Here is a 72,089-nt window from a genome sequence, read left to right as displayed (position 1 = left end):
TGGTACACCTAGCACTACACCAACCACGTGTGCAGGAAACACATCAGGCCGGGTGGTAACCAGGTAGCGTTGACCGGAAGACCGCCACGAAAGCGCCCTGTCGGCCACGTGTGTAGGACACGTCAGGCCGAACGGTCCTCCGATTAGCGTTTCTGGCCACCTCTCGACTGGCCACGTGTGTGTAGGACACATCAGGCCAGATGGGTACATCAGTAGCGTTGACCGGGAAGCCGAGGAGGATAAGGAACACCCTGTTAACTCCACAGGGGTCCTGGGGAACGCTGTCCGTGCGTGTAGGGGGCACAACCGGACAGGTGGCGCAGCAGGTGCGTTGTCCGTGTGCGTAGGGGGCACAATCGGATAGGTGGCGCAGCAGGTGCGTTGTCCGTGTGCGTATGGGGCACAATCGGACAGGTGGCGCAGCAGGTGCGTTGTCCGTGTGCGTAGGGGGCACAATCGGACAGGAAGCACAGCAGCCGCAGCCCAGTTAACGCCACTGGGCTGCTATAGCAAGACTGGAACGGCAGGAGGGAAGCACGGCGCCTGACCCTGATGTGCCGAGCCACGAATCTTGGCGTGACAGGCACCGTTCGCCTAACCCTACCTACCGCTTCCCAACATAGGCTTATGCCGCAATGAGGCTCTAACATGGAGGTGTGCTCTGACTGAGCAAAAGTGAAGACTGCGCACCTCCATGTTGTCTCCAGCCCCTTTTATAACCTGGGTCCGCCCCAAACCCAGGGTGGAACCACCAAGGTCCAATAGCAGAGTGCCATGTCATCAGTGACGTCACATGCGACCTATCCGGAACTGCCACGTCATTGATGACCTCATGGCAGCCACGCCCCAAACACTTCACCAGTCATCGTCTGACGACCAATACTGAGGTGCCAGATCATAGGGGCGGGCCTCTGCGAGCCAGTCCGGAGTTGCCACGTCATCAGGACACCTGACACCCTCTGCCCTATCAGGGCCTGCCACCTCACGGACATGCTCAGTGAGGTCCTTACCGGACCTAGCCTCTGGTGCACTAAGTGCCTGAGCATGCCCAGTAGCCTGAGCAACAGGCTCAGAAAGCAGACTATCAGTTTGAGCATGCTCAGTAGGCACATCCCAGAACTTAGACACAGCACGAAGTCCAAGTACCTGTGCAAAGAGGCTGTTAGGGTTAATTGTGGGAGCATGCTCAGTAGCCTGAACTGAGGACTTAGTCTCAGACATAACACAATCAGGCTGAGCATGCTCACTAGGCAAAACACCGGGCTTAAACTCTGGCTGGGGTAAATCAGCGCACGCATGCGCACTAGCCGCCTCTCCACACTTAGACGTGGTGGAAGGAACAGCCAACTGGACGACCCGAGGCACGGCCAAGAATGGCAGCCGGCACCTGGGCGCAACAGGAACCGCAGCAGGCTGCTTGCGGTTATGGCGGCGCCGGTTCGTAACAGTACCCCCCCTCTAGCGGCCCTCCCACTCGAATGGTCTATAGTCGCCACAGATACCACTGAGCGACAGGCGGAAGATGGAGACATGCAGTGGGAGCTACAAGACTTGCTCCACCGCGTAATCACCCCAGACGACCAGTCGATATGTGGGGAATGTTGCTTCAACCAAGGAATACCCAGCAGAATATCATCTGCACCCTTAGGGAGAACCAGAAATGAAATGGTCTCCTTATGCCCAGATGACATGGCAAGGGTAATGGGCACTGTCCGCTGGTGAATTACCTTGGGCAACAAAGACCCATCCAATACACGGACTCTCACTGGCCTTGGCATTTGCACCAGTGGGATGGCATGCCGCCGGGCAAAAGAGGAGGAGATGAAACTATCCCCAGCACCTGTGTCCACACTTGCACTTGTGGACCATGTTGACCCCTTAAAGGAAATGGACGCGGGAAACGTCACCCTAATGGATGACGCAGAGTCCAGTCTAGCTTCAGCTATGGTCACCAATCGCGGTCGCTTACCCTGACGCTTTGGGCAACGGTTGGCATAATGACCATACTGCCCACAAGCGAAACAGGAAATGCCCTTGCGACTCGAAGACCTAGCAACACCAACCCTAGCGATGTCCATAGGGACAGAGATGTCCTCTAAGGGAGGTGCAGTAGGAGAGACCACTACAGTGGCTGAACGACCCTCTGACCTGCACTCCAGCTGACGTTCGGAGGTCCGCAGGTCAATGCTGGTAGCCAGAGTCATGAGGCCCTCAAGGGTAGTTGGTACCTCACGCGACGCTAATGCGTCCTTCACGTGCGAGGCTAATCCCCTCCAGAACAGTGGAATGAGAGTCCTCTCTGACCACCCCAGTTCTGCAGCAAGTGTCCTGAAACTCACAGCATATTGACTTGAGGAGGTACGCCCCTGCTCCAAAGTCAGTAGCTGTAGGGCCGAGTCGTGAGTGACCTGAGGCCCCAGGAACACTTGTTGCAAGGACTCCAAAAAACTCCTTAGAGTCCTGTACTACGGGGTCATTCCTCTCCCACAATGGTGTAGCCCACTCCAGTGCTCTATCAGAGAGCAAGGAGATGATAAACCCCACCTTCGACCTCTCTGTAGGACACCGTGCAGCCAACAGCTCTAGATGGACTGAGCACTGGTTCACGAATCCCCTACATGCCGTGCTGTTCCCCGTAAACTTGTTGGGCAGCAAGAGGTGAGGGAGGGTTGGAGTAGGCTTGGTGACTGACACCATTGCAGCCGCTTGAGCCACCACATCATCCATATCAGCAGCAAGAGCAGACTTCTCAAGAGACCTCACTCTGGCATCAAGCTGCAGCATGAACTGACGTAGCTGCTCCATCTCCGCCATGCCAGCTAGACCCTGGCGCAGTCTTACTGTTACGGGGGGGCCGGCAGATTAGGACCAGGGGGTATATATCCTAATCGCCAGTCGGGGCCCACCATGCTCCAGATGACAAAGGAGCTGCTGGCACCTGAGGGTTAGGCAGAGACTATAGAGCTGGATGGCTCTGAGATAACCCAGGAACTCTGGGAACTGGTCACGTGTGTTGGGACACGTCAGACCGGACGACAACCCGATTAGCGTTTTGGTACACCTAGCACTACACCAACCACGTGTGCAGGAAACACGTCAGGCCGGGTGGTAACCAGGTAGCGTTGACCGGAAGACCGCCACGAAAGCGCCCTGTCGGCCACGTGTGTAGGACACGTCAGGCCGAACGGTCCTCCGATTAGCGTTTCTGGCCACCTCTCGACTGGCCACGTGTGTGTAGGAAACATCAGGCCAGATGGGTACATCAGTAGCGTTGACCGGGAAGCCAAGGAGGATAAGGAACACCCTGTTAACTCCACAGGGGTCCTGGGGAACGCTGTCCGTGCGTGTAGGGGGCACAACCGGACAGGTGGCGCAGCAGGTGCGTTGTCCGTGTGCGTAGGGGGCACAATCGGATAGGTGGCGCAGCAGGTGCGTTGTCCGTGTGCGTAGGGGGCACAATCGGACAGGTGGCGCAGCAGGTGCGTTGTCCGTGTGCGTAGGGGGCACAATCGGACAGGAAGCACAGCAGCCGCAGCCCAGTTAACGCCACTGGGCTGCTATAGCAAGACTGGAACGGCAGGAGGGAAGCACGGCGCCTGACCCTGATGTGCCGAGCCACGAATCTTGGCGTGACAGGCACCGTTCGCCTAACCCTACCTACCGCTTCCCAACATAGGCTTATGCCGCAATGAGGCTCTAACATGGAGGTGTGCTCTGACTGAGCAAAAGTGAAGACTGCGCACCTCCATGTTGTCTCCAGCCCCTTTTATAACCTGGGTCCGCCCCAAACCCAGGGTGGAACCACCAAGGTCCAATAGCAGAGTGCCATGTCATCAGTGACGTCACATGCGACCTATCCGGAACTGCCACGTCATTGATGACCTCATGGCAGCCACGCCCCAAACACTTCACCAGTCATCGTCTGACGACCAATACTGAGGTGCCAGATCATAGGGGCGGGCCTCTGCGAGCCAGTCCGGAGTTGCCACGTCATCAGGACACCTGACACCCTCTGCCCTATCAGGGCCTGCCACCTCACGGACATGCTCAGTGAGGTCCTTACCGGACCTAGCCTCTGGTGCACTAAGTGCCTGAGCATGCCCAGTAGCCTGAGCAACAGGCTCAGAAAGCAGACTATCAGTTTGAGCATGCTCAGTAGGCACATCCCAGAACTTAGACACAGCACGAAGTCCAAGTACCTGTGCAAAGAGGCTGTTAGGGTTAATTGTGGGAGCATGCTCAGTAGCCTGAACTGAGGACTTAGTCTCAGACATAACACAATCAGGCTGAGCATGCTCACTAGGCAAAACACCGGGCTTAAACTCTGGCTGGGGTAAATCAGCGCACGCATGCGCACTAGCCGCCTCTCCACACTTAGACGTGGTGGAAGGAACAGCCAACTGGACGACCCGAGGCACGGCCAAGAATGGCAGCCGGCACCTGGGCGCAACAGGAACCGCAGCAGGCTGCTTGCGGTTATGGCGGCGCCGGTTCGTAACAGTACCCCCCCTCTAGCGGCCCTCCCACTCGAATGGTCTATAGTCGCCACAGATACCACTGAGCGACAGGCGGAAGATGGAGACATGCAGTGGGAGCTACAAGACTTGCTCCACCGCGTAATCACCCCAGACGACCAGTCGATATGTGGGGAATGTTGCTTCAACCAAGGAATACCCAGCAGAATATCATCTGCACCCTTAGGGAGAACCAGAAATGAAATGGTCTCCCTATGCCCAGATGACATGGCAAGGGTAATGGGCACTGTCCGCTGGTGAATTACCTTGGGCAACAAAGACCCATCCAATACACGGACTCTCACTGGCCTTGGCATTTGCACCAGTGGGATGGCATGCCGCCGGGCAAAAGAGGAGGAGATGAAACTATCCCCAGCACCTGTGTCCACACTTGCACTTGTGGACCATGTTGACCCCTTAAAGGAAATGGACGCGGGAAACGTCACCCTAATGGATGACGCAGAGTCCAGTCTAGCTTCAGCTATGGTCACCAATCGCGGTCGCTTACCCTGACGCTTTGGGCAACGGTTGGCATAATGACCATACTGCCCACAAGCGAAACAGGAAATGCCCTTGCGACTCGAAGACCTAGCAACACCAACCCTAGCGATGTCCATAGGGACAGAGATGTCCTCTAAGGGAGGTGCAGTAGGAGAGACCACTACAGTGGCTGAACGACCCTCTGACCTGCACTCCAGCTGACGTTCGGAGGTCCGCAGGTCAATGCTGGTAGCCAGAGTCATGAGGCCCTCAAGGGTAGTTGGTACCTCACGCGACGCTAATGCGTCCTTCACGTGCGAGGCTAATCCCCTCCAGAACAGTGGAATGAGAGTCCTCTCTGACCACCCCAGTTCTGCAGCAAGTGTCCTGAAACTCACAGCATATTGACTTGAGGAGGTACGCCCCTGCTCCAAAGTCAGTAGCTGTAGGGCCGAGTCGTGAGTGACCTGAGGCCCCAGGAACACTTGTTGCAAGGACTCCAAAAAACTCCTTAGAGTCCTGTACTACGGGGTCATTCCTCTCCCACAATGGTGTAGCCCACTCCAGTGCTCTATCAGAGAGCAAGGAGATGATAAACCCCACCTTCGACCTCTCTGTAGGACACCGTGCAGCCAACAGCTCTAGATGGACTGAGCACTGGTTCACGAATCCCCTACATGCCGTGCTGTTCCCCGTAAACTTGTTGGGCAGCAAGAGGTGAGGGAGGGTTGGAGTAGGCTTGGTGACTGACACCATTGCAGCCACTTGAGCCACCACATCATCCATATCAGCAGCAAGAGCAGACTTCTCAAGAGACCTCACTCTGGCATCAAGCTGCAGCATGAACTGACGTAGCTGCTCCATCTCCGCCATGCCAGCTAGACCCTGGCGCAGTCTTACTGTTACGGGGGGGCCGGCAGATTAGGACCAGGGGGTATATATCCTAATCGCCAGTCGGGGCCCACCATGCTCCAGATGACAAAGGAGCTGCTGGCACCTGAGGGTTAGGCAGAGACTATAGAGCTGGATGGCTCTGAGATAACCCAGGAACTCTGGGAACTGGTCACGTGTGTTGGGACACGTCAGACCGGACGACAACCCGATTAGCGTTTTGGTACACCTAGCACTACACCAACCACGTGTGCAGGAAACACGTCAGGCCGGGTGGTAACCAGGTAGCGTTGACCGGAAGACCGCCACGAAAGCGCCCTGTCGGCCACGTGTGTAGGACACGTCAGGCCGAACGGTCCTCCGATTAGCGTTTCTGGCCACCTCTCGACTGGCCACGTGTGTGTAGGACACATCAGGCCAGATGGGTACATCAGTAGCGTTGACCGGGAAGCCAAGGAGGATAAGGAACACCCTGTTAACTCCACAGGGGTCCTGGGGAACGCTGTCCGTGCGTGTAGGGGGCACAACCGGACAGGTGGCGCAGCAGGTGCGTTGTCCGTGTGCGTAGGGGGCACAATCGGATAGGTGGCGCAGCAGGTGCGTTGTCCGTGTGCGTAGGGGGCACAATCGGACAGGTGGCGCAGCAGGTGCGTTGTCCGTGTGCGTAGGGGGCACAATCGGACAGGAAGCACAGCAGCCGCAGCCCAGTTAACGCCACTGGGCTGCTATAGCAAGACTGGAACGGCAGGAGGGAAGCACGGCGCCTGACCCTGATGTGCCGAGCCACGAATCTTGGCGTGACAGGCACCGTTCGCCTAACCCTACCTACCGCTTCCCAACATAGGCTTATGCCGCAATGAGGCTCTAACATGGAGGTGTGCTCTGACTGAGCAAAAGTGAAGACTGCGCACCTCCATGTTGTCTCCAGCCCCTTTTATAACCTGGGTCCGCCCCAAGCCCAGGGTGGAACCACCAAGGTCCAATAGCAGAGTGCCATGTCATCAGTGACGTCACATGCGACCTATCCGGAACCGCCACGTCATTGATGACCTCATGGCAGCCATGCCCCAAACACTTCACCAGTCATCGTCTGACGACCAATACTGAGGTGCCAGATCATAGGGGCGGGCCTCTGCGAGCCAGTCCGGAGTTGCCACGTCATCAGGACACCTGACACCCTCTGCCCTATCAGGGCCTGCCACCTCACAGACATGCTCAGTGAGGTCCTTACCGGACCTAGCCTCTGGTGCACTAAGTGCCTGAGCATGCCCAGTAGCCTGAGCAACAGGCTCAGAAAGCAGACTATCAGTTTGAGCATGCTCAGTAGGCACATCCCAGAACTTAGACACAGCACGAAGTCCAAGTACCTGTGCAAAGAGGCTGTTAGGGTTAATTGTGGGAGCATGCTCAGTAGCCTGAACTGAGGACTTAGTCTCAGACATAACACAATCAGGCTGAGCATGCTCACTTGGCAAAACACCGGGCTTAAACTCTGGCTGGGGTAAATCGGCGCACGCATGCGCACTAGCCGCCTCTCCACACTTAGACGTGGTGGAAGGAACAGCCAACTGGACGACCCGAGGCACGGCCAAGAATGGCAGCCGGCACCTGGGCGCAACAGGAACCGCAGCAGGCTGCTTGCGGTTATGGCGGCGCCGGTTCATAACAGTGTTGGGCATGCTTACACCACTGTTCACTGTTCACTGTGTACTGAGCAGTGACTGAAGCCACTCCAGAAAGCCTCTATGAGTGAAAATTCATGGCTACTGGGAGGATTAGAGTTCATTTTCTCCGGTAGATGTACTTTCAGTAAGGCTTCTGAACAGTATTGTAATGCTATTAATTTCCATATTTATCACATTTTTTGAGGTTAATAGCATTTGGGGACATGACAGGTTTCCATTAGGCCATTTTGCCATATGTTTAAAAGTATGGTTTGGGTCATTGTCCATTTGGAAGACCTTTTTGCACCCAAGTGATCACTTCCAGCCTGATGTGAATGTTCTACATATTTTTAAAAGTTGTCAGATTCAATTTTGAAATGAGCCATTTCTTAATGATTTTGACCTCCTGAATTAAAATCTGAAATGAAAATATTTAGTTGGCTCTATGATATCAAAGAGTTTTATTTTACTGTTACACATAATTAATGCATAAAAGTTTTAGTACTTTAAAAAAATATATTTTTGCAAACAAAGATGCAGGATATTTAGTTTTTTCCAATTGTCTGATATGTATTTAAAGAAAACCTAGCATCAATTCAAATAACTAAAGCATGTGAAAACACTATTGGGAATTATAAACAGTTACACAAATTGCTCTACACAATTTGCTCCTCATTCAGTGACAACTCCTTTTTGCTTCTCTTGTACTCTCCTGCATCGGATCATCTCTTACAATTGTCCAACAGCAATCTGCAAGCATTGATGGATTCCATTTTCCTTCATATTTTTTCTCCATAGCAACAATATCTTGGTGAAATCTAGCACCATACGCGTCACTCACTGTTTCGCAGTTTGGTGGAAGTAAGTCTAGGTACGAATGCAAGAAATTAATATTAAGGACATGTTACAGCCAAAATCCTTATATCCTTATAAATGTTTTGAGGAGATTTTCCACAAACTCTTCATAGTTATCTGCTTTTGAGTTTCCCAAAAAATTAGTTACCAATAATGTGAAAACTACCCATGGAGACTTTTCCTTGCCCTGTAACAAATGAAGAAACTCCTCATCTTCAAGAAGCTTACAAATATGAGGTCCAATAAAGACTCCTTCACTTATTTTTGCTTACTTAATCTTGGAGAGATATGTGAATGTGTATGCATTTTTATCCATTGCCTTTACAAAGTTATTCATTAAGCCCAATTGATTTAATGGTGGCAACAAAATCTTATGTGGGTCAACAATTGCTAGATGTAAAGGGTTATCCTCAGGAAGTGAGTACGCAGGACTGGGGTGAGTTAGCAGCAATTGAGTTGATGGACAGGTTAGGTGGGGTGTTAGAGTGAGACGGGGGAAAGATGATGAATTCTGTTTTGTCCTTGTTTAGTTTTAGAAATCGAGCAGAAAAGAAGGATGAAATAGCAGACAGACATTGTTGGATTTTGGTTAGTAAAGAGGTGATATCAGGTCCAGAGAGGTATATCTGCATATCATCAGCATAAAGATGGAAGCTGTGGGACTCTATGAGCTGTCCCAGGCCAAAAGGTGTAGATTGAGAACATCAGTGGTCCAAGAAATGAACCTTGGGGGACACCGACAGATAGGGAGCAAGATGATGAGGTAGTGTGACAGTGGGAGAAGCTGAAAGTTCATTCCATGAGATATGAAGTGATCCAAGATAGGGCCAAGTCTGTAGATAGAGATAAGAGAATCTGTAGCAAGAGGGAATGGTTCATAGTGTCAAAGGCAGAAGACAGGTCTAGGAGGAGGAGGACAGAGTAGTGTTGCTTGGCTTTGGCGGTCAATAGGTCATTGGTGACTTTAGTAAGGGTAGTTCAGTGGAATTATGCGGTCGTAAGCCAGATTGTAACCAGTCAAAGAGGGAGCAGGAGAAGAGGTGGGAAGACAGTTGAAGATGCACATGCTGTTCCAGTAGTTTTGAGGCATAAGGGAAACGTGATATGGGCTAATGGTTAGACAGAGAGGTTGGGTCAAGGGAGGGCTTTTTGAGGATGGGTGTAATGGAGGCATGTTTACAGCATGAAGGGAAGACACCAGTTGTTAGTGATAGGTTGAATACATGGGATAGGGGTGGGATGAAGACTAGAATGAAGTCTGTTCAGGATGAAGTCTGTTGATTGTGCATGAGGGGTGCAGCCAAATGGAGAGCTGTAATTATTGTGGTGTTTTATAAAGTGGCAGCAGCATCTACATCATATAATAAAGCAATGTCAGCAAAAGGGAGGAGGGACTCAGAGAGTGAATGAAAATCAAGGTGTTTGAGATTTCTGCTTGAATATGAAAGTTTGTGGAGTGGAGGTTGAGTGCTAGGTGAGGAAATGGAGGAGACTGTAAGTAGGTTGTGATCAGATGGGGAAGAGGTGAGTTTGAGAGGTTAGATAGGGAACAGAGGCGGGTGAAGATGAGGTTCAGCATGCGGCCATCTTTGTGAGTGGCAACAGACGACCATTGAGTGAGGCTGAGGCAGGAAATTAGCATTAAATGTTTAAAGACAGCTGAGTAGGAAGTGTCAATGGGAATGTTAAAGTCACCCATAATGATGGGGATGTCAATGGAAAGGAAATTTAGTAGTCAGGTGGTGAACTGGTCAAGAAAGGTGGTGGCTGACCTTGGGGGGAAGTAAATGACAGCCAGTAGGAGATTGGAGGGGGGTAGATGTTGGCTGAGTGCACCTCAAAAGAAGGGAGAGTAACAGAGGGTGGCAGTGGGATTGAGGTAAAGCAGCAGTTATCGGACAGAAGCATGCCAAATCCTCCACCATGTTTGTTACTGGGGCGGGGCGTGTGCGAGAGATGGAAACCACCATAAGAAAGTGCAGCTGGAGAGTCTGTGTATAACGTGTATAAGGACAGGCTCAGGGTTTGCTTCTCATTTACCATCTGAGACTATGCACATTTAAACGTTGCTTTTTTTCCTTTGCGCACTTTAGGGTTAATTCCTTCCCTGGTGCAGCAGCAGACTTTCTAGGCTGTCTTCAGTTGAGCACTTCTGGCCTGTATTTAATCCCTCTGCTTACTGGAGAGGTTGCTGGTTATTCTATTGTTAGGTGCTAGCCAGGGAGCAGAGACGACTTGTTGTCACTACTGCTGCTATCTACTGTGATTGTTGTAAGTTGTTTCTACCACCTCCTTTACCCCTGTAAATCATTCCTTGTTGGTGGGTTCTTGGCATCTCCATCCCAGTCTGTTCCCTGGGTCATGGGAACATAGTCATCAAGGCCACGACAGGAGACAGAGTCATGTTGGAGGCTCGAACCTGACTACCATTAAGTCTATCGTCGGGATAAGGGACAACACAAGGACTTCAGTTGTAGGGTCATCTGAGGAGACCATAAACCATCCTTATCTCCCCGTCACACTGGTTCAGAGGGGGTGAGCCAGGATTCCGTAATGCTGAGGAAGGAGAGTTTATTAGTAATGAATAGATCATGGATGTAGGAAAGTTTGTTGCAGACAGAGCAGGCATTGCATAGAGCTCCTGTTAGTAGGGCTGCAAGAGCGGGAGCTGGGTGAATTGGTATTAGGTTTGAAAGGTTGTGAAAACTTGTCATTGATTGTGGATGGGGGTTAGAAGAGACATCACCAGAGATGAGAAGGAGCAGGGAGAGTGTCAGTAGGTGGGAGCAGGAGAGGACATTTGATGGCCATGTGTGTCTGGAGACACAGGGTTTTTTGTGGAGGAACAGATCTGTGAAGAAAGTGAGATGGGTGGGAGGGATGGAGGGGAGATAAGTAGTTCATTACTGGGTTTTGTGATCAGCGGGGTAAGTTAGAAATTAAGTATTATATGTGTGAAATTGAAAAGAAACACAAACATTGTTTTCAGTGACTATGTATCCAGTTACCTTCAGGTCCCTTCCAGTCCGATTCTGGTCTAATTTATTGCAAAATACTTATATTATGCATACTTGAATGATGCAGGCTAAAGTCTTAAGCAGATTATAAGGCCCCATTATATACACATACAAGTGCAATTAGCTGTGAAAGGGAGGGGTTGTAAGTTATTTAGATCAATCAAATAAAAGTTGATCCCAGTTGTGGAATAACATAGACAGAGTGAACAAGGGGGTCATAAAGAAAGTGGCGGCGGGGGGTGGATGGAGTGGTCAGTTAGAAGCATACCAGAACAAACTGTTTTCATCTCTGAACCAATTTGGCTGTAGAACAATGTGTCTTGAGATTGTTCTTAAAAGATGTTCATATAACGATGGTCCTTAAAGCTTAAAGGGAACCTGTCACCTAGAATATGCGTTCTGACCTATCAGCAGACGCATGTGTGCCCTAATTACACCTCCCTATCCATCCCTGTGCTGTAAAATTGTATAATATGAAAGTAATAAAAAACGTTTTATTACCTTCATATTTCGTATGTAAATAGCAGGGAATGTGGCCACAGGGGCGGCGCCTTGCCCAATGGACGTTTGCATGATTCCGTGGTATCACGCCCCTGTGGGTGTGATACCATGGTGCGACGTCCCCGTCGCTCATTCTATCCTGCACGCATTGCAGCAGGCTTCTTTTCCGGGTGTTCAATCGCCGGCTTCAGACGCACACTGCGCATGCGCAGTGCACGTCTGAAACTGACAAGGAGAACCCGGAAGAGAAGCCTGCTGCAATTCTCGCAGGATAGAATGAGCGACGTGGACGTCGCTCCATGGTATCACATCAACAGGGGCGTGATACCACGGAAATTTGCAGATGTCCATAGGGCAAGGTGCCGCCCCTGTGACCACATTAACTGCTATTTACATGCGAAATATGAAGGTAATAAAATGTTTTTTATTACTTTCATATTATACAATTTTACAGCACAGGGATGGGTAGGGAGGTGTAATTAGGGACCACATGCCTCTGCTGATAGGTCAGAACGCATATTCTAGGTGACAGGTTCCCTTTAACAGTTCCAGGTTTGTTTCATCAGACCAGAGAAAATTTCTCCAAAAAGTAAGATCATTCTCTAAATGTACAATTGTTAACTGTAACGTGTCTTTTGATAGTAGTTTTGGAACAGTAGCTTCTTTTTAGCTGAGTGGATTGCTGACCATGTCAATTTAGGACATGTTTTACTGTTACCAGTCAAAAGTTTGGGCACATCTATTTATGTAATACTTTTCCTTGTTCATACTGGAATGTGAGCTGTGTAGATTCACAATGAAGGCAGCAACACTATGAAGGAACAGAAATGAAAACAAAAAGTAAGGAAACGTATGAAACGAGCCAAAATATTTGTTAAGCCTTAGATTCCTCAAAATACTCAACATATGTCAATTAGCCTATTAAGAGCCTCCAAAGACAAGAAATTGTTTTATTGAATTTTAAAGCTATTTAAAGGCACAGTCAACTTGGTGCATGTAAAACGTCTGATGTTTAGATTCTTGTAGATCCAATAGCTAAGCCACTAATTTTGAGAATGTGTCCTAATTTCCAATGTTCAGGGAACTAGCTATGCATGTATTTGTCTATTTGCAGGGTCATCACTGTTGTTATATGTTACACACACTCTAGGTAAGATGAATGAGGTATGATTTTTTTTATCTGAATAATTGAGATATGACTTTTTGGAACTAGTTTAGAATAATTTTTATTTTGCAAATATCATGCCTTTGGTTCAGAGGTAGCAGCCACTATGGTGCCTCAATTGGGTGAAAGGCTTAGGCGTATATGATCACACCCATATTAGCACATGGTAATTAGGTGACTTGTTACAAAATTTGCTTTTCAAGTTATTCCTCTTCTTTTTGTATACATTCTTAAATTACATGCTGTGATATAGGACTGATTGTTATGGTAATCAGCAAGTTTACAGGTCTTCTGAAGTTTGAAAGCTTAATCATTTAATGCTCATATTGGGTTTTTCTTTTTTAGCTGGTAGAATGTCAAGAAAAACCTCTTTCCCTGTAGAAAGTAACACATTCACTCTCAGCCAACACAAATAATTGGGATTGTGGCACAGTTTTCTCGTGAGCTTAAATAACTTGAGCCTTGGAGAATGTAACCCTGAGGATTATAAACATTCAAAGTGTCATATTTTAGAAGAATAAAAACAGCATGTCAAAAAATATATTGAAAAGGGGGTTATTCAGTTATGAAGGTCATGCATGGGAATTTCCACAATCTACATTACAATTACACACCTTAGAATAATCTCTAGGCAGAATGAGTGATCCCCAATGCCTAGATAAGGTGGGGGTCTTGTTTTCCCAAGAATTAGCCTGATTTTCCTGACTGGCTATTTTGCAGCAGAAGACCCTCGGAGTTCTCCTGGCATATGTAGTATGCATAATGTAAATATATATTGTCAGATAATTTAAACTACTGCATATAGGACAGTTCACATTATCAGTGTCACGAGTATCTCCCGTCATTAGGATACTTGTGACAGCTCTGGGATCTGAGCTTCACATGAACTTGTGAGACTCTGGATTTTAAATGTAATTGCTTTCTTAATTACATTTTCCTTGCTGGGAGCTCCTGGTTGGTTGATCTCAGCTACAGCCAGTTTGTTACCACTCACCTTCCCTTTAAATAGTCATATGATCCATCACCTGATCCTAATATAGAATTAGATTCATTCTGAACTGACCACCGTGGTTAGAAGAAGCATTTGGAAGCTGTTAGAGCCATGTCGCCTACAGCATTGGTGTTTGGCTGCAACAGTGAATATCCTTTTTGTCTATGTTGCCCTTTCTGTCCTCCTTCCCCTGTGTTTTATTACAGTAGAATCTGGAACTCCCAAAACTGATTGCATAACACAAGCCATCTGCTCTCTAGAGGCTTCAGGCCCCACTGCTACCAGCAAATCCTTGATTCGATTTACTTGGGGCCGATTTGTTTTCAGGCTGTCACTGGTTCCATTATGTGGCATACAGTCTTCATCCACTGGGTCAATATCGCCAGAGTCCTCATCACGCTTTGCATCATTCTGTGCATGCCCATGGACCAATTTCTGGATCAGATCCAACCGGGTGTCAGTGTCCTTGAATTCGATCTGTTGTAACTGACTCGCTTCCTGTAGTTGCAGTTTTGTGTGGTGTCTGTATATCTATTCTGGTCCTCTTCCAAACGCTGAGCTGGTGGGGTTGTACATGGCGGTGTCCGAAACCTGTATGCCTCACCTATGACCTGCTGGGTATGTCTATATGCCTCCCTGGTTGTTGAACCCCCTGGACGGTGTCCAACGAGCACCAGTCCCTGCAGCTCCCCTGGATAACACAGGCTGAGTAGTATCCCACCGCTGCCACCAATTGTGGATACATGGGGGTCAGTGGGTGCTTTCATCCGCTGGCCCGGCCATCTTTAGAAAGACTGCAATGACCAGGGCTCATCTCTACTGAACACCCGAACTCTGTACCCATGGGAAAAACACTACTCGAACAACACAGGGTGCAGGAACCACAATATTAGACTTTATTGGATCGACAACAGTCAAAGGCATATAACACAAAACCATGCAAACTACATGATGTAACAGGCAACAGAGTCTCACATTTCCGCTGGCTCACCAGGGAGTAGACTAGTCATGCCTTTGGAGCTTCCAGGACCACATACCCCAAACCAGCAGCACCTTGCTTTTGGTAGGCACCCATCGAGAATAGGATAGTGACAAGCGTAGGAAGCTTCACGAGCACAGCACAGTCCGTAGCCAGGTAACCGAATCGTCCCCAACATGGGTTTTTTCCAGTCGAATCCTAGGATCCTTGGCGGTGCTCCTGCACAGTGTAATCCAGTTTCAGATTCCCTAGACGGCGCTGAAGTGCTTAGGCTGGGTAATGGGCTTCCAACCAATATTGAAACCCCTAGATTGCAGCCATGTAGCAAAAGAACAACCTGGTGACTCCAACAGTCCCTTTTTATATATCCCAGGCACTTATTCCAGAGAATGTGGTCTCACCGGATTGGTTGAATAAGGCTGTGCTCTGATTGGGTGGCATTTAAATCCACATAGGTCATTCTCATCTGAGTTAGGTAGACAGAGAGGCTGAGGGAAATTACATTAATTTGATGATCCACATTCTCAGACAATGGGAGGCTCCAATATTCCTGGGGAAAATAATGACTCAACAAACACTAGTTAACACACAAAAGGGACTCTTGTCTGGCCAAATTAAGTATATTAACTCCAGACAGACATTTTACAGGGCTGTGTCTTCACAATGAATTCTAGTGAACTCACCAGCCTCTGCACTGGCCAGGGTGAGTAGATGGACAGCTAAGAAATAGGCACGTGATAGCTGCAGGGGAAGGACCTACTTAGAGATATTAAGGAACTCAGGGTACAGACACAGGTTAGTGTCAGGTGGTGACTCATCTCCCCTCTCCTTACCATAAGCCTTCCTACCCTTTTCCATCCCCCGTTGTAACCTCTGTGTTGTGAATGTGTGGCGCCCCTGACCTGGTCAGGCACCACTGAGTACTGGACCCAGGCTGGGGCCAGTACAATACAGGTGATCCAGAAGGCTGACCGAGGTGTGACTACACAGGCGCAATAGTAATCAGGTCTCACACATCTACCTTTGGGAGGACCCCTGGGGAATCCAGGAGGGGGCATGGCCTCCATCTACAGTCAAGGGGTGTGGTAGAGAGCCTGGTTGCTAGGTTGCGTAGGTAAGAACAGGAGAGGAGGAAGTAATGAGCCAGTTAGTAAGTGCAGCTCAGGGAGAGCAGACGTGAGGAGCAGACTCTGCAGGCTGTTACAAGCTGACAGCGTACGCGCAGTGACTACCGACGGGGGAGATTGGTCACCTGGTAGTGCCACACGAAATCCACCCAAGGCTAGAGAGAGCAACGGAGTGGCAGAGTAAGGGGACTGCCAGGGAGGTACCAGGCCCGCAAGGGTAACAGGTCCCAGTGCAGAGATAGATTCACCTTTCTTCTGCCAAACCTGCCGGTGGGGGTTCTTCAGACCCAAACCATACCACCACAGAGTCCACAGCCACATAGCAAATAGAGAGCCCATAGTTCACAGGAGGCAAGCAGCCGGAGTGACCTGGTCCAGGCTACAAGCAAACGGGCCTAAACGAGGGGAGAACAGGCAGCAGCAACTTCCCTGGGTGACCCCCATAGGGACTTCAAGTCGGGGTCACCACAAAAAAATCACACAGGGCTAAGGAAGGCGAGTTGGTAGTCACCCTCATCAGCCAGCCGGAAAGATACCCTGTTCCAGCCTGGTTCATCCCAGCTACGCCCGGGTTACTCACCCTGCCATCTACTGTGAGTAAAAACCCTAAAAGACTGTCTGGACTGTGCCTGAGTCATTCTGTGACCTGTGGTTCCACACACCTACAAAGGGCCCTGGGGCTTGCCTCACTCTCGGGAGGCCACCACAACTGACTGCACCCACCGTCAGCCCCAGGCACCCCTTAATCTGCAGTGGCAGTCACCCTGACCGCAATACCGAGAGTGGTGTCACGAAAATCCTAAAAGAAGGTTCCCTACCTGTGACCAGACTGTTCCCTCCACGTGGAGTCCTTGAAGGTAATGCACCGACACAACACCTCCGGGGCTTCACAAATGTGCCAGACAATCCCATGCCCGAGCATGACAATCTTGTCCTTTGTATCATATCATTATATAAAAAAAACTTGTTGCAGAATTGTTGCTGTAGCAGGGAAGTTAATTGTGCTGGATGGGGGAGGGTAACACACACAGAAGATCATGTCTTTTACCCCCAGCCAGGTTGGGAGGCGTTCTCCTACACCTGGCTATACACACGCCCCCATGACATCACAGGTTACAGCCAATCATAGGGCTAAATGAATGTTGGTCATAAACCCTATATTAAGCTGACCTCTCTTCTTCTCTCTTGCTTCCTGGATGGTCACACAAAAGGATGGCTGAGTACTCCTCATATAGGGATAGATAGTATATTGTTGGGTGGGCTGTAACTGTGTGAGTGCCATAGTGGGTGGTATGTAACTGTGGGTTTTATAATAAAGTATTTACTGGTGTTTTATTGTATTGTATGTGTATATATTAGTATATGCTTTTCATAGTGATTACATGTGCTTGAATTACCGTATTTTTCGGACTATAAGACGCACCGGACTATAAGACGCACCCTGGTTTTAGAGGAGGAAAATAGTAAAATAAAACTTTAAGCAAAAAAATGTGGTCATGACACACTGTTATGGGGCGAGGATCTGCTGCTGACACTGTTATGGGGGTAATGTCCCCAAATTCTCTACTAAGGTACCCCATCCTGGTAATGATCCTCCTGCCTTGTATATGATCCTGCTATAAACCCCCATCCTGCTCATATACCCCCATCCTGCTTATATACCAGCATCCTGCTCATATTCCCCCATCCTATTCATATACCCCATCCTGTTCATATACCCCCATCCTGTTCATATACCCCATCCTGTTCATATACCCCATCCTGTTCATATTTCCCCATCCTGCTCATATACTCCCATCCTGTTCATATACCCCCATCCTGTTCATATACCCCCCATCCATCCTGCTCATATACCCCCATCCTGTTCATATACACCCATCCTGTTCATGTACCCCCATCCTGTTCATATACCCCCATCCTGTTCATATACTTCCATCCTGTTCATATACCCCCCATCCATCCTGCTCATATACTCCCATTCTGCTATATGCACCCATCGTGCTCATATACCATCCTGGTATATGGCCTGTATCATATAGCACAGAGAAAAAAAAATAAACGTTTATACTCACCTTTTCCTCACTCCCTGCAGCCGATCATCTTCCTCTCTGCACCACTGACCTGTGTGCACCACTGACCTGTGTGTGTGTGTGTGTGTGTGTGTGTGGAGCCGTTCCCCTGCAGCACGCGATGTCTTCCTGTCTGTGCCGATCAGCTGACCAGCACAGATCAGCTGACCGGCACAAACAGGAAGACATCGCGTGCAGCAGGGGGACGGCTCCACTCACGGGGATGGGTGAGTGTACTGATTCACTGCACACCGCGCTGATGATGACGCGCGGGGGGCAGTGAATACAGCCGCACATGATCACTCCAGGCTGTAATTGCCAGGGGTGATCATGCGGACTGGCTCTTTACTATGCGCGCGTCCCCGTTCGTCCTCCCGCCCACCTGTCAGCGACGGCTTCTGCGCTGAGAAATGGGCGGGAGGATGGACGTGCATATGTAATGAGCGGGCACACGTGGTCACAGCAGGCTGCTACAGCCTGCTCGTGCCCCCGATGCCCCGCTCCACCGCAGCACCTCATTCCCCGCAGCCACAGTCAGACCATAAGACGCACCCCCAACTTTCCCCCAACATTTGGGGGGAAAAAAGTGCGTCTTATGGTCCGAAAAATACGGTATATAGTGTATTCTTGTAGTCTTGTTAGTTAATAATAAACTTGTTATATTTTATTATTATAACAAAGTGACTCTGAGTATATGCTTGTTTGGGATGCACCAGGTATTAAGGGCAAAGCAGAATAAAGCAATAGGAACAGAGAAATTATTACCCTTGGGAATATATACAGTATATTTGTGATATTGGGAATAGATCCTTTGTGATAGTAAAGAGACAAAGGTCTTTTACACCTTTTGCACAACAATAGTTGGGGTGTTGGTGCTTTTATTCCCCTTTTAACAATGTTACCTTTTACAATGGCGAGCCAGCCAGGAGGTATGTATGGATAACGAGCGTACACGCTGAAGTGACGTATTATCCATTTTGCTTAGATCTTGAAGTTCGGATGCTAAAGTCTTAGCAAACATATTACAAAAGTAATGAGCCCCAATGCTTAGCTGACATTGCGATTACTTTTTATTAAGAATTTTGTTGATTAGGGGGGCTGTTTTCTATTTCTTTTTTCAGAAGCACATTGCTACCCTGTCTCTAGTCTTCCTGCTTGCTGGGGTCGGTGATTTCCTGAAGATTGACAGTTCACACCAGTGGTATTTTCGCTTGGTGGTCTCAACTGCACGCTGTCCAGTGCTGCTTGTAGAAGCTTTACCTTTGCAGCGTGGGAGATCCATCCATTAATCTGGCCTGTTTATGAGCAGCATATAACAAACAGCATGCAATCATGCGCTTCATGCCAAGGAAACAGGTGGCTGGTAAGCTTGGCAACAAACTGTACACTAAAGAATTAAAAATCCCTCCATAATTGAGGATGCTGAGAATTTTTAATAAGCAGTAAATTGAAAAGTTGCTTATTCTTACAAGCACTAAGCAATGCTACCCAATTAATAGCTTGAGAAAACTTTTTCCACTGTTTTCAGCTACAGATTATTAAAATTGTAAAGGTGCCCTGTTCTTTCAAATGTAGCTTAAAGAGGTTGTCCAGTGAAAACACAATATCAACTGTCCAAAGGATAGGCTCCTGTGAGTAGGTCGGGGAATTTTTAACCCAAAGAGGGAACTTTTATTCCCGTTACAAAGCTTGACTATTCTATAGATGAATTTATCATTTACCCAGTGGAAACTTACCTGGAAATAAGATTCTTCAGGTTAGGGCGATTATGATGATACCAAATCTTAGAAGGTTTTTTTCATGTCTTGTAGTTACAAAAAAAATCTGAACTTCATAAAAAAAAATGTCATTTTTTTGGTATCTATAACTTTTTTATTTTTCATCAATGAATCTTTAGGAGGGTTTGTATTTAGCACTGATATGAGAGTTTCAATTACTATACACCGTTTGCAGAATTATTAGGCAAGTTGTATTTTAGAGGATTTTTTTTATTATTTATCAACAACTATGTTCTCAATCAACCCAAAAGACTCATAAATATCAAAGCTTAATATTTTTGGAAGTTGTAGTGGATTTTTTTTAGATTTGGCTATCTTAGGAGGATATCTGTTTGTGCAGGTAACTATTACTGTGCAGAATTATTGGGAAACTTAATAAAAACCAAATATATTCCCATCTCACTTGTTTATTTTCACCAGGTAAACCAATATAACTGCACAAAATTTAGAAACAAACATTTCTGTCATGCAAAAACAAAAGCCCCCAAAAATTAGTGACCAATATAGCCACATTTTTTTATGATGACACTCAACAGCCTACCATCCATAGATTCTGTCAGTTGCTTGATCTATTTACGATCAACATTGCGTGCAGCAGCCACCACAGCCTTCCAGACACTGTTCCGAGAGGTGTACTGTTTTCCCTCTCTGTAGATCTAATATTTTATGAGGGACCACAGGTTCTCTATGGGGTTCAAATCAGGTGAACAAGGGGGCCATGTAATTATTTTTTCATCTTTTAGACCTTTACTGGCCAGCCATGCTGTGGAGTATTTGGATGCATGTGATAGAGCATGGTCCTGCATGGAAATTACATTTTTCTTCAATGATACCGACTTCTTCCTTGACCACTGCTTGAAGAAGTTGTCTTCCAGAAACTGGCAGTAGGTCTGGGAGTTGAGCTTCACTCCATCCTCAACCTGAAAAGATCCGACAAGTTCATCTTTGATGATACCAGCCCATACAAGTACCCCCACCTCCACCTTACTGGAGTCTGAGTCGGAGTGGAGCTCTCTGCCCTTTACTGATCCAACCTCTGGCCCATCCATCTGGCCCATCAAGAGTCACTCTCATTTCATCAGTCCATAAAACGCTTGAAAAATCAGTTTTAAGATATTTCTTGTCCCAGTCTTGACATTTTATCTTATGTTTCTTGTTCAAAGGTGGTCGTTTTTCAGCCTTCCTTACCTTGGCCATGTCCCTGAGTATGGCACACCTTGTGCTTTTTGATACTCCAGTATCAACGTTTCAGCTCTGAAATATGGCCAAACTGGTGGCAGATGGCATCTTGGCAGCTTCACGCTTGATTTTTCTCAATGCATGGGCAGTTATTTTGTGCCTTTTTTGCCCAACACGCCTCTTGCAACCCTGTTGGCTATTTGCCATGAAACGCTTGAGTGTTCGGTGATCACGCTTCAAAAGATTGGCAATTTCAAGACTGCTGCATCCCTCTGTAAGACATCTCACAATTTTGGACTTTTCAGAGCCCGTCAAATCTCTCTTCTGACCCATTTTGCCAAGGGAAAGGAAGTTGCCTAATAATTAAGCACACCTTATATAGGATGTTGATGTCATTACACCACACTACTCCCCATTGCAGAGATGCACATCACCTGATTTACTTAATTGGTAGTTGGCTCTCAAGCCTATACAGCTTGGAGTAGGACAACATGTATAAAAAGTATCATGTGATCAAAATACTCATTTGCCTAATAATTCTGCACACAGTGTATTGGGGTACATACCATGTTTTGATCAATACATTTTGGGAGGAAGCCTGTCAACCAAAAACTGGTAAATCTGGCATTCCAATTTTCTTTTTTTATATTGTTCAATGCACAGTTTAAATAATTTTATATTTTATTAGGGCTTTTAAGGACACGACAACTGGGAAAAAGGGGGTGATTTCTACTTGTATATTTTTTAAAGCACCTATTTTTACATCCCCTTAGTGGTCTTGAATCTGCAATCTTCTGATGCTACAGTATTGCAGTAAACGTATAATTAACAATTTGTTTTGAAGACCAGCCCACTGGCAGACACAGACAGAATAGAGCCTCTGTGCAACAACAGTAAATGTGCCCTTAAATGTAAAGAACCTAATCATAATGCACAATTCCACCTGCTTTAGAGGTGAGAATGGGCCGACTTAACTCTTGGGCCCATCTGCGGCTGCACAAACTGCATCATGCTATGTTCGCCATTGGCCCAGCAGCTTGTTGGCCTTTATAGGAGGACCAAAATGACAGTGTTGGGGACATTGTGAAGGCCCCTAGCTGCCACGGTAACTCCTTTGAGATCACTGTGAGATAATTTTTCTCGAGGTATTACACCATTTAAGAAGGGGTTATCCAAGTAATGAAGAACTACTTTAATGTCATGGCTGCTTTGTTCATACAACTGTCTAAAGAGATGTAAGATCCATCTATTTTCCACTATAAGGAAACCAGAATTTAGGGTATTTAAAGTCCTCCAATCAAAACAGAATAAATTCCAATAATGCCATCAATGTGGGTTTTTTCACTTTCTTAATTCAGTAGTTTGCGTTTGGTCAGCTTACAGTTAGACTTTAGAATTCTATTGTTTCTTGTCTCTAGGGTGTCCTTATGCAACCTCATATTTCCTTCTTCCTCTATCATACCAGATAATCCCCATTTATTTACCATTGACACCAACAGTATTGTAGCTACTGTCAGCACGAATCATGAATTCCTTTGTAACTGAAGCCAGGTACTCAGTAGTTTTCCTCCAGACATCCCAATCTGATATTAATTAGGATGATCTCTACCATTGGCAAAGTCTAGGCTTATTAATTTAATATGTGCAGACTTCAAGTGTCAGTAGCATTACAATTAGTTATCCATCTATATAAGAAAACCTAACAGACAAAAAAAATAAAGTTCACATAGAAAATGTTTAATCATGTTCCTATGACATGTAGGTTGGAATTTAGTTCTGGGAAGATGAGTTGAGAAACATGTGATGGTGTCTCCGCGGAATTCTTGTTTTGCATATTTTCCCAGGGGGCCTTGTTCTAGTGTCACTGCGTTGAGAAACACGTGATGGTGTCTCCGCGATCTTGGTTGTTGATCTCAACGAGGTCAACCATCCTTACCTATGTAGTCTTCTACTAGGCAATGCTCCCACTAGCCAGTTTCCTACTCCACACTGATGAGGGGCAAATACCCCGAAACAGCTGTCTGTGGATGGATACCATGTTTTGGTATAGGCGGTTTCCTTGACTGGAGACTGCCCTTCCCGTGGTTGTTCCTTCACGGTGAAAGACCTGGCTAGTTTCCTGCCAGCGTTGAGAAACATGTGATGGTGTCTCCGCGGTATTCTTGTTTTGTGTAGTACATACAGTTAAGTCTGGAAATATTTGGACAGTAACATACGTTTTGGCATTTTAGCTGTTTATGAAAATGTATTCAAGATACAGTTATATAATCAATATGGGCTTGAGTGTTATGATCCAGAACCATGGAAGACCACCACAAATCATTGGCAAAAGGTGACAAGAGAATTGGCAACTAATCTGGCCGCCATCCCCTTACTAACCATCACAACTAGAAGTAGCCGAGGGGTGAACTAACATCCTGTGCACCGTGAACCCAGCCGGAGAACTAACCATCCTAAAGGTAGGAAAGATGAATAACTCTCTGCCTCAGAAAATAGACAAGAATAGCAAGCCCCCCACATTAAAAGACTGCGGTGATATAGGAAAAACACAATACACAGATAGATGACAGGATTAGCAAAAGGTGAGGCCCCCGCTGACTAAAATAGTAAAGGACAGGAAAGGGACTGATGGTGGCCAGAGAAAAACCCTGCAAAATACCAACTTCCTGATAGTACAAAAAGGCCCTCAGATCACACGATCTGAACTTCGTTCTATACCAGGTGCCCTTGTCATACCAATGAACAGAAAACAAGAATCATAACAAATTCAACAAGCCACAAACACATGGACTCAAAGGAGCTATACTCCACACAGAACTGCAGGGAGTTCCCCAACAAACCACTGAGGGGAAAATCCCTGCATGCAAATAAACTGAAAACAACCACAGCAAATGACAAACCCAGATAAGCAAAAGAACCAGACAATAAATAAAGAGCAAGCACTTATCTGGGATAGATGTGGTGTAGAGCAGGATGAAGCAGGCTGGAGATACAATGAACAACTGACATCCGGCAACAGCCTGCAATCAGACCAGGATTTAAATAAGCAGAGAGTTAGCAAAGGAAACACCCATTGCACAACACACCTGGTCCAAGTCCAAACCATTCCTGGCCACCAGAGGTAGCCTCCCAGCAGCCAAAACATAACTAACATTCACAACACTTGAGGGGACAGAATCTCAGAGTATTCACATCCTAATTGGAATAAGGGTTTAGGAATTACAGCTCTTTAACATGTAGCTGTCTCTTTGTCTAGAGACCAAAGGTAATTAGACATTTGTTTCAAAAGCTCTTTACTGTGCTGGATGGGCTATGCCCTTGTTAATCCATCATCAATTAAGCAGATAAAAGGTCTGGAGCTGATTCTAGGTGTAAAGGCCTTGTCTCACTAAGCGACTTCGCTGCTGAGTCACGTTTTTTGTGACGCAACAGCGATCTTGCTAGCGATGTCATTGTGTGTGACATCTAGCAACGACTTGGCCCCTGCTGTGAGGTTGCCAGTCGTTGCTGAATGTCCTGGACCATTTTTTGGTCATTGCTCTCTCGCTGTGAAGCACACATCGCTGTGTTTGACAGCGAGAGAGCAACGATCTGAATGTGCAGGGAGCAGGGAGCCGGCTTCTGTGGACGCTGGTAACCAAGGCACACATCGGGTAACCAAGCAAAGCGCTTTCCTTGGTTACCCGATATTTACCTTGGTTACCAGCGTCCGCAGCTTCTAGAAGCCGGCTCCCTGCTCCCTGCACACATAGCCAAGGTACACATCGGGTAACTATAAGCAAAGCACTTTGCTTAGTAACCCGATGTGTACTATGGTTACCAAGCACAGCGTCATTACACGGGTCGCTGGTGGCTGATCTCTGATCGCTGTGGAGATCTGCCTGATTGACAGCTCACCAGCGACCATGTAGCGACGCTCCAGCGATCCCTGCCAAGTCAGATCGCTAGTGGGATCGCTGGAGCGTAGCTAAGTGTGACGGTACCTTAACATTTACATTTGAAAGCTGTTGCTTTGAAACCACAATATGATCAAAGGAGCTCTTAATGGAATTGAAATACACCATCATTAGGCTGGAAAAAAAAGAAATCCACAAGAGAGATAGCACAAATGTTAGGAGCGGCCAAATTAACAGTTTGGTACATTAAAAATAAAAACAAAGAGCTCACTGGTGAGCTTGTCAACTCAAAAAAGCCTGAACATCCATGGAAGGCAACAGTGGTGGATGATCGCGAAATCCTTTCCATGGTGAAGGAAAAGCCCTTCACAACATCCATCAAAGTGAAGAACACTTTCCAGGAAATAGGTGTTTCAGTATCTAAGTCTACCATAAAGAGAAGACTAGAGTTGAGCGATGTTCGATTCGAACCGTTCGCCAATTTTAAATTCGAGTGATTTTGGGTGGTGTTCGAGTCGTTCGACGAACTCAAACGATTTGCTTCAAGTTCGGCAGTTCGAGTTACCGTTCGATAACGGTTCGATCACCAAAAGCGTGGCTTTTCACAGTAAGGCTATGTGCGCACGTTGCCTATCTGCATGCGTCCTGCATCCCCAGCACAATCCCTCTCTCTTTCCTACTCACCGATCATGGGCGCGGCGCTGCATGGCTGTCACAAAGCTCTGGCGGCTTTTCCTCTTTTGAAAATGGCTGCCGCTCATTATTCAATCTGGTATTCCCTGCTTTCCCCGTCCACCGGCGCCCATGATTGGTTGCAGTCAGACAAGCCCCCACGATGAGTGACAGCTGTCTCACTGAAACCAATTACAGCCGCCAGCGGGCGGGTCTATATCGTGCAGTAAAATAAATAAATAAATACAAAAACAAACTGCGGTCCCCCCAAATTTTGATACCAGCCAGGATAAAGCCACACGGCTGGAGGCTGGTATTGTCAGGATGGAAAGCGCCCGTTATGGGGAACCCACCACCCTAACAATATCACCCAGCAGCTGCCTGGAATTGCCACATCCATTAGATGTGACAGTCGCAGCTCATCCCGAATTGCCCTGGTGCGGTGGCAATTGGGGTAATAAGGGGTTAATCATGGCAGGCGTCTCCCCGATTCCTTCCATGATTAACCTGTAAGTGAAAGTGAATAAACACACACAACAAAAAATCCTTTATTTTGATTAAAAGACAAAAAAACACCCTTTTTCACCATTTTATTAAAATCCCCAAATACCCCTCCAGGTCCGACGTAATCCACAGAGGTCCCACAACGCTATCAGCTCTGCTACATGAAGCTGACAGGGAGCACCGTAGAATAGGAGCGCTCTGGGTCAGCTCCACGCAGCAATGAAGTGAGCGACGCTGTCAGCGGGGACGTCACTGAGGTAATGCCTGCGTGTGCGGTGATGATTGGGGCGATAGTGCCTGCGTGTGTGCGGTGATGAATGTGGTAGTGCCGGTGTTTGCCCTCCCATCCATCCATCCATCCCTCCATCCTCCATCCATGCCTCCATCCATCCCTCCCTCTATCCATTTATCCCTCCCTTCATCCCTCCCTCCATCTCTCCATCCATTCATCCCTCCCTTCATCCCTCCCTCCATCCCTACATCCATCCCTCTATCCCTCCATCCATCCCTCTATCCATCCATCGATCCATCACTCCATCCATCCCTCCATCCATTCATCCATCCCTCCATCCCCCCCTCCATCCCTCCCTCCATCCATTCATCCCTCCCTCCATCCCTCCCTCCATCCCTCCCTCCATCCCTCCCTCCATCTCTCCATCCATTTATTCCTCCCTCCATCCCTCCCTCCATCCCTCTATTCCTCCATCCATCCCTCTTTCCATCCATCCATCCCTCCATCCATCCATCCATCCCTCCATCCATCCTTGTAGCTGAATAATCTACTTCTGGATTCTCTACTAATCTAACCAAATTTTCCTATGCTTTTCATTACAGACAGTGGCTCAATGGGTAGAGCTACTGCCTAAGAAGAATCAGTTCATGAGTTCGAGTCCCGGCCGTCCCGGTAAAGATTTTAATTTAATTTATTTATAATTTTAAATGATAACTATTATTTATAATTATAATTTAATTCAATTATGCACTGAGGGGAGGAGCCGGACATCAGCTGTGAGCCGCGGGACACACCTCTGTCTCTCCTCTCTCTTCTCTCTCTCTTCTCTCTCTTCTCTCACTTTCTCTTTTTCTCTCTCTTTCTCTCTTTTACTCTCTCTCTTTCTCTCTCTCTTTCTCTCTTTTTCTCTCTCTTTCTCCCTCTCTTTTTCTCTCTCTTTTCTTTCTCTTTTCTCTCTGTTCCCTCCCTCTCGATCTTCTCTCTCTCTTTTCTCTCTCTTTTCTCTCTCTTTTCTCTCTCTTTTATCTCTCTCAGACCTGGCGATGATCAGCTGATGCGGTCACCTGACGGAATCAGCTGACACTATAAGTCGAGCGGTGAGGCCGGCCTTTTACCGCCCGGCTGGCTAAACTATCAGCTGCTGCTTCACCATCAAGTACCGAGCCGGTCGCAAGAATATCAATGCAGATGCGTTGTCCCGGATGCCGCACCTACCCGAGGGAGGGTTGGATGAAGATGAACTGGAAGAAATTGAACTTCCTGCGTTCCATCAGCCTGAGGACGGAAAAGACGAAAGACCGTACGTTGGCCAGCAGCAGGCAACCTTCGACCCGTTATCCCGCCATGGGTTTCAGGAAGCCCAAGACCAGGAGCCTGCGGTCCAGTTAGTCAAGACGATGATCTATCAAAATGGTTCCAGGTTAGCTCCCACTGCCCCCATGGAAGCACAGTGGCTGTGGAAGGAAAGAGACTGCCTGTACCTGCAGCAGAACAAGCTGTACAGAGGGCAAACTAACCCGAAGACACACGAGAAAGTCTGCCAGCTCGTGGTACCACAGGCGTATGTACCTGTGGTCTTGAAGGCTTATCACGATAGGGCTGGACATTTTGGCTGGAAGAAATTGGAGATGCTACTGAGGGAGCATTTCTACTGGAGCGGGATGAGAGAATCCATCGAGGCGTGGTGCAGGGAGTGTGGTCCCTGCACGCTAAGAAGACGGGATGGAACCAGTCAGAAGGCCCCGTTACGGCCGATTGTTACCCGTCAGCTGTTGGAGCTGGTTGCCTTGGACCATGTCAAGCTCACGCCCAGCCGGAGTGGCTACACGTATGCCCTTACCATCGTAGACCACTATTCCAGGTTCATGGTGGTGGTGCCCATCAAGGACTTAACAGCTCGTACCGTAGCAAGGGTCTTTCAGGCATACTTCTGCCGGCCGCATGGTTACCCGGAGAAGGTGCTTACAGACCAGGGCCCTGCCTTCGAAGAGGAGATCTTCCAGGAATTCTGCAACTTGTATGGGTGTAAGAAGATCCGGACCACGCTCTATCATGCTCAGACTAACGGGATGTGCAAGAAAATGAACCATCTGGTCCTCAACCTTCTCAAGACCCTGCCCCTTGAGGAGTGGAACCTGTGGCCTGAAAAGCTGCCGGACTTGGTAGACATGTACAACAATATCCCTAGCAGTTCAACTAAAGGGAAGCAACTGCACCTACACCATGCCCCCGTAGATCCTTGCCAGCTGTACCTGACATTAGGGCAGAGGAACCCGTAATTCACTCTACCCCATCATTCCCAAGTGAGAGTAGGGGGCTAAGACGGTCCACACGCCACAACTTGGGATGGTCACCCCTCAGATATAGGGAAACTGAAGTCTAGAGAGTGGTGCCCGCTTGCTGTGTACATAGCCCTGTGTGTGTGTTAATGAATCTCAATTGATCGAATAATTTACATGATTGAAGAAGTTTAAGGTATCGGAACCCCGGCTACCCCAGTTGTGCGAGTCCCCGTTGAGACCGTTCACCGTTTAAAGTTTAAACAGTTTTAAAAATGGACCAAGGCCGTGAACTGGCAGGCCAACCCAAAAACTATTGGGCCTTGTAAATAATCCCTGACCACCCTTCTCATCCCGCCGCAGTCTCTGGAGAGGCTGATTGGAGGAAGGGCCTGCGGTAGAGTAGGCCGAGGCCCAGTCACTATTGAGACCGGTGACTACCATCCAGGCCAGGGGTCCCCGGACTTGGGGCTCGTGACAAAAGACTGCTGGGTAAGGAACTTTTTACCCGACCCGTGTGGGTGACACCCGGACCTGTTCATAGACTTGGGCAAAGGGATGAGCACCAGTGTTTAGCGGCGGCACCAGGGGGCAGGTTGTTTTGGGTGTGGGTGCGGTAAGAAGTGGCCCGGTCTGTCCTGTCCCGTTTTAGATGTGTAACGTTTAAGCAAAGTGCCTCCTGTAAGGGAAGAAACAGAAAAATTGTACAAATGTTATTATGCTTGTTATCCCTGTTAATCTTTCAGTTGCAGTTCAAATAAATGCTGGTGGTTGGACAACCCGCGGACGGTCTGTATTAAACCAAGGGGGAATGGGATGCCCTGGCAGAAGCAGGTAGTCACACAAGAGGCCCCCGCATAACACCATCCCTCACAGGGTTACATACAGCTGACCTGAAACCCTAGCCACCCTCCTCAGGGCAAGACAGACACACCAGTGGGCGGGACCAGGCGGTTAGGAAACGCCCACCTAGGGGTCTAGACAGCCCGGGGCGGGAAAACAGGAGATTGAGTCGAGTAGAGGTCTAGAGTTCAAGTTGAGAGGAGTGGAGGCTGGGGCTAGGTGTAGCTCCAGCTGAGGTGAAGCTCAAGTTGACTGGTGCCGGGGTTGGAGCCCTGGTGCCTTGGCTAGGTGGCAGATGGTGGTCCCCGTCAGCAGGCGATGGGAAGATAGCAGCCGGAGATCCGAGGTGGACCGGGACAGGGTTGCAGCCCGCCGGTACCGATACCGGAGAACCGACCTGGAAACCGTGCACAGAGGTGGTACTTGGACCCTGAAGCCAGGACTGGAACCAACAGCCTAGCAAATTAACCAATTGAGGGCAGGATTTTAGGTCCTGTCCCAACCAAAGTCCCAAAAGCAGACAACAACCCACAGAGAGGGATTGGGCAACCGCCAGGGCCCGGTAGATCCCACGGGTCAGCGTCAGCAGGCACGACTCCTCAGGTACACAACAAGCCGGGAGCGGACTTCTGTGTTCCATACCGGGAAGTCTAACACAAGCAAAAACAGTGCAAAGGGAAAAGACGGCGACCACCAGCCCGGGTGGGGGACCAGAGTACAACCGGCCGCGGTGGCCGGCCACCAGCATCTTGGTTTACCAAAAGGCTCTTGTGATTTATTCAACTGTGAGTAACCAAACATCCCCTGGTACGTCCGGGCGCGCAGGGGCCTGCCATCGCCATCCCCAGCACAGAGCAACTGGGCCCCGGGGCAACCATTCCTACCCACGGAGGGGTTAACATCCAGTTGCCATAACATGTTCCCTGGGGTGTCCCACAACAGCAGCAGTGGTGCCACCTTTCACCACACACCGTGGGTGGCGTCATGAACTGAATACGGCCAAGCCCGTACAACTACGTCTCCCTTTTCATTTGGCCTGTCCGTGTGACCCCCGGGTCCGGAAGATCCCTGAGCCACACAGTGGGTCCAGATCCGAGCAGCCTGGCTACTACAGGTGTGGGGGCGGCACAGGTACATTGAGCACCAAGAACGAAGCTGCTGCTAAGACCTCTTCAAATAAGTAGCTAGCATGGAATTCTATAAACAGGAGGCATTGATTACTACTAAAATCTGATGAAAACGAGGAACAGAAGTAGTATAACTGTGGCCAGAAACTAAAGAATGGCAGTCTGGTTGCCTAGCAAGCCCAAAGCAGAGACCAGATACTGGAATGAGGAGCAATGAGTAAAAAAGGGGTCTTAATTGTCTTAATTTCCAATCTGAAGCCCCAACACATGCATTTTCCTTAAGCAGAGCCAGCAAATGCATTTGTTTAAAATTAAAGGACACAGACAATGTATCACATAAATAGGAACAGAACATTGAGAGCATTTAAGTTGTTTTTTATGGTTAAAAGAATATCTCTTCCTCTGCCAAGTTAAAATTGGGCAGACTGAGTAGTTTTGGAAAAATTATGGTTTTGGAATTGTTTCTCAATTTTTGTTGTCTAAAAATATCTAGTTTATTTTGTTAAGCTAACATTTTTTTTACATTTTTCTTGTATAAATTGTAGAATCTTTTTGTCTTATTAGGAACATTTCTGTCTATCTGTCCTACATAAGGGTATTGTTAGAAAGCAAGATATTTCAAAAAGAGGATTGGAACCTCCACCTGAGTCTATCAGGTTTCCAGTTGTTTAAAAAATTTTTTGTAGCAGGTATACCTGTTAGGCTATATGCGCACTTTGCTTTTTTCATGCGTTTCAGCAGCGTTTTGAGCTGCAGCGTTTTAATGCAAAATTGCCTGCGTTTTGATTTCCAGGCAAAGTCTATGGAAAATAGGTCTTTCTTGTGCGCATGATGCATTTACAAACGCTGCATTTTAGTTGCGGAAAATTTGTCAAAAGCCCTGCGTTTGAAGAAGCAACATATAAATTGTTTTTGCCATTTTGGCAGCGTTTTAATAACATTGAAGTCAATGAGAAATGTCTAAACGCATATTTTTCAAGAAAGATTGCGTTTCACTTGCTTTTTACTAGCGATCTGCATGTGTTTTTGACATAATAAACGCAGGTCTTCGGTGTCTCTTTCTCTGTCGGTCAGTCTGTCGGTCAGTCTGTCGGTCGGTCTGTTGGTCGGTCTCTCTCTCTGTATCTATCTCTCTCTCTGTCCATGTCGGTCTCCCCCTCCCACCCCCTATCTCATACTCACCGATCCACGATCACCGGCGCGGCGCTGCACGGCGTTCACACTGTGGCGGCTTCTCCTCTTTTGAAAATTCCGGCCGCTCATTAATCCATCACGTATTCCCTGCTTCCCCCGCCCACCGGCGCCTATGATTGGTTGCAGTCAGACACGCCCTCACACTGAGTGACAGCTGTCTCACTACAACCAATCACAGACGCCGATGGACATGTCTATATCGAGCAGTTAAAAAAATAAATAAATAATTAAAAAAAACGACGTGCGGTCCCCCCCAATTTGGATACCAGCCAGGGTAAAGCCACACGGCTGAAGGCTGGTATTCTCAGGATGGGGAGCTCCACGTTATGGGGAGCCCCCCAGCTTAACAATATCAGCCAGCTACCTGGCTTATCCCAAATTGCCCTGGTGCGGTGGCAAACGGGGTAAGAAGGAGTTAATGGCAGCAGCCCATAGCTGCCCCTAAGTCCTAGGTTAATCATGGCAGGCGTCTCCCCGAGATAACTTCCATGATTAACCTGTAAGTTAAAGAAAATAAACACATACATCCAAAAAATCCTTTATTTGTAATGAAAGACAAAAAAAACCCCTCTTTCACCACTTTATTATCCCTCAAAAACACCTCCAGGTCTGACGCAATCCACGCAAGGTCCCACGACGGTTCCAAATCTGCTACATCGGAAGTTGACAGGAGCGGCAGTAGAACACCGCCGCTCCTGTGTACTCCATTCAGCAACTGAAGTGAGTTGCATGATCAGCTATGCTGTCACTGAGGTTACTCGCGGCCACCGCTCTCAGGTGGAGGATTGCAGCTGTGGCCGTGAGTAACCTGAGTGAAAGCACAGCTGATCGCGTGGCTCACTGGAGTCACTTAGGGGATTTGCGATCACAGATGAGTCCTTCACGTGTGATCGCAAATCAGGCTGCCACACAGAGAGAGCCGCGCGATGTCAGTGAAATCAGGTGAAGCTCTGACGTCATTGCTGCGGACTCCTGTGTCCTAGCACTGACCTCGGAGGTTCATCTGAGTTCATGACAGCACACAGAGACAGAGCCGCGGGATGACAATGAAGTCGGGTGCAATTCATTCTCATTGCCTGACTCTGTCTGTGTCTGCTGTCAGCGGACATGTAGCAGAGCTGAATTGCCGGGGGAACGCACTGACAAAAATGCATCCAAAACGCATGTAAAATGCATGCAAAATGCATCCAAAATACATGCGTTTTGGATGCATTCTTTTTGTCAACACGCAGCGTCACATCTGCCAGAGGGTGCGTTCTTTTCCGCACTGGTCAGGACGCAACATGCACACATAGCCTTACTCACTGAATGGAGCAGTATAAGTCCTAGCCACATCAAGCGGGGGCTTCTGAGCGGGCGAGGCTGCAATTTAAGTGCAAGCTGCAGATAAGTGCATAGTTGAACACAATATCATAGTTTAACACAAGCGCATAGTTTAGTGTTTTACTTACTAGTTTTCCATTGTTTCTCTGCTTTTAACTGTACTGTGAATCCCCATTTAATATGTGCTCTGTGGACAATGCTACCAAGTGTGCATCTTGTGAGATGTATGTATACCTTGAGCAGCCATTCGAGGGTGAATACGTCTGCGCTCGATGTCAGCGTGCTACATATTTGGAAGCCCAGGTAATGGATCTAACTATACAGATTGCAACGCTCAGGAGCACTGCAAAAAGTTCTATGTAGCAATTGCACAGACTTATAATATGATTCTACTCATGAAGGGGTTACCAAGGATAAGTGAACAGATGTACAAACATGGAAGTTTATAATGATGAGCAAAAGTCTTATCAGTAGTTTTCACACAGAAAGAATGTATAATTAATGAACAGATGTATTTTACAGCATGCTGGGATTAACTAAGGAGTTGAATACTCCTTTCTAGCTTCAAGGTCAAAGTTGTATTCTGTATAATTAAACTTCTTCCAATACACGAGATTCAGTTGGAGACGTTGGTTCAAGGAGAGAACATGTCTCATGTGTTCATTGTCTAATTCATTAATATCGGCACTGATATACAGCTAATACGGCACCGGTCTCTGGATACCCTGTATTAAGACTCCATTAGCAGTCTTACCCAAATTTCTCCCTTAACACATGTTATCAAGCCCCCACACTGTACAGTGTAATAGCCCCCACCCACACACATCCCCATATTACATACATGTTATCAGGCCCCCACACTGCACAGTGTAATAGCCCCCCTCCCCCACACACAGCACCATATTATATACATTTTATCAGGCCCCCACACTGCACAATGTAATAGCCCCCCTCCCACAAACATTACATACATGCTATCAGGCCCCACACTGCACAGTGTAATAGCCCCCTTCCCCACATATCAGCATGTTACATAAATGTTATCAGGCTCCCACACTGTACAGTGTAATAGCCCCCCTCCCCCCCACACATCACCATATTACATACATGTTATCAGGCCCCCCCACAATGCACAGTGTAATAGCCCTCCTTCCCCACACACATCACCTCATTACATACATGTTATCAGGCCTTCACACTGCACAGTGTAATAGCCCCTCTCCCCCACACACATCACCCCATTACATACATGTTATCAGGCCCCCAGACTGCACAGTGTAATAGCCCTCTTCCCCCACACACATTACCATATTACATACATGTTATTGGTAACCCACACTGCACAGTGTAATAGCCCTTCTCCCCCACACACATCACCCCATTACATACATGTTATCAGCCTCCCCCACACTACAAAGTGTAATAGCCCTCCTCCCCCACACACATTACCTCATTACATACATGTTATCAGGTCCCCCACACTGCACAGTGTAATAGCCCCCTCCTCACACACATGATCATATTACATACATGTTATCAGGCCCCCACACTGCACAGTGTAAAAGCCTCCTCCCCCACACACATTACCATATTACATACATGTTATCAGGCCCCCACACTGCACAATGTAATAGCCCCCCCTCCCACACACACAGCCCCATATTACATACATGTTATCAGGCCCACAAACTGCACAGTGTAATAGCCCCCTCCCCCACACACATCCCCATATTACATACATGTTATCAGGCCCCCCACACTGCACAGTGTAATATCCCCCTCCCCCACATGCACCCACTCATTACATACATGCTATCATGCCCCCCACACTGTACAGTAATGAACACTCTGCCACCTGCCTCCACAGTAATTTATTTACCTCCCTCTCTGTACACAAACTTAGATGCTATCTGCATCTTACCACCAGCCCGGAGCTCCCTGTGCATTTGGAGGGAATGTCTGACACAGTAGAGGAAAAGAGAGGTGGAGCCGACACTGAGCACCGCAGGTCGTGGAGGAACAGCCGGAAATCCTCTGCAGACAGGTGCACGATGTGATAGGACCTGGCAACGCACACTGTGCTGCTTGGGCACATCCTGTACATCGTGATGCGACCAATCCGCTATATTTAAAGGTGCATAATTAACAGTATTGTAGCTGCGGGTGGGCCCCCTCTGAGCACAGGGCCCAGGGTGACCACACCCTCTGCTCCCCAGTAGATACGCTACTGATCCAGACATTCAATGAAACATAGAGTCCTTTGGTTGTGCTTAAAGCTGCAAGTTGTATAATGTGCTGGATTTGGTACTGTCCTATAGGCCAGATACAATTTCAGATCTATAGGTTCGGGAGCACTTCAGCAGCAGTGACCATAATATGATGAGTTTGAATATAACATTAAATGGAATATTTCAAATGAGAAATGCAAAAATCTGGATCTTTAGGAAAGTGGATTTCAACAAATTAAAGAAACTGCTTAATCCTGTAGACTGGGATCATGTTATGGTAACTGGGGATACCAAAATAAATGGGGTAAGCTTAAGGATATACTACTAGAATTCTGTAGAAAACGTATATCCTCTGGTAATAAAGTGTCCAGGAAAAAAAATGAGACTACTATGCATAACTAAGACAGTACAAAGTATAAAAAAAAAACAAAGGGTATTCAAAATCTTGAAGGCTGAAAATACAGGAATAGCATTTTATGAGTATAAAATTCTCAATAGGAAATGTAAAAAAGAAATCAAACTAGAAAAATTATCTACTGAAACACAAATAGCATTAAAATAAATCCCCAACATTTTTATAAATACATCAATACCAATAGAAAACAAAGGATGATATTGGTCCCTTAAAACATAATAACAGGATAATTATAGAGGACAAAGAAAAGGCTGAAATATTAAACAGGCTAATTTCATCAGTGTTCACCAAGGAACTGACAGTTCCAGGGATCATTCAACAAGGCAACAATGAAACTTGATATGACTAATTTAACACAAGAAAAATGACACCTGCATCTGAACAAATTATACATTGACAAATACCGGGCCAGATGGCATTCATCCACGGATATTGAGCTCAGTAATTGAAAGACAGCTGTATCTTATCTTCTTAGACTCTCTTGTAACAGGGTTGCTGCCTCAGGATTGGAGGATTGCTGATGTGGTACCTATATTTAAGAAAGGTAAGAAGGTGGATCCAGACAACTATCATCCGGAAAGTCTGACATCAGTGGTGTTCAAAGTTTTTGACAGCATTTTAAGGGATGACATGCAAAAATATAATGCAGCCATTAATATAACAATTGACAATCAGCATGGATTCACGAAAGATAAGTCATGTTTATGACTCGCCCGCTGCAGGCCCTTAGGTGACTCGGTGTCGGGCCAGACTAGTCCGGGGTGGTCAGCGGTGGCGGGGCCCAACTCCATGACCCTGGCAGAGTCAATTAACGTGGCGATAGGGGGAAGATGATTATGGGAATTGTAGTTTATTGAAATTCGTGACACCACCTGTGGAATTGTGCGGCTATGGAGCCGCGGCTGCTGGAAGGGACCTCCGGGGCTGATGATGTGGCAGCTGAGGTGTTTCTTGCTCCCCACAGGTGGAGCAGGTACCCCGGGACAACCTTTGGATAAGTCTATGGTGTTTACTGATGAGATGCAAGACAAAGCAGACGACACAGGACTTGCAGTTAAGATGTTTACTCACTGTTAGTTTCAACACTGCAGCTGACCGGTTACCCGCGGCGATATGCAAGGATCGGCCGTCATGTGCCTCCGCCGATCCCGAATAGTTCAAGGGTTAGTACCGGTGCACCTCTCAATGTGTCCTTTCTGGCTGTCTCGCTAGCGCTGAACTGCACTAGGCTGTCCTGTGCCTCCGCCACCGAGCCTGTCCAAAGGGTGGCTGACTTAGGTCTTTTATTGATCCCCCTTGCAGGTGATCTGTGGCAGGTTGTGGTCTCGGACACCTGAAGCGATCTCCCGGGCCGTCGGTTTCGCTAAAAGTAATGTCTTCCTTCTTTCAGCCTAGGGACCGTTCCTGTGTTGCAGCCGGATCCCTCCACCCGGTATTTCTAGTGGAACAGGTCCACGGGACGTTCGTACTTCCGTGACACCCTGGAATCCCTTCTATCAGTGTCACCTGGGCCTAACAAGACCCCAGGATCTTCACCAGGAACCTCCTTCTGACTTGGTCTTCCTGTCTGCTGTCACTTTCCTGACAGCCCACCTCACACACTCCTCGACTCCCTCTCTCCCCCTTGCCTCTCTCTTCTTGACTGACCTTTTAACTTGAACTATGTAATACTTATTCTATGTTCTGAGGATTTCGATAGCGTAGGGCAATGACAATCAGAGACGAGTTCCGGGTACAAGATGTTTTATAATATGTAACCACGGTAGATACACAACAGAACAAACACAGTAACACAATAACACATGTAATACCTTCCCGAATCGGAGCGGAGGGAATTCCCGGGGCCACGCACCGGACTCCCCCAGGGAGACCACCAGAGCGAACCCCTATACAGGGACTGTCCGGCAATCACCCCGGAAGGCCTAAATGCGCAGCAGCCGGGACACAAGGGGCAAGCGGTAAAGTCCAGGAGTGTCCGTACGGGATGATTGTCCAGAGTGGTTACGAACCGGAGAGAACCAGGCAGAGTGCTGACCGAAGATGGCAGACGGAATCCGGGCACAGCTTTGAAGAAACCGGGTATGGTCCAGAGTCGGTCGGTGAGTAGTCTTTAGGAGGATCCAGAGGCAATCAGGGTTAGCAGCAGCAAAGCAGGAGCACACAGCAAGCAGTATACTCAGGCACTGGACTAGACTTAGAGGCGGCCTTTTAAGCAGCTGGACAGGAAGTAGGGCAACAGAACGGTAAACTCCATGTTAACCGAAGGCAAGGTCAGTCAAAAGAGAACTGGAAAACCTGGAAACCTGACATTACTCCCCCCCCCAGAGACGGCCTCAGGACGGATCAGGGCCTGGCTTGTCCGGGAACCGTCGATGAAACTGAGCAATCTTCCGGGGTGCCCGAATGTTACCCACCGGTTCCCAGGAATCGTCCTCGGGGGCGTACCCCTGCCAACGTACCAGATACTGAAGCCGACGACGATGGAGCCGGGAGTCAATAATGTCCTCAACCACGAACTGCTCCTCGCCGTCGACCATTACAGGCGGAGGAGGAGGCACGACACGACCATGAAACATATTAGGGGAAACGGGTTTGAGGAGAGACACATGAAAGACCGGGTGTACCTTTAGATGGTGCGGTAACCGTAGCCGACAGGCCACAGGGCTCACGATCCCGGTGATCTTAAACGGACCGATGAATTTTTGTCCCAGCTTCTGCGAAGGAACACCCAATCTTAGGTTTTTGGTGGATAACCATACAGAGTCCCCTACCTTATACATGGGTGCCGGTTTCCGGTGAGTGTCTGCCGACCTCTTGTAACGCTCCTGGGCCGTAGCCACAGTGTCCTTTAGAACCTCCAGATTTTGTCGAAGCTCTGTCACTCTGTCCTCCACCGCCGGTACCGAAACCGCAACCGGTGACCTAGGCAACACATTCGGATGGTAACCCAAGTTAGCAAAAAAGGGCGTTACCTTAGTGGAGCTGCTCTGAGTGTTGTTATAGGAGAACTCCGCCAACGGAAGCATCTTCAACCAATCGTCTTGGAGATGGCTGACGTAACATCGAAGGTATTGTTCCAGGGTTTGATTCGTTCGTTCGGTTTGCCCATTTGTCTGAGGATGGTATGCAGAAGACAAACAGACATCAATCTGGAGTGCCGTACAAAAGCCCTTCCAGAACCTAGACGTGAACTGCACGCCCCGGTCAGAGATGATCTCGTCTGGTACCCCATGCAATCGGAATACGTTCTGGATCACCAAATCCACTGTCTCTGCGGCTGAGGGAAGACCGGTACACGGAATAAAGTGAGCAGCTTTAGTCAATCGATCCACCACCACTAAGATGGTATTGTGCCCGCCAGAGACTGGCAACTCCACAATAAAATCCATGGAGATAGACCCCCAAGGGCGAGATGGCACGGGTAACGGTTAGAGGAGTCCCGTAGGAGCCACACGAGGGACCTTGCACCGGGCACAAACCACGCATGAGTGGACATAGTCCTTCACATCCTTCAAACAGGTAGGCCACCAGAAAAAACGGCTCAGAAATTCCTGCGTCTTCTGTACCCCCCTATGACCAGCCAACACGGAGTCATGGACCAACTTGAGAACCCGAAGTCTTACGGCCTCCGGGACATAAATGCGTCGCTCTCTCAACCACACACCATTCCGAAGAACAAGAGTCACATCATTCGGGGGGGCAGCAAGAAATACGTCACCATCATAGGCCAGCTTGATGTCCTTCCACAAGTCCTGGTCCTGGATTACTCCAACGAAATTGGCATCCGATAACACGGTCTGAGACGGGGTTCCAGGCACGGAGTCCACGGCATGGATTCGGGACAAGGCATCGGCTTTCCCATTACGTGAACCTGGACGGTATGTAACGACAAAATTGAACTGGTTAAGAAATAGGCTCCAACGGGCTTGCCGTGGAGACAGGCACCTGGCAGACTTAAGAAATTCCAGATTACGATGATCTGTGAGTACTATCACTTGCTGCGCGGCTCCCTGTAAGTGGTGTCTCCATTCCTTGAAAGCGGAAATAATCGCCAATAATTCCTTGTCCGCAATGTCATAGTTCCTTTCTGCAGGGGACAACCGGCGGGAAAAGAAGGCACACGGATGCAAGAGACTCTTGTCCCCGGTCCTTTGAGAAAGAATGGCCCCTAATGCATAGTCGGAAGCGTCGACCTCCACGATAAAGGGAAGTGCGGGATTCGGATGTACTAGTATGGGCGCTGAGGTAAAACATCCCTTGAGACGATGGAAAGCTTCCTGGGCCTGGGCGGACCATACAAACTTCTGTCCTTTCTTGGTTAACAGAGTGATGGGACGAACAATCTCTGAAAAGTTACGGATAAAGCGTCGGTAAAAGTTGGCAAAACCGACAAAGCGTTGTACCTCTTTGATGTTTCCCGGTTCCGGCCAGTCTAGAATTGCTTGTATCTTGCTAGACTCCATGTTCAGCCCCTGAGGAGAGATGACATAACCTAAGAGTTGTATTTGTGAGCAGTGGAACTCGCATTTCTCCAGTTTAATGTACAGGTGGTTTTCCCTCAGACGGGTAAGTACGGTCTTGACATGCTCCTGGTGTTCCTGTAGAGAATCAGAAAAGATTAGAATATCATCCAGATAGATCACCATGAATTGGTCCATGATATCCCTAAAAATATCATTAACTAGATGTTGAAATGCCGCGGGAGCGTTACAAAGTCCAAAAGGCATCACTAGGTACTCAAAATGTCCGTACCGACATCGGAACGCGGTCTTCCACTCGTCTCCGGGACGTATACGAAGCAGATTATATGCCCCACGGAGGTCCAATTTGGTGAATATTTTTGCCTGTTGGACCCTCTCCAATAGCTCAGGAATCAACGGTAACGGATACCGGTTCCGGATGGTTATTTTATTCAGTTCCCGGTAGTCAATACAGGGTCTCAGAGTCCCCTCTTTCTTTTTCACGAAAAAGATGGGTGCCCCTGCGGGTGAGGTAGACGGGCGAATAAATCCCTTGGCTAGGCTTTCATCAATATACTCTTTTAGTGCTTCTAGCTCAGGTGCCGCCAACGGGTAGACATGACCAAACGGGATCTCCGCCCCTGGGAGTAAGTCTATGGGGCAATCATACGGTCTATGCGGAGGAAGCCGATCGGCTTTTCTTTTGTCGCATATATCAGCGAAGTCACGATAAACCGGGGGTAAAACAGGTACCTGTACAGTGCCCTCTGCATTTGGTGTTACTGGAACCGGAACAGTTGGACAAATGGTCGGACCACTCTGCGGTGGGAAGGATATTTCCTTAGTTTCCCAATCGATGACCGGATTTGTAGACCGTAGCCACGGAATACCTAAAATAATCGGAAAATGAGGAGAAGAAATTATCATGAAAACAAGGGTCTCCTGCTGACCTGGCTTCATCACGCATTCTAGCGGTACTGTTTCCCGATCCACTGGTCCAGAGATTAACGGAGATCCGTCTACCGTTTCCATGGTAACCGGTGAGGATCTTTGCTGAGTTCGGATACCGTGTTTTCTGGCAAAAGAAGAGTCCATGAAATTTCCCCCTGCCCCAGAGTCTATCATTGCAGAGGTAGGAATTAGCTGTCCCTCCCACCGGATCTGAATGGGGAGTGAACAATGGGTATATTTCCCTTCTGAGTCCTTCGGTGAGGTAGACATTACAGTCAAGGGAAATACCGCATCCAAGTGTCCACTTGCCTCAGAGATATCGGACTCTGCGTCCGTGTGGTCACACTCTGCCATGGCTGCCAATACCTTATTTGGGCGATTCGGACGTTTCGGGCAGTCGATTAAGAAATGGTCCGATTGACCGCAATAGAAACACAAACGCTCACGGAGCCGGTGTTCACGACGTTCGTTGGTCTCTCGTTTTTGCAGAGAGTCCACTTGCATAGGAACGTCCTCGGCCTCCCGTGGCGTCCTGAGAGCGGGTTCTCTGGAAGGAAACGTAATATTGTTTACACGGTTTACAGCTGCCCATTTTTCCTGTCTACGTTCCGTCAAACGGGTATCAATGCGCACACAGTGCTGGAGAAACAGGTCAAAATCCCCTGGAGATTCGGAACGGGCTAACTCGTCCTTGATGGTACCGGACAAACCTTTTCTGAAAACAGACAATAATGCATTGTTTCCCCAGTCGGTGTCTACCACTAACCTCTGGAACTCAGTGGCGTATTCAACGACAGAACGCTTTCCCTGACGTAAGGAAAGGAGAGCCGATTCAGCGGTAGCACGGCGATTCGGATCATCAAACATTTGCGCCATTGCGTTCAGAAAGTCATCCAGGTGATTTAAACGGATGTCCCGATTCTCTATCATAGGATTAGCCTAAGCCAGTGCTCGTGAGGTTAATAACATGATGATACATAACACCTTTGACCGGTCAGAACGGTAATAATCAGCATGTACATCGAAAAACAGTATACATTGGTTAACAAATCCACGGAACTGACTACGATCACCATTGAAACGGAATGGGGGTAACCTAGGCATACCGGCAGCTGATACGGACGTAGTGGGGACGGCTTCCTGAGCCTCCACTCTGACTTGCAAATCCTGTATAGCCGGACCCAGTACCTGGTGATCATGGCCCAGCTGTGCCTCCACATCTCTAAGTTTATTCTGCACCGCCTCCATCTCCTGCTGCAGGGAGTTAATCATGGAGAACAGCTGATCTACTCGTGTCTCAGTCATTGCCCCAGCGAAATCCTCTTATGGCCTGAGTATAATGTAATACTTATTCTATGTTCTGAGGATTTCGATAGCGTAGGGCAATGACAATCAGAGACGAGTTCCGGGTACAAGATGTTTTATAATATGTAACCACGGTAGATACACAACAGAACAAACACAGTAACACAATAACACATGTAATACCTTCCCGAATCGGAGCGGAGGGAATTCCCGGGGCCACGCACCGGACTCCCCCAGGGAGACCACCAGAGCGAACCCCTATACAGGGACTGTCCGGCAATCACCCCGGAAGGCCTAAATGCGCAGCAGCCGGGACACAAGGGGCAAGCGGTAAAGTCCAGGAGTGTCCGTACGGGATGATTGTCCAGAGTGGTTACGAACCGGAGAGAACCAGGCAGAGTGCTGACCGAAGATGGCAGACGGAATCCGGGCACAGCTTTGAAGAAACCGGGTATGGTCCAGAGTCGGTCGGTGAGTAGTCTTTAGGAGGATCCAGAGGCAATCAGGGTTAGCAGCAGCAAAGCAGGAGCACACAGCAAGCAGTATACTCAGGCACTGGACTAGACTTAGAGGCGGCCTTTTAAGCAGCTGGACAGGAAGTAGGGCAACAGAACGGTAAACTCCATGTTAACCGAGGGCAAGGTCAGTCAAAAGAGAACTGGAAAACCTGGAAACCTGACAAACTAACTGGTTCCTCTCACCACTCCCCCGACTCCTCCCACACTCCCCCTTGCTATTCTCCACCCCCACAGACCAGTGAATGGGACTTACGGCCCCATGACCAGGTATACTGGCCGCTACTCTCAACATTAATGGTGTCCTGCCTTAAACCCTGACCCGGTGTGTGACCTACCAATTGGTGTGTGCAGGTTTTGTTGTGAACTGGTAGATGACCCCCTTCCAATTCAGAATGGAATACGACACCTCTGGCTGAGGTGCAGTACCTCTGTAGCGACGGAAGCCTCAGGGGCGCCACATTTAACCAACACGTTGGGTTTCTATTAGGAGGTAAGTGCAAATCTCAATGTTGGTAATGCGGCTGATGTTTTTTATCTTGGCTTTGCAAAGCATTTGCTACTGTACCACATAACAGCCTTATATTTTAGCTCCAGAAGCAGTGACAAGAGGAAATTCTATGCAGATGAGTAAGGAATTTGCTAAAAGATAGGAAACAAAGGGACATTATAAATGGTATATAATCTAAATGGGCTATAGTCAGCAGTGGGGTACTGAAAGGATCTGTGCTAGGACCGATTCTTTTTTACTTATTAGTGACTTTGTGGATTGGATTGAGAGTAAAGTGTCAGTCTTTGCTGATGACACCAAACTATATAGGATATAAAAAAACGACTTTGATAGTACAGTATTATAAAATGATCTATATTGGTAAATGAGATATATGGGTACTTTGCACGTTGCAACATCGCTTGCATTGGCTAGCAATGTCCAGCGTGATAGCACCCGCCCCCGTCGCTTGTGCGATATCTTGTGATTGCTGCCGTTGCAAACATTATCGCCAATAGAAGCGGAGGGGCGGAGATGAGCGGGACGTAACATCCCGCCTACCTTCTTCCTTTCGCATTGCCGTCGGGACGCAGGTAAGGAGATGTTTGTCGTTCCAGCGGCTTCACACACAGCGATGTGTGACGCCACTGGAGCGAAAAACAACATCGTACCTGCAGCAGGATCGACATTATGAAATTGAACGACGTGACACAGATCAGCGATTTTTGACTGTTTCACGCTCGTTCATTGTCGCTCCTAGGATTTACACATTGCGATGTTGCTACCGGCGCCGGATATGCATCACAACAACTGTGACCCCGACGATATTTCGATAGCGATGCCGCAACGTGCAAAGTACCCCTTAATGTTGATAAAAGTAGTGGAATGCATCAAGTACAGAGAAATCCTATTGCTGGATATACATTAAGTGGAAGTTAACTCGAGACTACAGAACAGAAAAATTATTTGGGTATTCTGGTTACAAGTAAGATGAGCAGCAGTACTCAATGTCAAGCAGCAGCTGCAAAAGCAAACAAGATTTTAGGGTATATAAAAAGAGGGTTTAGATTCCGTGATCCCAACGTATTGTTACCCCTCTATAAATCACTTTTAAGGCTACAGCTACACTTATGGGATCCAGTTTTAAAAAGGATATTCAGAAATTAGGGTCAGTTCAAAGGTGGGCAATTAGATTATTACAAGGAATGGAAGGCCTCCCATTTGATAAGAGGTTTTGAAAAGTTGGGCATGTTTAGCTTATAAAAAGACATCTTGGAGGAGATCTTTTTTACATGCATAAATACATGTGTGGTTAATACAAAGGACTGGTACATTACTTATTCCTTCCAAAGAAAATACTAAGGGCACTCACTGTGGGTGAAAGAAAGGCAATTCTGGCAGCTAAATAGGGAAGGGTTCCTTACAGTTGGAACAGTCAGACTGTGGAATGCCCTACCACAAGATGGCAGAATCTATGAGAGCTTTTAATAAAGGGCTGGATGATTTCCTCAGTACACACAACTATGTGGGCTATAGATAACTTAGTGACAAAAATTTATAATTGATGAATGAAGGTTGAACTTGATGGACCAAGGTCTTTTCTTTAAAGTATGTAAGAACGTAATTATGTTTTTCCTAAATGTAAATGTTCCACAATCTAAATGTAGTCTTTGAAATAATGAAAAGAAACACCGAGTTTCATATCAAAACTGTCTTGGGTAGAAAAGTAACAACCAATCACATATATACAAAACTCATTTAATGGGAGTAAGATGGCTGCCGGCCATGTAGTAAATAGGAGGTATGTATCACAGAGGTAGTTATCCTTTGTGATGTATGCCTGGGTGCAAGCTCTAGTACACCTAGTACTAAAGAGAGTTAGTAGGGCGCGTCAGGGCCAGGTTTTTTCGAACAGCCAGAGAGATGCTCGGGTCTGGCTGCTCACATACTCCCAGCCATGAGTGTGGTTCAGGTGAAAATGGAGACTTTCTTACACATGGTGAGTGTATGGAAGTTACTAAACCCCATTGAGAGACCTCTGTATAGTTGAGAATATCCCCACCTATCATTCCCATTTGGGTGAGCCCATAGACTAAATGGTCATGTTATTGTCTGTACCCATCCACTCTTTTAACCAGCTGTTTCACAACCCAAGCTCACACATGTCCATGTCACTAAATTAGAAATTACTATCTAAATGATGAAATGGCAATTTGTCGTTGGACCACAGATTTTGCAATCTCTATTAAAATGATGAAATGGCAATTTTTGCCTGGACCACATATTTTACAATCTCTATTTAGATAATGAAATGGCAATTTTTGCTTGGATCAAAGATTTTGCAACCTCTATTTAGATGATAAAATGGCAATTTTTGGCTGGACCACAGATTTTGCACTATTTGGACGATGAAATAGCAATTGTGAGCTGGACTACACAATTACCTACACCTACACAAACACTCTGAAATCAATATTTCTATCAGTCTCAAAAGTTTAGCCACAATTACAGACTGCTGGCGTTCTTAGCATCATATGTCCTGTATACACAGGACGATATGCTAGCAAGAATGATTTTTATCAGCAGACCAAAGCACTATTTCATCCAACAAACAACGTTGTGCACATTGTTGTGTGATCGGCAGCCTGCACTGCATGATTATTGAGAAATGAGTGCTCCTAGGAATCTACTCTCCCGATAATTGGGCAGTGCACTTTATCATTGTTCCGTAGATGCAGGGCAGTAGAGGCCTCAATATAAAATCTGAGATTCTAGTCATCTTGATGAACCACCAGTTATTTTATCCCAAACTGGTGTAGACTGTGAGGATTTGTGGGCGGAAAAAGAAATCTCTGACTCAAATGACAGCGGCCAAAAAAATCTAACTGCAAAACCACAGAGCCTATTGACTGAGGAAAAGCCATTAGAAAAAAAAGGAATACATAGTAGTTGAAAGGGTAAGTGTAATATCAAAGTGGATCTACTGTATTATGAAGCTGACGAATTGTGAGCAGCCTGGCTTAATCATGTATCAAACTGTACGTGTGATATAGTTAACTGAACTAACGTTTCTCCTTAAATCGACTTTTCTGCTCCTGAATATAAGCATACATTGCTTCCAGGAATCCCCTGGCATATTCGAGATATTGCATTCAGATGAAAGAAGTCTTTCAGCAGCACATCTGAAAGGTTTCTTTGTTATTTTATAAAATTATATCTGATTAATAGAAAATAAATATATGAGATCATGAAAAAAAAAAAAAAAGAATTATTGTGTGGGACCAAAGAGGAACAAAATATTTAATTTATAATAATCATAATAATAATCATTCGGCATCATCACTATTAGTAGTAATAATGTAATATCACTAATGTCACTAATAGTAATTTATCAATTAACTTAAGTTATAATGTAATGTCATTATCAGTAATATCACTAGTTGTATTAACTGTTGTATTAATAGTATCTGAAATTTAACCAGCTGTCATTTTTAGAAATGAAGAAAACAAGTTAAACTCTAGTTATAAGATGAATACAATTGTATAGTTTTTTTTAAAGCACTCTGTTGTTGACTACTAATGGCTTGATCTATACAACCACAACATAAACGTCTTTGGCTATGGCCCCCAGCCAAATCTATAAATCATGTTTTCTCTCAAACATTATAACATTTCAGAGAAAATCATAACTGACTGCCAGGGCCGGATTAAGGTTGGTGGGGGCCCCTGGGCAGAAAATCTGGTGGGGGCCCCATAACGTTAACATTTTTAGCGATAACAGTAGAGCGCGAACTGTAGCATTTAGATAGAAATCCAATAAACATTTATCCAGTTCTGCCACATTCAGATTTACAGTACTACAATACAGACACAGTCCAGGATCACTCACAGCCGTCACTTATACACGGAAAGTAGAGTTAAGGCTGCTTTACACATTTCGATCTCGTATGCGATCACACACGCCCCCATCATATGTGCGGAACAGGCAATTTGTTGCCTGTGTCGCACAAACGATTACCCCCATCACACGTACCTTCCAAACAACCTCGCTGTGGGCAGCGAACATCCACTTCCTGGAGTGGGAGGGACATTCGGCGTCACAGCAACGTCACACAGCGGCCGGCCAATAGAAGCGGAGGGGCGGAGATGAGCGGGGCGTAAACATCCCGCCCACCTCCTTCCTTCCGCATTGCCGGCAGTACGCAGGTAAGCTGCAGTTCATTGTTCCCGGGGTATCACACGGAGCGACGTGTGCTGCCTCAAGAACGATGAACAACCAGACGTTCAATTTTTAGAAAATGAACGACGTGTCAGCGATCAACGTTTTAACGCACAATCAGGGTCGCACGTAACTGTCACACACTACAATATCACTAACGATGCCGGATGTGCGTCACTTATGACGTGACACATCGTTAGATATATTATAGCGTGTAAAGCTTTACTCACATTTTTTACTGATCCCAATGTTAAGGCAGCCAGGGCCGGCTCCAGGTTTTTGTGGCCTCCGGGTGAAAGAGTCTCAGTGGACCCCATCCACACACAGACACGCACACACACATACAGGCATACATATACATATTTGAAGACAAATTCATAAAAATACATATAAACAGACAAATATATGCACAGTCATATACACTGACATACATGCAGACACAGACGCATTAGGGCTCGTGCGCACGTTGCGTAATTCCATGCATTTATGCTGCGTATAGCACTGCAGTGTAAATGCATGCGTCCTGCGTCCCCTATACAATCTATGTAGATTGTGCATGATACGTGCGCACGTAGCTTTTATGAACGCAGTGATTTGGGTGCTAAAATGTTGACCCAAATCCGTGCGTTCATAAAATGAGCATGTCAATTATTCCGTGCGCTATGGATGCAGCTCCCGCTCTGTCTATGGTGGGGGAAGCAGCCATAGCGCATGAAATCGGATTTTCTGTACTGAAAAACTGCATCCATTATGCAGTGTTTCTGCAGCGATTTGACGCGCACATGTGCTGTCAAATCGCTGCAGAATATTCAGCAGTTACGTGTGCATGAGCCTTTACAGGTATTAATATGGGGAAATCGCCAGCAGCCTCACTCACCTCTCCCGCTTGTTTCCGTCCAGCTCCTTCAGGACATGTGGCTGTGTTTCACGATGGCTGTCACTAACAGACATGACTGCACACTGACAGCACTGCTGTATATACATCACAGGAGGGGCAGGGGGCATAGACGTTACTGGAGTGGCAAACAGCTCTGGTGGTGTACTCATTACTGCGATGGGTGACATAGCGCTCTGGGGGACCCATATAGTTCTGGGGGGGGCCGCACAGACTGCTCTAATTCATATATACACACACACAGTACTGCTTCTTACACACACAGCTCTGACACACACACACACTCACACTACAATGCACCCTCTACACACACACACACACACTACAATGCACCCTCTACACACACACAATGCACCCCATATCACCACACACTACAATGCACCCCCCACACACACTGCACCCCACATCACCTCCTACACACACACACACACACACACAATGCACCCCACATCACCTCACACACACACACACACAATGCACCCCACATCACCTCACAAACACACACACAATGCACCCCACATCACCTCACAAACACACACAATGCACCCCACATCACCTCACACACACACAATGCACCCCACATCACCTCACAAACACACACACAGAATACAATGCACCCCCCCCATTACCCCTCCCCCCACATACAATACAATGCACCCCCCCATTAACCCTCCCCCACACACAATACAATGCACCCCTCATTACCCTTCCCCACACAGAATACAATGCACCCTCCATTACCCTTCCCCACACACACGATACAATGCACCCTCCATTACCCCTCCCCCCACACACAATACAACCCTCATCACCCCCTACACACACAAATTACACTGCCCCATCACTACACACTCCCCCCTCCTTCGGAATACAGTACTCCTCCTCTGCCTGTCACAGAGCTGTGTTCCTTCACAAATGTTCCCCGTTGTGTCCTCAGCCCCTCCTCACTCATCCCCATTAATTACACCTGTCTCTTCAGCTCCTTCATGGAGCGCTCGCTTCCTCTTGTCCCCTGTGTGGCGCCTGCAGCACTGTGATGACGTCAGCAAGGTGCTGATCTCATCACGTTGCTGCACGTCGGGGGCGGGGCCGGGTCCCAGCGCGCTGTTCAAATGTATTTACGTCTGAAAGATGCAAATACATTTGAATAGGAACGGAAAGAGGAAGCTTCGGTCATCGGCTCTGCTGCGCTCCTCTACACTGGGTGCATGCCGAGCACAGCACAGCAGAGCCGACAGAGCACAGCGCGCTACCTCTTGCTAGTGTGCCTGGCATGCACACAGTGTAGAGGAGCGCAGCGGGGACAGCAGATACAGCGGCCAACTACACCGTTCCCCTGCTTCGAGGGAGGGGAGGGGGGGCAGCTGCCCGCCCCTCGCTGGGTACGGCCGCAGCACATAGCAGGGAGCATTAGCACACCTGACCCCGGAAGTACAAGCGGCCGCTGGTACTTCCGGTGTCAACCAGCGTCCTGTGCCCGCAGTTTGTTTTTGCGTCTTAAAGACGCAGATACAAATAAATAGCGGTGCTTCAACACCCCGCGCCTCCCCCCCCCCCCCCGAAAACACAGCTGATTTATTAGACTGTCTTTACGGAGGGGGAGAGGGTGGGAAGAAAAAAAAAATGCTGACAGGTGCCAAGTATGGTGGGGGCCCCCTTAGAAGCTCTTTTGGTGGGGGCCCCTGGGCTGGAGCCCCGTCTGCCCCGCCTATAATCTGGCCCTGCTGACTGCAATCGTGCAGCCAAGCACTGATTCATGCTGCCCATGGTTTTGGTAGTATGAATCAGGTGACTGAAACCTCTTACTGTGATGCTGAATTTACAGTTACTCTCACCTTATTCTTCTCCTGATGGTCGCCTATGCAGAGCTGTCATAAGGGCATTACTGCCCTTAGTGGTGTATGGGGCCCAGTGAAGAAAGAGTCCGGGCCCCAGTCATAGCCACAGCCTGCAGAAATTATGGCCACAGCAGAGGAGGCCAGCCGTGTTGCTTCAGCCACTTTATCCTGACTGTGTGCTACCACATGGCTAATTTGTACATGAAGTGCTTTTGGAGCATGAAAATTAGCCATGTGGTGGTACCAAGGGCAGTGGAGCAGAGCAATCATCCCATGGCCCAGCGTGCAGCAGAGTGATGAGATCATCATGCTACAACCTCATCGTACTGCTGCGGGCAACGCAGAACCGCATAGGTAGTGAAGACTCAGCAAGAAATGGTAAGCGCTCCATGTAGGGGCTGAAGACTTGGGTGGAATGACTGCAGCCTGGGAATGCGGGGGCCCTCTGACCACAACTTTTTCTTTAGCTGGATCAAGGGCACACATCCAGCTGAAATGCACCATGGCGCAGAGACCCATTGAGTCCCTTCACTATGATACCCAAGAGGCACCCAAGAAGACGACTCATACCAGATAGTGGATATATACCAGGAGAAGGACATATATAACAGTAGGGGGGGAAATAAACCAGGATAGGGACATATATACAAGGAGGGGCCTAAGATGGGAACATATATACCAGAAGGGGGACATATATACCAGGATAGGGACATATTCCAGGAGAGGTCCAGGATGGTGACATATATAACAGGATGAGGAACTTATATACTGAGATATGGGACATTTACCAAAATGGGAACATATATACCAGGATGTGGCCTATGATGGGGGACATATATAACAGGATAGAAACATATATACCAGATTGGGAACGTTTTTACCAGAATGGGGGATATATATACCAGGATGGGGCCTAGAATGACAACATATATGCCAGGATGGGGCCTAGGATGACGAAATATATCCTAGGATGTGGCCTAGGATCGGGAACATATATACCAGGATGGGGCATATACACTAGGATGGAGGACATTTACCATGATGGGAAACAAATTTACCAGGATGGGGGATATTTACCAGGATGGAGACATATATACCTGGATGGGGCCCAGGACGGGGACATATATATACCCAGATGTTGCCTAGGATGGGAGACATATATACCAGGATGGAAACATATTTTCCAGGATGGCGGACATATGTAAACAGGATGGGGGCATATATATATCAGGATGTGGGACATCTATACAAGGAAGTAGCCAAGGATGGGGGACGTTTACCAGGATGGGGGACAAATTTACCAGGAAGGTGCCCAGGATGGGGTACTTTAGAACCGGATGGGGGACATTACTACATAATGGGGGAAGGCAACTCGTATGTCTTTATAGGATTTAGAACGCTAAATGTATAAATACATATACATACATCTGACCAACATGTGTTGGAGGTCCAGGTCCAACTTTGCACCTGGGCACATCGAACTCTAGTTACACTACTGGCTGAAGTTTATATGTCCTGACATTTACTGGGGAAGGGCGGAAAGGGGACATGGGGCAAAGTGTTACTAAGAGTTATAACATGAGAGGAAAAAATCTGCATATTAAAATCTGTGCACACACATATATACTATATAAACCTGGCACAGTACAGTGGCATGTAAAGCTTGGGAACTCCTGGTCAAAACTGCTGTTATTGTGAACAGTTAAGCAAATTGAAGCTTTAATGATTTCTAAAAAGCATAAAGGTAACGATGAAGATTTCCTTTGTATTTTAGGCTAAAACAAAATATTTTTTACCTTTTACATTTTAAAATTAACAAAAAATGGAAAATGAGCCAATGCAAAAGTTTGGGCACCCTGCATGGTTAGTACCTACCGTAGTAGCTCCCTCTTTGGCTAGTATCACAGCTTATAAATGCTTTTTGTATCCTCCAAAGGTCTTTCAAGTCTTGTTTGAGGGATTTTCATCCATGCTTGATTGGAAAAGTCTAAAGACCCCGTTACACGCAACGACATCGCTAACGAGATATCGCTGGGGTAACGGCCTCGTTAGCGACGTCGTTGTGTGTGATATGAGCGACCGCTAACGATCCCAAATACTCACAAAATCGTTAATTGTTGACACGTCATTCATTTTCCAAATATCGTTGCTCATTCTGGACGCAGGTTGTTCGTTGTTCCTGAGGCAGCACACATCGCTACATGTGACACCCCGGGAACGATGAACAACAGCGTTCCTGCGTCCTCCGGCAACGAGGTGGGAGTGACGTTCATGCGGCTTCTCTCCGCCCCTCCGCTTCTATTGGTGGCCTGCTGTATGACGTCGCTGTGACGCCGCACGAACCGCCCTTTAAAAAAGAGGTTGTTCGCCGGCTACAGTGACATCATTAGGAAGGTAAGTTCGTGTGACGCGTACCAGCGATATTGCTCGCCACAGGCAGCGATTTGCCCATGACGCACGCACAATGGGGGCAGGTGCGATCGATAGCGACATCGCTAGTGATGTCGCAGCGTGTAAAGCGGCCTTTACAGTTTTTTGAGATTCCTGGGTCACCTTGCATGCACTGCTCTTTCGAGGTCTAGCCACAAATTTTCAACCATGTTCAAAGCAGGGGACTGTGAGAGACATTGTAAAATCTTCAGCTCGTGCCTTTTGACGTAATCTAGTGTGGATTTTGACCTGTGTTTAGGATCATTATCCATTTGTAGACACCATCCTCTTTTCAAGTTCAGCTTTTTTTAAAGATTGTGTTATGTTTGCATTAAGAATTTGTTGAAATTTCATTGAATCTATTTCTTATTGAATATTCTTCCCTATACCTGCAAAACTTTCCCGTGCCTTTGGCTGCAACCCAACCCCAAAGCAGGATTGATCCACCCTCATGCTTAATGGTTGGTGACATGTTCTTTTCCTGAAATTCTGTGCCCTTTTACCTCCACACATACCTTTGAAAATTGTGGCCAAAGAGTTCTATTGTAACCTCATCGGTCCACTGGACTTGTTTCCAAAATGCATCAGCTTGTTTAAATGTTCATTTTCATAATTCTGACGCTAAATTTTATTGTAAGGATGCAGGAGAGGTTTTCTTCTGATGACTCTTCCATGAAGGTCATATTTGTGTGGATGTCTCTGAACATTAGAACAATGTACCACAACTACAGAGTATGCAAAATCTTCCTAAAGGTCTTTTGCTGTCAAGCTGGGCTTCTGATTTGCCTCTCAAGAAACCTATGAGCAGCTCTTACAGAAATTTTGCTTGGTTTTCCAGACCTTATTCACTGTTTCTGTTTACTGCCATTTCTTAAGTACATATCGAACTGAGGAAATGGCCACTTGAAAATGCTTTCCTATCTTCCTATAGCCTTCTCCTGCTTTGTGGGCCTCCATCATTTCCATTATTAGAGTGCTATGCAGCTTCTTAGAAGAAGCAATGGCTGCTGGCATGGCAAGGTTAGAGCAGGCTGGGTTTTTTTTGTTTTTTTTTTTTAAAGCTGTGCAATTTGCATCACCTGTTCTTCCCTGACGATAATAGTGAACAAGCTATAACCCTAACAGGCTAATTAAGGTCTGAAATCTTGGTCAAAGTTATCTGCAGCCCATTTTTCCTTTTGTAATTTTTAAAACGTAAAAGATGAATATATACTGTGTATAATATATATATATATATATATATATATATATATATATATATATACATACAATAAAGACAAAAAGTTTGGACACACCTCATTCAAAGAGTTTTCTTTATTTTCATGACTCTGAAAATTGTAGATTCACATTGAAGGGATCAAAACTATGATTTAACACATGTGGAATGAAATACTTAACAAAAAAGTGTGAAACAACTGAAAATATGTCTTATGTTCTAGGTTCTTCAAAGTAACCACCTTTTGCTTTGATTACAGCTTTGCACACTCTTGTCATTCTCTTGATGAGCTTCAAGAGGGGGTTACCGGAAATAGTTTTCACTTCACAGGTGTGCCCTGTCAAGTTAAATAAGTGAGATTTCTTGCCTTATAAATGGGGTTGGGACCATCAGTTGTGTTGTGCAAAAGTCTGGTGGATACACAGCTGATAGTCCTACTGAATAGACTGTTAGAATTTGTATTATGGCAAGAAAAAAGCAGCTAAGTAAAGAAAAACGAGTGGCCATCATTACTTTAAGAAATGAAGGTCAGTCAGTCCAAAACATTGGGAAAACTTTGAAAGTGTCTCCAAGTGCAGTGGCATAAACCATCAGACACTACAAAGAAACTGGCTCACATGAGGACCGTCCCAGGAAAGAAAGACCAAGAGTCACCTTTGCTGCGGAGGATAAGTTTATCCGAGTCACCAGCCTCAGAAATCACAGGTTAAGAGCAGCTCAGATTAGAGACCAGGTCAATGCCACACAGAGTTCTAGCAACAGACATATCTCTAGAACAACTGTTAAGAGGAGATTTTGTGCAGCAGGTCTTCATGGTAAAATAGCTGCTAGGATATCACTGCTAAGGACAGGCAACAAGCAGAAGAGACTTGTTTGGGCTAAAGAACACAATGAATGGACATTAGACCACTGGACTTGTTTCCAAAATGCATCAGCTTGTTTAAATGTTCATTTTCATAATTCTGACGCTAAATTTTATTGTAAGGATGCAGGAGAGGTTTTCTTCTGATGACTCTTCCATGAAGGTCATATTTGTGTGGATGTCTCTGAACATTAGAACAATGTACCACAACTCCAGAGTATGCAAAATCTTCCTAAAGGTCTTTTGCTGTCAAGCTGGGCTTCTGATTTGCCTCTCAAGAAACCTATGAGCAGCTCTTACAGAAATTTTGCTTGGTTTTCCAGACCTTATTCACTGTTTCTGTTTACTGCCATTTCTTAAGTACATATCGAACTGAGGAAATGGCCACTTGAAAATGCTTTCCTATCTTCCTATAGCCTTCTCCTGCTTTGTGGGCCTCCATCATTTCCATTATTAGAGTGCTATGCAGCTTCTTAGAAGAAGCAATGGCTGCTGGCATGGCAAGGTTAGAGCAGGCTGGGTTTTTTTTGTTTTTTTTTTTTAAAGCTGTGCAATTTGCATCACCTGTTCTTCCCTGACGATAATAGTGAACAAGCTATAACCCTAACAGGCTAATTAAGGTCTGAAATCTTGGTCAAAGTTATCTGCAGCCCATTTTTCCTTTTGTAATTTTTAAAACGTAAAAGATGAATATATACTGTGTATAATATATATATATATATATATATATATATATATATATATACATACAATAAAGACAAAAAGTTTGGACACACCTCATTCAAAGAGTTTTCTTTATTTTCATGACTCTGAAAATTGTAGATTCACATTGAAGGGATCAAAACTATGATTTAACACATGTGGAATGAAATACTTAACAAAAAAGTGTGAAACAACTGAAAATATGTCTTATGTTCTAGGTTCTTCAAAGTAACCACCTTTTGCTTTGATTACAGCTTTGCACACTCTTGTCATTCTCTTGATGAGCTTCAAGAGGGGGTTACCGGAAATAGTTTTCACTTCACAGGTGTGCCCTGTCAAGTTAAATAAGTGAGATTTCTTGCCTTATAAATGGGGTTGGGACCATCAGTTGTGTTGTGCAAAAGTCTGGTGGATACACAGCTGATAGTCCTACTGAATAGACTGTTAGAATTTGTATTATGGCAAGAAAAAAGCAGCTAAGTAAAGAACAACGAGTGGCCATCATTACTTTAAGAAATGAAGGTCAGTCAGTCCAAAACATTGGGAAAACTTTGAAAGTGTCTCCAAGTGCAGTGGCATAAACCATCAGACACTACAAAGAAACTGGCTCACATGAGGACCGTCCCAGGAAAGAAAGACCAAGAGTCACCTTTGCTGCGGAGGATAAGTTTATCCGAGTCACCAGCCTCAGAAATCACAGGTTAAGAGCAGCTCAGATTAGAGACCAGGTCAATGCCACACAGAGTTCTAGCAACAGACATATCTCTAGAACAACTGTTAAGAGGAGATTTTGTGCAGCAGGTCTTCATGGTAAAATAGCTGCTAGGATATCACTGCTAAGGACAGGCAACAAGCAGAAGAGACTTGTTTGGGCTAAAGAACACAATGAATGGACATTAGACCAGTGGAAATCTGTGCTTTGGTCTGATGAGTCCAAATTTGAGATCTTTGGATCCAACCACGATGTCTTTGTGCGACATAGTATAGGTGAACGGATGGACTCTACATGGCTGGTTCCCACCATGAAGCATGGAGGAGGAGGTGTGATGGTGTGGGGGTGCTTTGCTGGTGACACTGTTGGGGATTTATTCAAAAGAGAAGGCACACTGAACCAGAATGGCTACCACAGCATCTTGCAGCGGCATGCTATTCCATCTGGTTTGCGTTTAGTTGGACCATCATTTATTTTTCAACATTACAATGACCCCAAACACACCTCTAGGCTGTGTAAGGGCTATTTGACTAAGAAGGAGAGTGATGGAGTGCTATGCCAGATGACGTGGCCTCCACAGTGACCAGTCCTGAACCCAATCGAGATGGTTTGAGGTGAGCTGGACTGCAAAGTGAAGGCAAAAGGGCCAACAAGTGCTAAGCATCTCTGGGAACTCCTTCAAGACTGTTGGAAGACCATTTCCGGTGACTACCTTTTGAAGCTAATCAAGAGAATGCCAAGAGTGTGCAAAGCAGTAATCAAAGCAAAAGGTGGCTACTTTGAAGACCCTAGAATATAAGATATATTTTCAGTGTCTTTTCACACTTTTTTGTTAGGTATTTCATTCCACATGTGAAAATAAAGAAAACTCTTTGAATAAGAAGGTGTATCTAAACCTTTGGGCTGTACTGTATATATATATATATATATATATATATAAAAAATAATATTTATTCATTTATATGACGCTGTTAATTCCACAGTGCTTTACATACAATGGCAACACAGTCCCCATTGGGGCTCACGATCTAGGTTCCCTATCAGTTTGTTTTTATATATATATATATATATATATATATATATATATTCCTATTGAGAGGTGTGAACCTGTGCAGGGCCCCTTAATTGTATTGTTAGCAAACAAGAAGTGGGGACTTGGCTGAAGGGTAAAATAAAATTGTATGAATGAGACACCTGTCTTCTATTACGAGTAGTAAAATCAGCAGCACAATGGATGTTGTTGTGCTAGCCAGGCGATCAGGGAATTTAGCAAACCAACTGGACCACAGCACACAGAAAACCCTGAGGGGCTTGACTGCGGAACCACACCTGGTTTTCACCAAAGCCGCTAATAGTGAGGTGTTACACTGCAGGTGTGAGAGTGGGTGCCACTCGGGAAAACTGGTGCTGCGACATTTGGCCCCAGGGGTATGGGAGCGATAGTCTCTAGAGAGAGATAGCGGCAGGTGTTTACGTTTTGACCAGAATGGATGGATGCAGCAGCAGCTGGTGAGGGTACTTCACAGCAGCAGGTATCATGGTTAACAGCTCAGGTGGCAGCTTGCATCAGCAGTGGCAAGTTATGGACAACAGCAGCAGTAGTCTGGAACACAATCAAATGTCAGAAGCATATAAGGAGAAAAAGTAACTTAAATAGCTGCAGCCTCTCAGCTGACCTGAGAGGTACTTCCGGGTTAAGGGTACGCTGGCCCTTTAAGAAATGGGGCATGGCCACGCGTGATCCCCTAGAACCGAAGCAGGAAGCTTGCGATGAGAACGCAGCCTCAGGGAGAAATCAGCCTGGGACGGGAATGGAGTGGCCACCGCAGACGAGATACGAGTGAGCAAGCCAACGTCCCCGCTAGGGGAGGGAAACAGGAACATGCAGGGACACCGGTGTGGGTGTAACAGATGTTCAATTCTATAATGCTAAGGACCTATCTCTGCTATGTAAGCCTTTCATTTTTGACCAATTGCCATTCACATAACATGTTGAAGAAAATATTCTGTTATATATTTGAAATTAATTCTGACCAAAACAATTTTGATTTTATTAAAATTGTTTTGGTCAGAATTAATATCAAATATAAGTCATTGATTTAAACCTACATATGAATAAATTATTATCACAAATAATTTTATGAATATAGAAAAATTATAAGCAGATACACTGTATTTTATTTCCCTATGGCATTCCATGAGAGGAGATACTTGATAAGACTGATAGGGGATCACCTGACATATTGCAGGAGGTAACATACAGGAGTTTTAGGGAATGACTTATTGTAGATATAATTCTTAGTTTGTATAATCTTAACTGATTATTAGACACTTCCAAATGTAATTATACTTAGACCCTAGAAAAATGTTTACAAAGCCTCAGATTTCGCTCTTCGTTTAAGTAGGAGAACATAAGAAGTGCTTCATGCGTCATAAAATGTTATGTTCCGAAAATTCTTCAGTGGTGTATATTACAATACCACACAGTAAAGCCATTTATAATATTTGGATCATATCACCAACTTTATTTATTTTCATACCCAGAGTCCTGGAAATCACGATGATCAAACATCTCTCAAAGACATTTTAATGTAGAATCACGCAACAATCCGTAATCTTGTTAATCTTGAGGTACAGACCCAAGTGGTGGAAGCATCATAAGGCATCAAAAAAAATGGGCCTTCAATGTCAAAAAAGGAATAAATTGGCTTTGTGATATTGCACAAGTACCAGAAATGTAAGTAACTTATAATATTATAGTATTTTAATGAACAGGAATATATGAGAAATTGACACCTTACTGGCCCACAAATATTGGGTTCTTCTGTTATTTACTTAGTGTGCAAATATCAAAGCATCAGTATTGAAAAACTCAAATACTTAGCTGAATGCTATATGAAGCATTTTTTAAGCATTATGCCTCTTTTAGTAACTATGGAAAAAAAATAGATATTTCTATAAATTAAATTCTGATCAGTCATTACTATATAGTGATGCTGTGTATCATTCATAAGTGTAATATACATTATTCACCACATCAGAGATGGCACCTTGAATACTGACCATGGCTAGTCCCTCATTGCGTTGGATTTTGCTGCATATAAATATATTTCCTAAGTGATGGGAGACTCTTATGTGGCCATGATGGTTTTCAAATTAATAGCAGTGCTATTAACTATTCAGATCCTAAAAGGCTCCTAGATGTGAATTAGAAGGGATGGCATTAAAACGTAGTTTTACAGTACATTAAAACAAATTGCACGGCAAAATATTTCAAATGTACAAGCCATGTAGCCTCAAGTATAACACGGCCAACCACAGACGATAACATTTACAGTCCCTTACAGAAAACTTCACTCATAAGAAAATATCACTTTTACGAAATGTCAAGTTTTTTTATATATAACCCAAAGGGACAGCAAATGAATTTATTATGTGGTTATATGCTTCAGCAGCAAGAATTTTGCTGATACAGAAAATCCGTTTAGTTTCAATTTAGAACATTTTATTTTACAAAAATAAAGCCTGAAAAATGAATGAATGTGTTGCTGCAATGTTTTGTTAATTTTTTTTTCTACTAGCATTTTATTAAAATGGTTGTCTAGTTTAGAAAACCCATTTTCACATACCCTAGTAGAGAATTTTAAGTTAATAGAGCAAGTTCCCTGTTCAAGCGCCTCATTACTTGGACAGGGTAAAGTAAAATTTCCAAGAAGATCTCTTGCTCTGGAGGATGTCTCCGATCTTGAATTACTAAGACATACTATTGATTCTAATTAGCATAGTGTAATGCTCAATTTGCCCTATAGTAGTGTGACGCCCCAGGGATCATGATCCTGTTCAGGGACGCCACAGGACTTGTTCGATACCACATCCCTGACGGATTGCGGTCAGGGATGTGGATGACCGCCGCTGCAGGTTTTACAAGCGTCTGGGGCTGATGGGGTCTGCAGCCAGATGATGTAGCCTCCCGTGAGTGAGGCAGGCCTCAGGGGCTTGGATGAGCAGGGTAGCAGATTCCAGAATAACACAGGCAGAGTCCAAAAGTCTTTTAACTTGTCTTTACTCACTTCAGTTGTTATAGTGAGCTGACCCGGGCGATGCTGTGATTAACCAGGTAAGAACCAGGGCTCCTTCGGACCAGTCTGAGGGTATCCTATTAGCTTGCATTCCTAGCACTTCCTTATTCGGATAACCCTTGACTTGAAGTACCATGGGGGTCTATCCAGGGAGTCGCAACTGCCTTTTCTCCCCTGTGTTTGGCCCGTTTGCCGGCAGCGTGGACCAAGTGAGATGGCTTCTGGCTCTGTCCCCTTATGGGTCCCTGCGTTGCTGCTGAGGCTCGGACTCTGAGAAGTTGGTGAGGTACTTGTAGTTCCCCTCACTGACAGGTTTAGCAGATAGTTAAACTGGAGTCTGCTCTAGGGACCTGTTCCCCGTACGTGCCTAGTCACCAGGAGCTCCGTACTCTAACTACCAAGTGACCGTTCTCCCCCACTAACGGTTACTACCCTCAAGCAGGGTCTGACTAGTGGCCACTCACCACTACCAGACTTGCTCGCTCCACTCCTTTCCTGACAACCTCTGCACTTTAGCTCCCAGCCCCTCCACTACAGCCCTTGAAAAGATTTGAAAGCTAGCCCTCTCTGGAGACTACCCAAGGGTCCCCTTTAAAGGTGTGGGAGACATGGTTGCTATGTGTCTGTGCGTACACACGTCATTCTGGCCCTTAGGATTACCTGGATGTACTGTCCCAGCATGGGTGCAGTACTCAGTGGTGCCTGACCGGGTCAGGGGCGCCACAGTAGCACTGCATAAAAATTGACTATTTAAGTCCAGTTTGTCACAGATTATAGTTGATGGCTACAGGCCTAATTAGAGTGAACTTTATTGTCAAGTGAACTTCCTAACAAGTAAGGGTACATCACAGTCCAGATTCTACAATTATACAAATTAATGAGGCCACCTTCACACTAAAAAAGTCTTGATAGCCAAAAACGGGATACAGTCATACCCCTTGACCTATCCATTCACTTAAAGAAAACCCAAGATGAAAATTATATTGACATATCATAGTATCATAGTATCATAGTTTTTAAGGTTGAAGGGAGACTCTAAGTCCATCTAGTTCAACCCGAAGCCTAACATGTTGATCCAGAGGAAGGCAAAAAAAAAACAAAAAAAAAACCCAATGTGACAAACAAGTTCCAATGGGGAAAAAATTTTCGTCCCTGACTCCACATACGGCAATCAGACTAGTTCCCTGGATCAACACCCTGTCATAAAATCTAATATACATAACTGGTAATATTAAATTTTTCAAGAAAGGCGTCCAGGCTCTGCTTAAATGTTAGTAGTGAATCACTCATTACAACATCATGCGGCAGAGAGTTCCATAGTTTCACTGCTCGTACAGTAAAGAATCCTCGTCTGTGATTATGATTAAACCTTCTTTCCTCAAGACGTAGCGGATGCCCCCGTGTTCCAGTCGCAGGCCTAGGTGTAAAGAGATCTTTGGAAAGGTCTCTGTACTGTCCCCTCATATATTTATACATTGTGATTAGATCCCCCCTAAGCCTTCGTTTTTCCAGACTAAATAACCCCAAGTTTAATAACCTGTCTTGGTATTGCAGCCCACCCATTCCTCTAATAATCTTGGTCGCTCTTCTCTGCACCCTCTCCAGTTCAGCTATGTCCTTCTTATATATCGGTGACCAGAATTGTACACAGTATTCTAAGTGCGGTCGCACTAGTGACTTGTACAGAGGTAGAACTATATTTTTTTCATGAACACTTATACCTCTTTTAATACATCCCATTATTTTATTAGCCCTGGCAGCAGCTGCCTGACACTGTCCACTACAGTGAAGTTTACCATCCACCCATACACCCAAGTCTTTTTCTGTGTCTGTTTTACCCAGTGTTCTACAATTAAGTACATAATCATAAATGTTATTTCCTCTACCCAAGTGCATGACCTTACATTTATCTACATTAAACTTCAATTACCACTTCTCAGCCGAATCCTCCAATTTACATAAATCTCCCTGTAATATAAAATTATCCTCCTCTGTATTGATTACTCTGCAGAGTTTAGTATCATCTGCAAATATTGAAATTCTACTCCGCATGCCCCCAACAAGGTCATTAATAAATATGTTGAAAAGAAGCGGACCCAATACTGACCCCTGTGGTACCCCACTATGAACTGAGACCCAGTCCGAGTACGTACCATTAATAACCACCCTTTGTTTCCTATCACTGAGCCAGTTTTTAACCCAGTTACACATATTTTCCCCTATCCCCATTATTCTCATTTTATGTACCAACCTTTTGTGTGGCACTGTATCAAAAGCTTTTGAAAAGTCCATATACACAACATCCACTGCATTTCCCTGGTCCAGGCTTGAACTTACCTCTTCATAGAAGCTGATCAAATTAGTTTGACAGGATCGATCCCTCATAAACCCATGTTGATACTCTGTCATAAGGTTATTTTTCTTGAGATACTCCAGTATAGCATCTCTCAAGAACCCCTCAAGGATTTTACCAACCGTAGAGGTTAAACTTACCGGCCTATAATTTCCCGGCTCAATTTTTGTCCCCTAGTCCACTGTGTAAGAGATCTCTTTATTTATTGCTATGAAATGACTGTGTATTGGAAATGGAAAAAACAACTTTGATTGACTAAAGGTTGGCTACAAGATTTAAGTAAAGTTCCTCATTTACGTTTTCACAGAATCCTCGGTGTCTGTCTTCCTTCAGCGGCCTTATACCTGGCAGATATCACCACAACTCAGTCTCCTATCTCTGTTATTTTTCTCTTTATAATTTGCCACCTAACCTAGGGATTTGCTGAAGCCATCGGAGACACCGTGACCTGATCATCCTCTGAGGTAGTAGGCCTAGCTTCTCACAAGGCGGTGCGGCAAATTGCATCTAGACGTTTTTTCTTATGTTTCTTGTTCAAAGGTGGTCGTTTTTCCGCATTCCCTACCTTGGCCATGTCCCTGAGTATGGCACACCTTGTGCTTTTTGATACTCCAGTAACGTTGAAGCTCTGAAATATGGACAAACTGGTGGCAAATGGCATCTTGGCAGCTTCATGCTTGATTTTCCTCAATTCATGGCAGTTATTTTGCGCCTGTTGGCTATTTGCCATGAAACACTTGATTGTTCGGTGATCATGCTTCAAAAGTTTGGCAATTTCAAGACTGCTGCATCACTCTGCAAGACATCTCACAATTTTGGACTTTTCAGAGCCTGTCAAATCTGACCCATTCTGACCCATTTTGCCAAAGGAAAGGAAGTTGCCTAATAATTAAGCACACCTTATATAGGGTGTTGATGTCACTACATCACACCCCTCCTCATTACAGAGATGCACATCACCTGATTTACTTAATTGGTAGTTGGCTCTCAAGCCTATACAGATTGGAGTAGGACAACATGTATAAAAGTATCATGTGATCAAAATATTCATTTGCCTAATAATTCTGCACACAGTGTAGTAAACACTATTTTTGAATAAAGCCATCCCACCACGACAAGGTGGGTTGGCTGTTAGGTATCATCCTGATTTGGGTAAACCTTGTTGTGGCGGGATGGGTTTACGCTTTTTTGATCAAAAATAGTGTTTAGGAAGTACCCTATGTTTATTTGTATGCACTATGCTTTTATTTACAGCAGGGTATATGTGTATATTATTTTCATCTTGGTTTTTCCTTCTCTTATGGCCAGTGTGACCATGCGCTTACAAGTTGCATGTATACCAACTCATGCTCCGGCTCATTTTTTTGTTTTTCTATCTATTTGCTGGATGATTTCCTCAGTACACACAACATTGTTGGTTAAAAATGACTTAGTGACCAAATGTAGAACTGGTGGAGGAAGGCTGAACTAGATGGACCTAGGTCTTTTTTTCAACCTAAGTAATTATGTAACTATGTAACTTCACTGAGACAGGCAGTGTCCAATGGATAAATGTTTTGACTAAGTTTTATCTCTGGTTTTTGATGAAACAGAAGGGCACCATGACAAAAAGGAGTTGAAGTGGAGTCCAAACATTTTATTCCTGCAGTGTATGTTCAAATGAAGGCAACACGATACCAGTAAGGTAAACTAATTGTCTTCATGTTATTGGAGAAAAGTCAAAAGCGCAGTACCTCAAGGCTCTGTTCTGAGACCAGTACTCAAGATGGGTAAAAGAAATGTAAAAGGCATATATAGTATGGGATGAATAGAACTAGGTGATCGCACCGGGGAAAAGGACTTGGGCATAATAATGGATCCCAAATTCAACATGAGCCAATAGTGCGGAGCTGCAGATAAAAAGGCCAACAAAATTCTGGGATGTATCAAGACAACATTGAATCTAGATCAAGATAGGGAATTGTTCCCCTATACTTTGCCCTGGTCAGACCCCACCTGGAATACTTTGTACAGTTTTGGGCGACCCAATTTAAGGAAGACATCGATCTATTGGAGAAGTCCAGAGAAGAGCCACCAAGATGGTAGAAGGTCTGCAAACCATGTCTAAGGCTAATGCGGTCGTCACACGGTACGATCTATCGTACGATCCTACGACCGATCGTACCCTCCCCCGTCGTTTGTGCGTCACAGGCAAATCGCTGCCCGTGTCACACAAAGTCGTTAAACTGCCATCACACGTACTTACCTGCTCAGCGACCTCGCTGTGGGCGACGAACATCCTCTTCCTGAAGGGGGAGGGACGTTCGGTGTCACACAGCTGCCGGCCAATAGAAGCGGAGGGGCGGAGATGAGCGGGACGTAAACATCCCATCCAACTCGTTCCTTCCGCATAGCTGGCGGGTGCCGCGGGATGTGTTTATCGTTCCCGGGATGTCACACGGAGCAATGTGTGCTGCCCCGGGTACGATAAACAACCGGCGCCATGAAAAATAAACGATTTTTTAAAAATAAGCGACATGTACACGACTCACGATTTGTGACCGATTCAGCGTCGCTCGGAGGTGTCACACAAAACGACATCGCAAACGATGCCGGATGTGCGTCACGAAAACCGTTACCCCGACGATGCAGCGCACGGTAGTACTTTTATGCAGGCGTCATACGAGACGATCTAAGACTGTTTAGTTTGCAAAAGAGAAGGATAAGAGGAGACTTAATAGTGGTCTACAAATATCTTTAACCCCTTCACCTCCGGCCACTAAAACACCCTAATGACCGGGACATTTTTTGCATTTCTGACCATTGTCACTTTGACAGGTTATAACTCTGGAACGCTTCAACAGATCTGGGCGATTCTGACACTGTTTTTTTGTGACAAATTGTACTTCATGATAGTGGTAAATTTAGGCCACTATTTTTTGCGTTTGTGAAAAATTTTGAAATTTTGAGAAAATTTTGAAAATTTCGCAATTTTCAAACTTTGAAATTATATGCTCATAAATCCGAGAATTATGTCACACAAAATAATTAGTAAATACAATTTTTCACATGTCTACTTTACACCAGTGCAATTTTCGAAATATTTTTTTTTTTTCGGTAGGAAATTAGAAGGGGTCAAAGTTCATCATCAATTTCTCATTTTTCCAACAAAATATACAAAATCATTTTTTTAGGGACCACATCACATTTGAGGTGACTTTGAGAAGCCGAGGTGACAGAAAATACCCAAAAGTGACCCCATTCTAAAAACTGTACCCCTCATACTGCTCAAAACCACATCCAAGAAGTTTATTAACCCTGTAGGTGCTTCACAGGAACCAAAGCAATGTGGAAGGAAAAAATGAAAATTTTACTTTTTAACACAAAAATGTTACTTTAGCCATAGAATTTTGCATTTTCACAAGGAAGAAAAAAGAAAATGCACCATACAATTTATTGTGCAATTTCTCCCGAGTACGCTGATACCCCACATGTGGTAAAAATCAATTGTTTGGGCTCACGGCAGAGCTTGGAAGGTAAGGACGCCATTTGAATTTTTGAACGCAAAATTAGCTGCACTCATTAGCGGACGCCATGTCGGGTTTGACGACCGCTTGAGGTGCCTAAACAATGGAGCTCCCACACAAGTGACCCCATTTTGGAAACCAGAGCCCTCATATAATTTTTTAGATGTTTGGTGAGCGCTGGGGGTTTCACAGAAGTTTTTAACGCTGAGCCATGAAAAGAAAAATATTTTTTTTTTACCACAAAACTGTTGCTTCAACTAGGTAGCTTTTTTTTCACAAGGGTATCATGAAAAAATGCACCATAAAATTTATCGTGCATTTTTTCCTGAGTACGACGATACCCCATATGTCGTAAAGAACAATTGCTTGGGCGCACAGCAGAGCTCTGAAGGGAAGGAGCGCCAGTCGAATTTTTGAGCGCAAAATTAGCTGGACTCATTAGCAGATGCCATGTCGAGTTTAGAGACCCCTTGAGGTGCCTAAATAATCAAGCTCTCCCACAAGTGACCCGATTTTGCAAACAAGACCCCTCACTTGTTTATTTTCACCAGGTAAACCAATATAACTGTACACAATTTAGAAATAAACATTTCAAACATGCAAAATAACACCCAAAAAAAATTAGTGACCAATATAGCCACCTTTCTTTATGATGACACTCAACAGCCTACCATACAGAGATTCTGATTAACAACCACATGTCCTAATATATTAGCATATAGCACTCCAAAACAGCATAATTTAAACACAACCTGGACATTAGTAGATGACCAATTAAAGGAGTGACAAAGGTTATAGTAAAATAACAATCTTTATTTATATTCATTAAAACACTAAAATTTGTATAGCATAAAGGTACCGAATAGATAGAGAGACACAGACAATAAGTAGATTGAGTCCCAATAAGTAATCAGAAAAATTGTATCCGGGACATACACATCAAAAACACCAAGTGGAGATGTATTAACCCTGAGCCAAAAACCATTCATTAAGGACAGGTGCAGTTCTGTGGTTCCATTTGCGCTAATAATAATGCATCATAAAATGGTTAGTCTTTACTGGTGAGTACCCCATCCAAAATTTCATGCCCATATACAAAAAATAATAAATATAAAAGGTGAAGAGTGGGGAGTGTGAGGGTCACAGCAGTTCCAGGTGATGTAATTTGAGTGGTCATTATACTTTCCTGTTTGCCTCTTCCACACCATGACTATTTGATGACTCGTGCTTTTCTCTGCTCTCTTTTTGCGCTTCATATGCATTGTATTTCTAGGCATTCATGCCTTTTTTCTGTGTGAGGAACCTTACATCCATATACCCTTTTATATTTATTATTTTTTGTATATGGGCATGAAATTTTGGATGGGGTACTCACCAGTAAAGACTAACCATTTTATGATGCATTATTATTAGCGCAAATAGAACCACAGAACTGCACCCGTCCTTAATGAATGGTTTTTGTCTCAGGGTTAATACATCTCCACTTGGTGTTTTTGATGTGTATGTCCCGGATACAATTTTTCTGATTACATATTGGGACTCAATCTACTTATTGTCTGTGTCTCTCTATCTATTCGGTACCTTTATGCTATACAAATTTTAGTGTCTTAATGAATATAAATATTGTTATTTTACTATAACCTTTGTCACTTCTTTAATTGGTCATCTACTGATGTCCAGGTTGTGTTTAAATCATCCATAGATTCTGTCAGTTGCTTGATCTGTTTATGATCAACATTGTGTGCAGCAGCCACCACAGCCTCCCAGACACTGTTCCGAGAGGTGTACTGTCTTCCCTCCCTGTAGATCTTACATTTTATGAGGGACCACAAGTTCTCTATGGGGTTCAGATCAGGTGAACAAGGGGTCCATGTCATTATTTTTTCATCTTTTAGATCTCTACTGGCCAGGCATGCTGTGGAGTAGTTGGATGCATGTGATGGAGCATTGTCCTGCATGAAAATCATGTTTTTCTTGAACGATACCGATTTCTTCCTGTACCACTGCTTGAAGAAGTTGTCTTCCAGATACTGGCAGTAGGTCTGGGAGTTGAGCTTAATTCCATCCTCAACCCGAAAAGGTCCCACAAGTTCATCTTTGATGATACCAGTCCATACCAGTACTCCACCTCCACCTTGCTGGCGTCTGAGTCGGAGTGGAGCTCTCTGCTCTTTACTGATCCAGCCTCTGGCTCATCCATCTGGCCCATCAAGAGTCACTCTCATTTCTTCAGTCCATAAAACATTTGAAAAATCAGTCTTAAGATATTTCTTGGCCCAGTCTTGACGTTTTATCTTATGTTTCTTGTTCAAAGGTGGTCGTTTTTCAGCATTTCTTAACTTGGCCATGTCCCTGAGTATGGCGCACCTCGTGCTTTTAGATACTCCAGTAATGTTGCAGCTCTGAAATATGGCCAAACTGGTGGCAAATGGCATCTTGGCAGCTTCACGCTTGGTTTTCCTCAATTCATGGCAGTTATTTTGCGCCTTTTTTGCCCAACATGCTTCTTGCGACCCTGTTGGCTATTTGCCATGAAATGCTTGATTGTTCGGTGATCACGCTTCAAAAGTTTGGCAATTTCAAGACTGCTGCATCACTCTGCAAGACATCTTACAATTTTGAACTTTTCAGAACCCATCAAATCTCCCTTCTGACCCTTTTTGCCAAAGGAAAGGAACTTGACTAATAATTAAGCACACATTATATAGGGTGTTAATGTCATTACACCATACCCCTCCTCATTACAGAGATGCACATCACCTGATTTACTTAATTGGTACTTGTCCCTCAAGCCTATACATCTTGGAGTAGGACAACATGTATAAAAAGTATTATGTGATCAAAATACTCATTTGCCTAATAATTCTGCACACGGTGTATATATTTTTTTTTACCACAAAACTGTTTCTTAAACCAGGTAGATTTTTTTTCACAAGGGTATAGGGAAAAAATACACCATAAAGCGTATTGTGCAATTTCTCTTGAGTACGCAGATACCTCATAAGTGGTGGTGGAAAGTAATTGTTTGGGCGCATGGCGGGGCTCAGAAGGGAAGGAGCGCCATTTGACAGCAAAATTGGTTGGAATCATTAGCTGACGTCATGTTGCATTTGGAGACCCCCTGAGGTGCCTAAACAGTAGAGCTCCCCCACAAGTGACCCCATTTTGGAACTAGACCCCTCAAGGAATTTATCTAGATGTTTGGTGAGCCCCTTGTACCGCCAGGGGCTCCACAGAAATTGATAACATTGAGCCATGAAAATCATATTTTTTTTTTAACCACAAAACTTGTGCTTCAACCAGGTAGCTTTTATTTTATAAGGGTATCAGGAAAAATTTGTCGCAGGCAGGGGACAGACCACAACCGGGGGGGCCACTCGAGGTGCTCGGATCCAGGTGGAGGCTGTGGCTCAAGTGGCAGTCGCATCCGGGGCTCGCACAGCCGTCCGTCGCCCACGAGTAAAAAGGGGTTATTTACAGGGGATTTGGTTTGTCAGTGACGCCACCCATGGATTTCAGTGAGAGTTGGTGATGGGATACCCAGGGCTGATGGAGCGGGGCAGCAGGATGGAATCCCCCCCACGGGTACGGGAGGTGTAGTCCCGGGGCCCAGGTTAGTGGTGAGGAATTGCAGGGAGCAGGAAACTCACAGTTCGGTTGTCATGGTGCTGGATGAGCTTCTGATGATTTGGAGGGTCAGTAAACACACAGAGTCCTTATTGTAAACCAAGGCTGGATGCTGGGAGCCTCTAGAGGGGTGTGCTGGATCCCACATGCAGATATACAGCCAGGGCCCCTTTCTCCTGCACTTTCTGTCTGTCTCTCTTGCCTGGACTAGTCCGCTTGTAACAGCCTCCGGACCAGATCCCCTCTCTCGGCATCGGCGGGCTACAACCCTGCCCTGGTCTACCTCAGGTTCCCTGCGACCGTATCTCCATCGCCTGTGGCCCTCACTGCCACTGCCCTCTCTGTCGGCGTAGCTAGTCCAGTTGTCCGGTAGTCCGGAGATCCAACCCCGATTACTACCCTCTCCAGGGAGCTCCAACTCTCTCCTGTCAGCACTCCACTCACTACAGCTCTGACACAGATTGCTCTGCTCTGCCCCTCCACTTCCCTGTCTTGTCTTGTTCCCTCCCATTGTCATGGGGGGGTTGGTAAGTAGGGCCTTATTGGCTGGTGTATACCTGTGTGGGGACTGTGTTGGTGCCAAAGAGAAGAATGGCCTGCATTTTGATGGATTTGTGCAGGATCTGTGACAACCTGGTTTTGCCAGGGCGTCAAACTCCCCCTTGGTAAAACCCGTCCTCGAACGGTCCGGCACCGGTATTTATTTTTCTGCTTCTGCAATTGAAAAAGATGACAAGTAAACCATTTCAAAATGTTTTATTCCCCAGAGGGAAGGCACATAGTTACATAGTTACTTAGGTTGAAAAAAGACCTAGGTCCATCTAGTTCAACCTTCCTCCACCAGTTCTACATTTGGTCACTAAGTCATTTATAACCAAGAATGTTTTGTGTACTGAGGGAATCAGCCAGCCCTTTTTTAAAAGCTGTTATAGTATCTGCCATTACTACCTCTTGTGGTAGGGCATTCCACAGTCTGACTGCTCTAACTGTAAAGAACCCTTTCCTATTTAGCTGTCGGAATCGCTTTTCTTCCACTCGCACTGAGTGCCCCCTGGTCCTTAGTATTGTCTTTGGAAGAAATAAGTCATGCGCCAGTCCTTTATATTGACCACACATGTATTTATACATATAAATGAGATCTCCTCTGAGACGTCTTTTTTCTAAGCTAAACATATCTAACTTTTTCAACCTCTCATCATATGGGAGGCCTTCCATTCCTTGTAGTAGTCTAGTTGCCTGCCTTTGAACTGACTCTAACTTCTGAATGTCATTTTTAAAGTGTGGAGCCCAAAACTGGATCCCATATTCCAGATGTGGCCTTACAAGTGATTTATAGAGGGATAACAATACGTTGGGATCACGGGATCTAATCTCTCTTTTTATACACCCTAGAATCTTGTTTGCTTTTGCAGCTGCTGCTTGACATTGAGTGCTGCTGCTCAGCTTATTTGCAATGAGAATACCCAAGTCCTTCTCCTGTTCTGTAGTCCCGAGTTTACTTCCATTTAATGTATACGCAGTTATAGGATTACTCCGTCCTAGGTGCATTACTTTACATTTATCAACATTAAATCTCATTTGCCAAGTATCTGCCCATTCTGACATCTTATCCAGATCTTTTTGTAATATTGTACTATCAAGGTCTGTTTTTAATATCCTATATAGTTTGGTGTCATCAGCAAAGACTGACACTTTACAATCAATCCCATCCACAAGGTCATTAATAAAAGGATTAAAAAGAATTGGTCCTAGCACAGATCCCTGTGGCACCCCACTGCTAACTATAGCCCATTTAGAGAATGTACCATTTATGACTACTCTTTGTTTCCTATCTTTTAGCCAATTCCTTACGCAGTTGCATATAGTTTCTTCTAGTCCTTGCTTCTGGAGCTTTAGTATAAGGCTATTATGTGGTACAGTATCAAATGCCTTTGCAAAGTCCAAATAAATCACATCAGCTGCATTACCAATATCCAGGTTTGCACTTACCCCCTCATAGAACCCCA

The sequence above is a fragment of the Anomaloglossus baeobatrachus genome, chromosome 5 (genome assembly GCF_048569485.1).
Source record: "Anomaloglossus baeobatrachus isolate aAnoBae1 chromosome 5, aAnoBae1.hap1, whole genome shotgun sequence".
In the NCBI taxonomy this organism is placed as follows: domain Eukaryota; kingdom Metazoa; phylum Chordata; class Amphibia; order Anura; family Aromobatidae; genus Anomaloglossus; species Anomaloglossus baeobatrachus.
Note: the sequence above shows the minus strand (reverse complement) of the source record.